This window comes from Rhodamnia argentea, chromosome 3, assembly GCF_020921035.1.
Source record: "Rhodamnia argentea isolate NSW1041297 chromosome 3, ASM2092103v1, whole genome shotgun sequence".
Classification (NCBI taxonomy): Eukaryota; Viridiplantae; Streptophyta; class Magnoliopsida; order Myrtales; family Myrtaceae; genus Rhodamnia; species Rhodamnia argentea.
The window spans coordinates 22,988,897-23,060,985 of NC_063152.1; the positions used below are offsets into that span (position 1 = coordinate 22,988,897).

The 72,089-nt window shown below is 38.4% G+C and overlaps 1 protein-coding gene across 3 annotated transcripts; it reads left to right on the plus strand.

The window, feature by feature from the left end:
* The first annotated feature begins 13,353 nt into the window (after positions 1-13,353).
* On the plus strand, positions 13,354-20,720 carry LOC115757617 (prefoldin subunit 6-like). 3 transcript variants are annotated; one of them, XM_048276924.1, is made up of 7 exons: positions 13,354-13,495; positions 13,838-13,970; positions 14,065-14,135; positions 14,365-14,489; positions 15,974-16,034; positions 19,194-19,277; positions 20,573-20,720. In XM_048276924.1, the coding sequence occupies exons 2-6, from the start codon at positions 13,892-13,894 to the stop codon at positions 19,248-19,250; spliced, it is 393 nt and encodes a 130-aa protein (XP_048132881.1). In that variant the 5' UTR covers positions 13,354-13,495; positions 13,838-13,891; the 3' UTR covers positions 19,251-19,277; positions 20,573-20,720. The 3 variants fall into 3 exon arrangements, with proteins under 3 accessions (XP_048132881.1, XP_048132882.1, XP_030553776.1); XM_048276925.1 differs by lacking the exon at positions 20,573-20,720 and adding an exon at positions 19,565-19,905; XM_030697916.2 differs by lacking the exon at positions 20,573-20,720 and having other exon boundaries at positions 19,194-19,485.
* Positions 20,721-72,089: the final 51,369 nt, after the last annotated feature.

Genomic DNA, 72,089 nt, shown 5'->3' on the forward strand with positions numbered 1-72,089 from the left:
CGTACACTCAATTTTTCAACCTCGGATCAACAAATCTCCGACTACGGACGGGTGAGCTACAGGTAAGTGTCTCTCTCTCTCCTCATTTCTCTTTCATATAAATGAGCATGAACTGAAACAATTCCCCACGGAGTTAGAACTTTAACAACAAAGGTAAAGCAATCGAATGTCAAGACTTATTTTCGTTAGATTTTTCCCCAACAGAGTCGATTAAGGATCCAGGTGTCACCTTGTCTTTGAAAGCAACCTCTAATCGAGATCACTTTCAAAGAGGGGCATTTGTTGACACTTGATTTTTAATCATTTTTTTCTTTAGTTTTATTTTCCAAAATTCACTAAAAATCCACAAAAAAATAAAAAAAATTAAAAATCAACATTGGAAGCCTTAGCCAAGCCTAAGAAACCAATTTGGAACAAAAGATAATTTTTCATATTTTTCACATTTTTTTAATATTTTTGGAAAATAGGAAAATATTAGAAAATTCATAAAAAATACTTCTCAAGGTCACAAAAATACATAAGAATGACCAATATTTTTCATTTAATTCCCTTTTAATATTGACCTCAAGAAAAATCAAAAATTAAGTTCAATTTTAGGTGTTTCTTCACAATGCCTAAGGTTGAATTTCCTTAAAAAATACCAATTGAGTCTTTTTATTTGCAATTTTTGCACATTTAGAGTCTAGACATTGAATTGCAGTCCCTTTGAGCTTCAATTTGATCAATTGCATCCCTAATTGCACGAATTGCACGGATTGGGTAAAATTCTTAAAAATTTTGCAATTAAGTCCCTCAACTTTGCAATTTTTGAAATTACTTTCAATTGAGGGACTTTCTATACACAATTGGACCACCCCTAGGGTTTTGACACATTCTAAATCGATTGGCATGGGTCTCGTGGTCCAATTTGATCGAATTGGTACTCAATTGAACTTTTCCCCAAATTGGCAATTTCAAAAAATTTGGGGCTTTCATACAAATTGATAGAAAATTTTGGGCAAAAACACTTTTTTAGATAATATCCAGGCCCCTAAGTCCAATTTTGAGGTTTAATTGCAAAAATTCCCAGCCAATTTGGTTTAATTTTGAAAATTACATGAAATTCACTTTATGAGCCGGTTCGGACCGGTCCGATCGCCGGTCGGACCGTTCGAACCAGTCCAAACAGTGTCGTCTTCAACCTCCCACTCGCCCGATTCTGCAGTTTTGGCGATGGATTTTGGTGATCAAATTGAGGTGCAATTCGGTGTTAATTGAACTAATTAATTTGGGGGTTTTGTTTTGCGGGTTGAGGAGCGTCGATGGTCACCGGCGGCACGGCCAATGGCCGACGGAGATGATCGGAATTGATGGTCAAAGGCGCGGCAGTCCGGAAAGTCAATATTTCGCAAAATGCACAAATTCAAGTTCAATACACGATTGACGGAGAACCAAACGGAGTTTCTTGGGATACTCGTCGCCGTCCGGCCTCGGGTGACCAAAAATCACGTGACAAACACGTGAAATCGTCACCGACTCAAGCTTTCCCGACGCGCCAAAATTTTGAAAGTTGGTATAAAAGGCTCGGGGAAGATTCGCGAAGGAAGGAGGTTCATTCGGCTCGCAAGATCAAACAGATTAGAGAGAGAGAGAGAAAAGAAGGAGAGAGAAGCTCTCGTGCTAGAACGAGCTCAAGTTGCAGACGAAGATTCGGTGACTTCGTCGTCGTCGATTCAGATCAAATCGGACCACCTCACCACCACCGGAAGCTCGCTTGAGCTTGGAGGAGTCAATCGAGCTAGCTCATTTGGCCCGAGATCTCCAAAAACGGTGAGTTCGGCTTCCAACTTCTCTCTTGCACGATCATGGCGTCTCGCTATTCCGAGTGCGATTCCTTCAATTAATGTAGGCGTTTTCATCCTTATGCACTCCTAACCACAATCGCACTTCATTCTTGCATTGATTTCCCCTGAATCACTCGAGTCGAACCTCCATCACGACTTAGTGCGGCCGAACACCGGCCGGACCTTTCTAGCCATCGCGAGTCCGATCGGGACTCGAGGTAAGTTTCCTCAACTCCTTTTTGAGCTTACGTATGATGGAATTAGATTATTATGCTCTGTGTTGCTTGATCGAGCTTTGAGAAGTCGAGTCTGTGTGTAGTTCATAGTTCGTGATTGCATGGATGAAATTGCTTGATTCTGAGATATGTTAATCTAGAGGTTGAATGGAGTCGATCACCGTTGGTTTGAGACTTTTCCGGCGAGATCTCACCGTTGGATCTCGCCGGAGAGCTCTCGGCCGTCCATTTCACGTCGTCGCAACGAAGAAGACGAAGGTGACGCGGCGCGATCAACGGGTCAAAGTCTAGGTGTCGTGCGCCGAGTGGTCCGAGTCACCGCTGACTCGGCTTAGTCGTTGGCGCGAAGAGGCTGAGTCGGCCTTGATCCAACGGTTAGGATAAATAGTTAGGTTTGATTTAGAACAGTTGGATCTGTTTTTCGTATTTTTGAAATATTAGTATATTAGGCAGAAAATAAAAAAAATTTGAAACGGCACCGTTTTAGTTAGTGTTAGGCGACGTCGTTTAGGGTATAGAAGGAGCGGACGACCCATATTGAACCTAGGTTAGATCGCGACCGTCCAAAGTTTTAAATGATGCGGCGCCGTTTTGTCTAAAAGGCCAGAAGTGTCGTCGTTTTGAGCTTCGGGTGATTCGACGGTCTAGATTAAGTCCAGAAGCAATCGAGACCGTTCAACGTTTTAACCCGCACGGCGTCGTTTTGTAGTTTAAGGGATTCGACGGCCCGGATTTGATTTTAGTTTGAATCGTAGCCGTTCGTCGATTTAGTTAGGCGACGTCGTTTAGCCTATAGGTCTGCAGCGTCGGCGTTTTGTGTATAGAAGGATTGAACGGTTCAGATTGAGCCCCGTGATTCAATCGTGGCCGTTCGTGCGTTAGGTCAGTGCGACGTCGTTCTGTTTAGCAAATGATCGACGGTCGAGATCGAGTCCGAGATTGATCTCGGCCCGTCCGTTTTTTTTTATGTTCGAATTTTAGAAATTAGATTTAAAAAATCAAAAAAAATATATAGAAATTAACAGAAAATAGAGCACGGCGTCATTTAGGTCTCCGAGCGAGTTCGCACGCGGTCGGACCGGGTTGACCGGTTGACCCGGTCCGGTTTAATAATAAAAAAATTAATAAAAAATAGATAAAAATTCCAAAAAAATCAAAAAATTGCAAAAATACTTAGAAAATTCACAAAAATTCCCAGATTTTCACAAAAAATTTCTAAAAATTCCTAGATCGATTCGGGACTCATAAAGTTTGGATCGAAAGTTTTGAGATTTCGAGGGTTGATCTGTATCGATCCGGAAAATTTTCAATATTTTTGAAAAATAAATAAAAAATTCGAAAAAATTAGAAAAATTAGAAAAATTCAAGAAAATCACAAAAAATAGGAAATGGCCACATTCAACTGGCCCGACCCCGATTTTGTGATTTTCGGGTCCCGAACCCCAAAAAATGACCATTCTACCCTCTTGAGCCTTCCACCCCAAATCTTGGCCAAATCACCCCGAAACCCAAATTTGACTTTTCTTTGGGCCGATAGGGCCATCTTCAGATATGTCGAGCCTTGATTGATTGATTTGATTGCTTGAAATTATATTGATTGCGCATTTAATTTTCATGATTGTGATTGTTAGGAATAGTAAAATCCCATCCGCATGAATAACTTAGATCGTTAGGGCCTACCTCACCCGATATCGCATCCGCATGAACTCATAGGTTAGAAAATCACTCAACATCGGTAACCGAAAGGGCGTCAATATGAATCTTGGCGTAACCAAGTTCCCGGACCCAAAAATCTCACGGTTTCGCGGAACCGAACGGTTTCTCCTGACCGCTCGGTAGGGTTTTTCCGATCATACCCTCCAATAAATTGATCGGTAGCGACTCCAAAATTGCATGTACATATTGCACATGCCACTCGACCACACTAAGGTCGATTTCGATATTTGATAAAGTCTACCCGACATCGCGATTCGAGTAATGGGTCTTGGGAGAGACCCGCGATCCTAAAAAAATTACCCCGCCGACAACCGGGGTCATAAAAGAGAAGGATCGGCTCGTTAACCCTTACTCGCCCCGGAAGGAAACGGAAGGAAAGAGGGTCGCGACATGCTATATGCCTTGTTTGTGTATATCTATATGAATATGATGATTGATCACCCTTAATAAGATACAAATTCTGGTGGATAAGATGTATTCATGTGACCATGTGTGGACCGAGTTTTGAACCTGAAAAATGGCCTTGAGCCGAGTTTTGAGCATGATCGTGTATACATAGAACTAAATGCAAAGATATAAATTGGTTTGATTGCTTAGCGTGCTTGTGTGATCACATAATGGTTACCGTCGCCCGAGGGTACATAGGGATGAAGCCGACACCCTTGGGTACTTGAGGTCGAGCCTGGTATGTTCATACCAAGAGTACTTGAAATCACATGACTTATCATATATCGGTCGCTGCAAGATGGGGGCTGATGCTCCTATAGGAATGCCTGATTGTTAGCCATGTCGAGGGTACTTGAAACCACATAGCTTATCGGTCGCCGTCGCAGAAGGAATGAGACGAAGCCCTATCATGCCGGAAGAGTACCGATTGTTTAGTGTGTTGAGGTCGAGTGGTCGTTAATAATCGGAACACATGTGATGCATTATGCATGAAAGTTGTGATGAGTGTTGTATTTGTGTACCTTGGTTTGTGTGTGGTTGAATGCCATGTTGAATACTATAAAATGTGTAGACCAAGGCGGGGTAAGCTTGTATGTGATTGATGGTTGATTGTTGAGTTGCCCTTGAGCATATGGTAGCTAGATCATTGCAAGAGTCGCACGTTATTGATCTGTTGTCACTATGTCCTACATGTTTAAGCCACCCTAAGCAAATAAATGCCCCGCTCCGACGTAGGCGTTGACTTATAGAGATTTTATATCTCACCCGTTGTTGTTAATTGTTTTCGGACCGGTAGCCATGGAGGTTTACCCGATTCGATTCGGGGTCCCACTAGACCGGTCTTTTGATATCACATACCATCCAATTCTAAGTTCGGATATGGTCCGGGAACATCACGTGACGACCTTCTAGGTAGAGGAGGAGTTAAAGTACCTGGTATCCTATCGCTTCAAAGCTTGGTTTGTGGGTCACGGGGACGATCTCTTCGGGTCGATCTGCGGCTTCAGAAGGCTATCAACCGCGCTCTTTAAGATTCAAACCCCGGATCTAATGGACATAGACACCTCGAACGAGGAAGTGGAGGGACCCGAGTCTAACCTGATTATGACCTTGAGACATCGCCCGGCTATCGTTTGGGAGTCGACGTTGGAGTAGAGACCCTTTTGTTGGAGTTTAGGAGGGTGATGTTGGCCCCTCTTGTTGGAGAATTTTGGAGTTGTAGATATGGAGTTAACCATGCCCCGACCTGGTATCTTTTTGGTGGTCGTAGGGAGCATACCTGAAAAGTGAGCTTGTAGATATTGTAGCTTCCCAAGGGTTAATGAATATCTATAAATGAAAGTACTCTTTTATTGATGTGTGATTTGATAGAGTACTTTTCTATCCCCGTTGCTTAAATTATTGTCCGAGAAAGTAGCACGTTCCGCATGCGCTTAGTAAAAAGATAAAAAAAAAAAAAGGGTCTATGACGTGCTTGGGACGTCGTCCTTTAATGACCCGAGACATTTGGTAGAGTTGTTGCGTACCCGGAGATCGGGGCGTGACATCCCGCTATAATATCATGAAAGTTTTTATGAGATCACGGCCAACTGTTCTAAAAGCTTAAGTTGATAGAAGAAGACGTGGTTTAATATTTATATATTCCAACAAAGTATTACGGAAGATTTATTTTCTAAAAATTACATTCTTTTTTTTTCTAATATTTAGCGTATCTCTACGATTTAATTTTTATTTTTTTTAGCATATTATTTAGTATATCTTTTGTAATTTGCTAGAGATATTTGGTAGATCTTCTCTTTCCCTTTTTCGTTAAGTGATATGTTGTATAAGTATTTGTATTCTATGTTGAACAATATAGGCAAAATTACGATTCTTACATGGTATCAGAGCTAGAGAGCTTAAACATCAGACCCATATTGTTTACGATATAGCTTGGAAAGCGTTTCACCATATTATCTCAACACCTCCGACAATCTTGGGAGCATACTTGTTTCATGTGTGCTGACCCAAGATAACTATGCAACATGGTTAAAGGCGACGAGACACGCATTGCTGGCAAAAAATAAACTCAAATTTATTGATGGATCGCTAAAGAAGCCGAATTCATTGGCACCCGAATTTAATACTTGGGACATTTGTAATTCCATGATAATTTCATGGATTTTCAATTCCCTTGACAAGAGTATACAAGGAAGCTGGCATATACGGAAGAAGCAAAGGTAATGTGGGACGAGATGAAGGAGAGATTCGCTCGGGGTAACGGACGTCGCATATACGAGATCAAAACCGAGATTGGTCTCCTATAGCAACGAAGACTCTCGGTGGCGGGATATTACACCACACTGAAGGTCTTATGGGATGAACTCAATGACTATGATGATATCCCAGAATGTACATATGCTGCAACCATAATGTACGCAAAGAACAAGGAGGTGGAGAAGATCCACCAGTTTCTTATGGGTCTTAATGCTGAGACCTATGGGAATGTTCGCTCTCAAATTCTCAATATCGAGCCATTCCCATCCCTCTGTTAGGTTTATTCTATGATCACGCAGGAGGAGCATCAATGATCAATTGTTCGAGGAAGGGAAGAGAAGATCGAGGGTATTGCTTTCTCGGTTGGAAGAGTAGGCCCAAAGAAAGTATCGTTCGGAAAACTGGGAAGACTGGCATGAGAAGAGTCATTGTTGGGAGTTGATTGGATATCCTCCGAATTAGGGAGCCAAGGCAAGGTGGAAAGGGACGCAAAGGAAATCCTTCCACGGTGATTGTACATTCCGCACAGGCTAGTATTGACACTATTGTAGGTACTTGTCGAGAAGTTTCGAAGGAAACTCAGACAACAACAACAATTTGTAACGATCAATATCATCATTTGGTTAGTACGCTCGTGGCGACGAAGCTGCCTACTTCGAATGATCAACTTACCGGTAAGGTCTATGGACCCAATGATGTTTCCACAAATTGGATTATTGATAGTGGCGCCTGCGAACATATGACAGGGCAGCTTTTCCTTCTAAATTGATCGAGAAATATCACAGATGGATATCGTATACGAACTCTTGATGGAAAAGTTACTCACGCTATCAAGAGAGGTGATGTTTATTTAAGCCCTAGTTTTATTTTGCACGATGTTCTATATGTCCCAATCTTTAAGTGCAATATTATTTCTATCAGAAAATTGAGTTTAGATATGAATTGTTCGGTAACGTTATTCTCTTCTCAATGTGACATACAGGACCTACCCTCGAAGAGATTGATTGGGTTTATTATCTTGGATGTATGGGCTCTCATTCGGCTTTTCCAGCGGTCAAGGGACAAAATATTGATATCTGGCATCGAAGATTGGGGCACCCATCATGGCATGCTTTGGATTTGATCACCGGTATTGAAATAAATAAAGAAGGGGCTGATTTATGTGATGTATGTTGTCGTGCAAAACATACTCGTTCCTCATTTCCTTTAAGTGATAATAAAGCCGGTGGATGTTTTGATTTGTTGCATTGTGATATTTGGGGGCCATATCGGACAAGATCTCTCTCTGGTGCACATTATTTTTTAACCATTGTTGATGATTCTAGGCGGGTAGTATGGGTGTATTTGATGAAGGAAAAATCAGAGACATATAGAGTCTCTATTACTTTTTATCATGTAGTAAAAATCCAATTTGGTCGAGTAGTTAAAATGGTGCAGAGTGACAATGGCCGTGAATTTCTTTCTAATTCCATGAAAGAATTTTTTTTTTCAAAAGTGGAGTTATGCATCGGACATCATGTCCCTACATGCCACAATAGAATGGGAGAGTTAAAAAGAAAAAATCAATACATCCTCAATGCAGCACGGGCACTACGTTTTCAAGCGAATTTACCAATTCGTTTTTGGGGTGAATGTATATTAACAACTGCTTATTTAATCAATTATATTCCAACTACGTTATTATCTAGAAAAACTCCTTTTGAACTTTTGTTTGGGAAACCCCCGGATTATAGTCATTCGAGTTTTCGGTGCTTTGTGCTATGCTCACAAGCTATCAAAGGGTAGAGAAAAATTTGAAGAAAGGGCAAGAAAATGTGTATTTTTGGGATATCCATACAACATGAAGGGTTGGAAGGTTTTTGATTTGGAAATAGAAGAATTATTAGTATCTCGTGATGTTGTTTTCTATGAAGTAAATTTCCCATTTGCTCATAAACCTGCAAATGAGGATCAAGACTATTCCTCTTTTGACACCAGCTCATGCAGTGGGTCTTATTGATGAGGGGTGGAATCAACCTCAGGGGAGGAAGAAAGGGTTCCAAGCCAAGTTTGTGAAGAAAACGGGCTGACAGTGATACAAGATTGTGATAATACGGTCAAGTTGAAGAGCAACCCAAGCGAGTTGCTAGATGACCAAATCCCGATCCCAATTCATCATGCACGACATAAAAGATAGCCAGTTCATATGTGAGATTATGTGTGCCATACGGTCCAAACGAAGACCCCAACTCCTCGGCCCACTCCATCGATATCTTCGGGTATAATCTATCCCATCGAGAAGTTTATTTCTTATGAATAATTTACTAAGCCTCACATCGCCTTTTTAGCTGCTGTTGATTCTGATATTGAGCCTAGGAATTATACTAAAGATATTAAAAATCCTTTGTGGAGAGAAATGATGGCTGCAGAAATTAAAGCGTTCGAAGATAATAAGACTTGGACTTTAGCAACTTTATCGGAAGGTAAGAAACCCATAGGGTGCAAGTGGGTTTATAAAATCAAGCGTCGAGTTGATGACGGTATTGAGCGATATAAAGCTCATCTTGTCGTAAATGGATTCACCTAGATATAGGGCATGAACTTCCATGAAACCCGCGCGCCGGTGGCTAAATTAGTCACTGTACATTATCTTCTTGCAGTTGCATTGTCTCACAATTGGGAGTTACATTAGATGGACGTCAACAATGCATTTCTCCATAGCGACTTGGACGAGGAAGTTTATATGAAGCTTCCACTAGGTTTCACGACAAGGGGCCTAGATCGCTTATGTTGATTACAAAAGTCCTTGTATGGTCTTCGACGGGCATCTCGAAACCGGTTTTCAAAATTCTCTAATGCATTGAAGGAGTGTGGTTTTACTCAATCATTAGCGGATTACTCGTTGTTCACATATTCTCATGGAAACACTTTTCTCTTGGCGACACTTTTCTCACTGTGCTAGTAAATGTTGATGATCTAATCTTGGCATGAAATAATTCAATATAGTGCACATCGTTCAAACGGTACCTTGATGAGTGTTTTCATATCAAGGACCTAGGTCAATTAAAGTATTTTCTAGGAATTGAAGTAACACGGATGACTTCGGGGTTATTTTTGTGCCAGAGAAGTATGTAGTTGACATCTTATCAGAATGCGGCATGCTAGTAGCTAAACCGGTGACTACCCCAATGGAGCAACAACACCAGTTAGCTATAGCTATTGGACTTGCCTTGATAGATCTAAGTCACTATCGACGATTAGTGGGATGTCTACTTTATCTTACTATCACTCGGCCTGAATTATGTTATTTTGTCCACGTACTTTCCCAATTCATGCAGGAACCAAAGGAGTAGCATTGGGAAGTAGCTACACGAGTTCTTCAATATCTTAAGTAGAACCCAAGATAAGGGATTCTATTATCAGTCCCAAATTCACTTCACTTGACCACCTTTTGTGACTCCGATTGGGCAAGTTGCACGATCACTCGACGATCAATTAGTGGTTACTTTGTCATGCTCGGTGCTAATCCCTTATCCTGGATATCTAAGAAGCAAACCACGGTTTCTCGGTCCTCTCATCAAGCTGAATATTGCTCTATGGCAATTGCGACTAGTGAACTGATTTGGTTACACACTTTACTTGTCTCCCTTGGAGTATTGCACGACAAATCAATGAATCTTTTTGCAACAACCAAGCAGCTTTACACATCGCGGCAAACCCAGTGTTTCATGAAAGAACAAAGTACATTGAGATTGGTCGTCACTTTGTTCGCGAACATGTACAATCGGGTGGTATTAGAATCGAGTATATACCCTTTGGACTTCAATTGCGAGACATTTTCATAAAGGCATTGAGTTGAAATTGATTTGAATTTCTTGTCGGCAATAAGGGCATTCGTAACCTCCATGCACCAACTTAAGGGGGAGTATTATGGAAGATTTATTTGCTAAATATTACATTCTTTTTTTCTAATATTTAGTGTATCTCTAGGTTTTATTTTTTATTTTTGTTAGCATATTATCTAGTATATCTTTTGTAATTAGATAGAGATATTTGGAAGATCTTCTCTTTTCCTTTTTCTGTCAAGCGATATGTTGTATAAGTATTTGTATTCTCCATTGAACAATATAAGCAAAATTACGCTTTTTACACTTCTTACAGTGGAGGAGTACAAATTGACGTTCAAAATTACTCGTAGAAGCAAAAGAAAAAATGAGTATGATGCATCCAAAGCAGTGCACACTAATGACGAACTAGAAATTCGCGGGACAACGGAACTTGGGAAAGAAGAGACGACGGCGAACACGGACTGAAGCTTGTGCAACAACAACAAGCGAGGAGCGATCGGGATCGGCTGAGGAGTGATGAGGAATGAGGGAGGAGCTGGTATCGATTTGCTTGAAGAGTAGCAAGGAAGAGGAAGGAGAAACCGTAGAAATTTGATGGAATAACCTAATCTAATTTCAATTTGGGATTTTCTTAAATTTTTACTCAATTATATTTTTTGAACTTTGTTGTCACTAATTTAGGCCTCGTTCGGTTCAGCATTGGAAATGAGCATTGGAGCTCTAAAGTCCCTTGGCCAAGTACAAATGGTGTTTGGTTCATTTTTTGACTCACTTTGGGGAGATACAATTGCATCTCAAATGCCCTCCAAAGTCCTTTAGCTCAAAGTACCTCTAGAGGTACTTTGGGCCAAAGGGCCTTTGTGAAATGCAACTAATTTTTTTTTTTTATTTTGTCACCTTCGCTTGTTGACCTCCCGCCGTCGCCGATAGCCCGCCACCGCCGCCAGCTGTCAATTGTCGCCGCCGCCGCTTTTTTTTTTTTTTCGAAAAGTAAAAATACTTAATAAAGTTCATTTTTCACCAAATAATATTTATGTCAAAGTTGCTTTCCAAATGTGTTTTTAAAATACATTTTACCAAACATTATTTGCATTTTAAAAAAGGCTTTTAATCCAAAGGTATTTACATTTTCTCAAAGTCCCTTGACTAAATCTTGAACCAAACAGGGCCTTAGTCGTCGGAAAGTATCCGATGTCCAACATTTAGCCGGCCGGCAAGTCTAGGCCCTTATTTTAGACTAACCAGCCATTTCAAGCTTTTATTTGAAACAAAGTGTACCCTAGATCATTTTTTTGAAGAAAATTAGTGCAATTCAAGTCCTTATTTAGATTTTTTTTTTCAAATATTTATAGATTACTAAATATTATGGGTGATCGGTTCAGGGCGGTGGTTTTTACCCTAGAATCAAGAACCATCCAGTAAGGACCAGTTTCATAAAATAAGAACCGTAAATTGCCCGCTCGTTCTATGGGCCCATTCGATAATAGTACCATCAGTCCGGTCCGATTCGGTTTTCGGATGGATCCATGGAACCGATCCTACCGAGCACCAAGATCAATTCCATGTTGTTTGTAGAAACAAAGAAAATGCCTCTTGGTAAGAAAGTAATTAAACTAAAAAAGACGGTAACCAATAAAAAAAAAAGAATGTAGGTATAGAGTTTAAAGAAAGAAATGACTTCATAAAAAGGTAATAACCTTGTTCTTTTCCATGAACCATGAAGTAAAAGGTAGAAATGAAAGTTGGAAGAGATATGTGAGTAGGTATGTCAACGGGCCGGGTCGGGCCGGTCTCGACTAGGCCCAAGCCGGCCCGAAACTAAACAGTACCTAGGTCGGCATGGCCCGAGCCCGAATTACATATGTCCCAACTTTTCAGGTCTGGTCGGGTCGGATTCTTTTTTTTTTCCCTTTTTTTTAGAATCAAAAGTATTTGACAAGCTCGTCGAATGAAAAAATATAAAAAAAGAAAAACGAAAAGAAAATAAATTAAAAAGAAAACATGGGTGTCAAAAAAGCCGGAGTCGGTTGGTTGGTCCTCGGGCCGGACATTGGGCGAAGCCGGGTGGGGCCGATGGATCCTGGACCATAAAAAAAAAAAGCCCGAGTCGGCTTGGCTCGAGCTTTACGCGGATAGTACCAAAGCCCGGCCCAAAAAGGCCCGAAAATTTGGTGAATTTTCTAGCCGGGCCGGGTCGGGCCAGCTCAAGCTTTTTTGACACCCTACATGTGAGGGAGAAGCGGAGATTGAACCGTATATAGAGAGAGAGAGAGAGTAGTGTCTACTGCGAGAGAGAGAGAGAGAGCGCTGGCTTGCTCTAAATTTGGTAGATAACCACGCCTAGGCAACCCACTATTTATATATTATATAAATAGATTCGATCTAAATGGTTCGAATGGGTGGTTTTTGTCTGAAATTGAAAATCGAAACGGTACTTACCGATTCTCGCCTAAGTAGCACCGATATTAACACGTAACACGACATGCGGACACGTTATTTATAAAAAAATAGAGAATCCCAACATGTTGGGACACGTTATAGTTATAATGTATTTATAAAAATGTCAACGATGAGTTTCCTCTTATTCTTCTTCCGTAAGAGATTCACGATTATGTTTTTTTAGTCTAGCCGGGTCTATTAACATTGGGTGGCTGAGTATATGACATAAAGATGTATATTTTTGATAAATTTACGCTTTAACCCATAATTTAATGAGTAGGTGCCGAAATGAAATATCGGGATGTTAGACTTGTGTGTCACTCACATGTCTTAAGTCTTGACCACGTGTCGATCATATATTGAAAAGTATCGAGAGTGTCGGTGTGTTGAAGAGTGTCAGAGTGTCGCACACGATACGGAGACCTCCGGAAAATGCTGGTGCTTCTTAGGTTCCCACAAATTAAAATCGAGAATCGGATCCGTACCTAGTGAAAGTCACCCAAATCCAGCCGGTTCGGTTCAAATGGATCCCAGTTCTTTTGCCCTCCCCTGTTTAAATATACATAAAATGAAAAAGCAAATAGTTTTATTTTGACCCCTAATTCCCCATGTCCTCTCCCTTTCGACTCAAAGGCTTAAACGAACGCCTCTGCTCGGTCGCTCACTGCCTTCGCTTGCGCGTTCGTCGACTAGCAACACGCAGCGACGCCACACTCGCGCAACCCTCGGCGTCGTCGGAGTCGGACCGCAGGTACCCCCGACAATCCGATCGTCTCTCTCCTTCTCGTGCCCTAGCTCGGCGATCCTCTCTCTATGTCTCGTCGTGTGTTTCTCTCTCGTTGCCGCCCCTGGCGAGCTTGTTTCCCAGCAAATTTGATTCCTGCTACACTGCAATGGTGTTCTCCTTTTTCTCTCAATTCTTTTTTGTGGTTCTGATGCACAACTACCAAAGTACATAGACATGAATTCGACTTTTACCAAACTGTCCAATCCTTCCTGGAGATCTATGATGGTAAACCTTTGCTGATGTATTGGCAATTACTCGTGGCTGAGTTTCGCATTGCCTCTATGTTGATTGGATTGATTTCGCAGAAAAAATTGGTAGAAATCGGCTTCAATAGGGTGGTGACAGAAGTCCAAGACGAAGATGGGTACTTCAACGGCACTTCGAGATCTACAGCGGGATCTTGAGAACAAGGCTAATGACTTGAGCAAACTCCAGAAAGGCAAATGCTCCAATAATTTATGGATATGTGCATATATGTATTGGTAATTTCTCAATGGCATATGATGCCTTAACTGTGAATGAAATTTCGCCAGACATTGCCAAGAATCACCAAGTGAGGAAGAAGTACACTATCCAGCTTGGGGAGAATGAGCTCGTCCTTAAGGTCCTTCTATTTTCTTTTCAAGTACTTTAATTTTTCGAAGAGATGAGGATGAGAGAATGGGAAGTTATGAATATTGATGAGACTAGTATGGTGTATATATTTGGTTCTAGTAGCGAGCTACAACTTGAAATAGATGCATGTTTTAACTGTTTCACTGGGTTTTTTTTTTTTTTTCTTTTTCGGTTGTTAATTCATGGTAATCTCTAATTGGGTTTGCTGGTCCTGGTAGGAGTTGGATTTGCTTAGTGAAGACGCGAATGTGTACAAGATGATTGGTCCTGTACTTGTGAAGCAGGATCTGGCAGAGGCAAATGCAAACGTGCGCAAGAGAATTGATTATATCTCTGCTGAACTGTATGTTAATTGACGTCACCTGGTTTCTTATTGCTATTGTGATCTTGTCATGGCATCATTGTTTTACCAGCTCACATGATCTAGACTAGAGACGCGTCCATGTGTGCCGCTGATTTTAAGGTTTTGAATATTTCATTGTCTAATTCTAATTTAAAATTCACCCAGTTGCTTTATATTGTTTAGAGCGTATTATTTTGAAAAAGCTATAAATCATAGCGAGATAGAGAGTGTGGCATATATGTAGATAGAGACTGAATAGTAAAGTTTGAGGAGAGCTAGAGCATTTAACTTACTTTGGTATGCTTCTTAACTTAAAATAACTATTTACAGCTTTTCTAAGGTTTAAGATAGATAATATAGTCGAGGAGCAGGAGGAGGGAGAATAGTTCACTAACAGTGTTTCTCTTCCTCTACTGGTTGTTCCTTTGAATAGCAGTGAAAGAATTTTTCAAATCATGACCTTAATTACAAGAAAGAAGCAGTGATTGAAAATTAGAGAATCGCTTCAAGGGGTTAATTGTTGGTTGAGCAAAGAAGTAAGTGGTTATCTTATTTGCTAGTTGAATATGGTTTAATCTATCCCTCTATGGAAAATTGGTACAAAATATTGTCACTGCATTTGCTTGCTTCATTTAGCAGGATGACTTCCCACGGTCACAATTGCGGGCGTTCTTATACTTTATTACAACAAAATGATATTGTGTGCTTGAGGAGCAAGATATGCCAAAATGAAAATTGTACTATTCATTCTCATGGATTAGTGTTGCATGTGTAAGCATAATTTTATTAGAGAATAATAAGATTTTTACTGGCTTTGGATTTTGAATATTTAGGTAATTATCGTAGACATTTGACAAATCTTGTTTCTTCTATCTTTGAAATTTTATCATTAGGATATTTTTAGGATTTTAGTCTACTTATATTTGTATTACTCTCTTTTGTAGGCAGCTTATCCTTGTTTTAACAGCATAATTATGATATAATTTTCTCTGACGTTACACCTGTGACTGTGTTGCGCTTTTGTGAATGTCATGGATTGATTTATCCGTGTTTATGAATTGTTTCTGGTGCATCAATTTTTTATGTACTTGAATTTCTTATAATAAAAATTCTTTTCTAGCTATAAAAAAAGTGGAATGGTAGCATCTAACTGTTTAAACATTTTTGATAGGCAATCTGGTAGAAGATGCACTTTGATATAACTAAAGAATAAGAATTGAAGACAACCATCGTCTTATTGAAAGAGCAACCTTTTGCAATTTCCATGGATGGAATATTGGTTATGTTATGTAGCAGTTGGCACTGACTCTTACTGATCTTCATGACTCCTTGCTTGTCTATTTGGTTTTATCACATCTAATTTGGTGGAATATCAAAAAGTTCAGTATTTGGTACAAAGATGACTGCCGTGTTTCAGATAAATATTTTACCTGGATGTCTCGTAGACAGATCACATAGGTTATTCTAGATGTTCCTGCATGCAGGAAGCGTCTTGATGCGACTCTGCAGGATCTGGAAGAGAAGCAGAACAGCAAGAGAGATATGGTCTGTGATTTATTTCTTCTGAACTCTGACATGAATGTGTGCTTCATATTATATTTTGGTGAAAACTATGTCTGTATTGATATGCTTGTGCCTCTAGTACAAGAGCATTTTGCACTTACATGGAGTTTAGAGGATTTTCCTTCATTATCGCCTATTAGCTCTTTAAGTGGCCTCTTATTATACACATTTAGAGAAATTCTGTTGAAGTGGATGGTCTCTAGATACATTGTGTTTTAGCAGCTTCTCTTCTCCTTTGGCCTTTCTCGTGAGTTGTCTTCCTTTCTGGTGCTTTAGATGTGTTGCTTAATGGTATCATCGTGCAGTACAGCTAAACATTCTTTATGTTCCTGCTATTATTGAATAGGGCCTGTGATTGATAATATTAAGGCGCATGATAATCTCTGCAAAATTTGGACTTGATGAGTAATTTAGGCTGCACAACGGGTGTGTGAACTTGTTAATTTGGTCAACCATATTAATCTGAGGATTGTAGCTTGCCCTTTTTCTTTTCTTAGAATGTTTTCTTGTGTCTGATATGATCACTGCTAAGGTAGTTATTTCGTTTATGCTAGCATAAAAGAGCACTGATCTCAGTGGGTTCATTGTGGTAATCCTGCCTATGAGCACACTCAACTATGCTTCTTGTTACTTAATGTTAGCTGAATCAAAGAGTGGAAAAAAGATAAAGGATGTTAAGTTTTACTTGGTCATTTCCTTTGAATCAAAGTTGGTCTCTGTAATAATTGTGATGGACCAATCGGTAACAAGAGATTTTTATTTCTTCAAGGGATCTTAAGAAGAAATAGGTTAATAATGCATGTCATATTGTTAGTTACGAGAGACTATGTGTCCCCTGAGGAGAGGAGTTTCGGTATTCTCGTTAGTTGGGTTGGTGGTCTAACCAAAAGCAAGAGAAACTTGGGACTTTTCCGGCATTGTGTTTGTCGGCTCTCTTGCTTTGAAACACTTATTGTTCAATTCATTGCAAATTGTGTCTATGTTTGCATCTTTCTTCGTTCTTTTTATGTCTTGCTTTGCAAAATGAATAATATATATGGGCATTTTGAACCTTAGAAGGAAAGGTACTCTAACATGCACAGCTAAGCCTTATAAGTACATCTGCTATATGAATCTTTTTACATAATGTTGCTCTTTTTTTAAGTCTTCTCCTCAGCCTTTTATCAAACGCAGCGATAATTTTTGTAGGCAGATGTAATTAGAAGCCAACTTGCCTATTTCAGATTTTGGTCTTTGGGCGAGATTTTTTAAGAGATGTCAAAATGGTACTCTAAAAAGTGATGTACATGATTTGTAAGATACTTTTGTTTGCACTTAATTGTTTGACTGGAAGTTACACAAGTGATGTGATGCTTCTAATTAATACTACTCCCCAACACTAAATTTTAAGAAACAAAAATAACCCAAGAAGCTGGCCAAAGAAAAAAGCAAGCCTAGAAGCCATGCCATCTTAAATAGGTTCTTCTCTATGTAGCTAATTTTTTAAGATCCTACAATCGCTTTGGGTATCACCATCTGACCATGAATATTCTTATTGATTGCCAAGAAGATCGAACAGCAGCAAAGGAACTCACTCACTAGATTCTGCATGGGAGAAGAACTGACCAAGTATAAATTTTAACTGATCATTGTGGTCATGCTTGGGAGTGGGACTGGACCATTAGTGAGAAACACAATAAATTTCACCTTGGTTCATTTACATTATTTTCTGTAGCCTTACCAGATATCTTGGATTTAGTCCCATCAGATAAAGAGCTCCAGTTATTTGTCATCATTATTGTTGGATGGATTGGGTTGTTGGTGGCCTTCCTTTTCTTTAGTTCATTTCTCTGGTCTATTCTCATTTTGGCGCATCATCTGAATGGAACCAAATGTTTGATCTAGCGCCAGTCTTTGATGGACAAGATAATGGAGCTCAAATTCTGTTTTTTATTTTTATTTTTATTATTATTTTTTTTAAGAGCAAGTAGCTCATTCAAACAAAAAATGTAGGGGGCACAACTTCTGTTATAAGCCTCATGAATCCATTAAATCCCTCAAATTAGGTCCCAATTTCTGCAAACATCCAAATGCAGGGAAGTGATTCTAGGAACTAGTTAACACCACATAATTACAACCAACAACACTCTGTTCTAAGAGCAGTTCATCATGAGAGATAGTGAAATCATGTCCATGTACCTTTGATTTTCTAGCACACTATATCGATTGTGACATTCTGAGCATGAGCAAGTTTGTTACTATCACAAAGACTAAATTCCCCTTAAAGTGCTGACATGCCCATCGTAGTTCCTCAAGCCAGTAGCTAGGTGGCCTTTTAAGTGTTATCATGATTGAAAATGGTCCTCCAAATACCGCTAGATGTAGACCAACCAAAGAACAGAAATCTCATCTACAAAACAGCTGCCACATATGCTCTGTAGTAGTTTGGTTTCCACTTGATCACCTTCTATGGAAGCACAAAGAAACTGCACCAAATTCTTACCAGCTTGCACTTTCACCACATACTTCAGTTTGCCCCAAGTTCTTAGCAGCCATGCCCGACCATGTGTTGTGTAATTATAGAATTATTTAAAGGGATTTCCTAGTGACTTTATCTTCAATCGGCCAGTGATTCTGTCTGAGATTGCAAACTACCAAAGCTGTTGGTTGGGGTTTCTCTTTACCTGTAAAGTTGCTGGCTGATAATCTTTTCAAACTATATTGCCAATTTAACTATCACATGCTTTGGGGGATCATGGGCAGCCACTTGGGCTAAACTGATGTAACTTGCAAACTGCAGCGCTATAGGGGGACGAAATAAACTTTTAAGGTGGCAAGATGTATTTTCTCCTTTAAGCTTCTGTTGACTTTCTAAAAGTTGCAAAGAAATTAACTTGATACGCTGTGTCTACTATTGCTGTTTGGCATGTGAAGCCAAAGTTTTGTCACAATGACTACACGAAATTATGGTCAATATGTTTCCATTTATGAGAAGGACTTATGCTTCCACTCTTCCAAGTTTTTCAGCTGTATAAATTGTCTCCTTGATGAAAAGCTGCTTGGTTAGTTGTTTGAGAATTTGGTCATAGAAAATTTGTTGTTTTAGAAGGGCCTCGGGATTTTCATATCTATGTCAATGGTTCTATTCTATGCATGGTGCAGATCCTGAAGCTACAACAGAGGATTCAATCTCTTCAGGCTGGGAAAGCAAAGGCATAATCTGGACCTGGTATATGTTCACCACAGGTGTGTGGCCGTCGTTAGGTTTTGCTCCAATGTAGTTGTATTTTTTTTCTGTTCTCCTGTCAGTGCTTGCTGAATCTCTCCAGCTAGTTGTCTTTTCTGGTACATCCAGGCACACTTGTCAAAGTTAGTTCAACTTGTCAAACGACTTGTTGAGAAGTGTTCTGCTGATGTTCTGATGGGGAAACTCTGATGTTCTGGGTTCAGATTACTGTGGAAATCGGGAAACTTTTCAAACAAATGAAAAGCAATGCTAAAACCGACAGTGAGGATGCACCTTTTTATGTTAGGTTTCAGCAGTGAAAAGTCGAGATCCATAAAATGGTAAACTGTATGTATGCCCTATTGTCTTCATTCAGGGACGAGTCTCGGGAATGAGAGACTGGAGTGTGGGAACATCTATGACTAAGGTGATTGCCTGAGAACATTGGAAAAATGGAGTATTCCGAAATGAGGTGGTGCGACTTTGAAATTTTCCCTTTCGCTTTGAAAGTTTAGCTGATGCCATGGGCCAGAAAAAACTTGGGAACCGTCTCTTCCGTTTGAAATATCGTGTCAATAAATTGGAAGCATATTTTTTCTAGACAAAGTATTACTCATTCTGAATTATGAAATGGCAGAGATTTGCCATGTACTTATCACCCCATTGATCTTTTCTAGACAAGTATTACCCTCATTCTGAATTATTAAATGGCAAATCTTTGGGCTTAAGTACACTATAAGTGCCTAAAGTTGTGTATGGCGCTCATTTTAATGTCAAAATTTTCAAAACGATTGCTCAAGTGCTACTTTTTTTGATAAATAATTACTTTAGTGCCAAAACTTTCAAAATAATCATGTAAGTATTAAATTTTTGAAAAAAATGCTCACTTCAATATCAACTTTGGCAAGCTATGTCAGCTTCAATATTAATAAAAAATAGGCATGTTGGATTTTTGGCGAGTCACGTCAGCTTAAATTAGAGTTGGTGCTGAAGTGAGCGCTTTTAAAAAAATTGGGCACTTAAGTGTTCGTTTTGAAAATTTTAGTATTAAAGTGAGCGCCGTACACAAGTTTTGATATCCGTAGTGTACTTTAGCCCATAGGTTTGCCATGTACTTCTCCCCCCATTGGTACGATACTTCAAACGGAAGAGATTTGCCAGAAAAAGCCTTTGCCATTTCAGTACCCTCGTTCTGAGTTACAAATGCAACGCATTTTTTCATTATTTCAAGAGCCTTCTTAAGGCAGAGAAGTGCATGGCTTCTGTTGCAGTTATGTAGGACTCTTACTGAATCTTATTTCTAGTTCCTTATCAGCGAGCAAATCAGATGCTTGAAAGTGTCGAATGTTCCTGTAGGGATAGGGGCAATGGGAGGGAGGACGAGGTCATTCTCGGAAGGGACAATGCCATCGTATTTGTACTCTTGTCCCAAATTCATATCGTCTTTGTACTTGTGATCAAAATGATCTCTGTGCTTGTGTGTGAGAGATTTGGAAAGACAAGGGGTTTACTCGAGCCAAGTTGAGTCTATACACCGTTAAAGCCCGAGCTCGAGTTGGCATGCGTAATTGTTATTGGAAACTTGCTTTGAACTCTTAAGTATAAATTTTCCGGCTCAAGCTTGACTGAATTAGAAAATCAAAGTTCTTGAGCTTGATTCGATAACCATTAACTTTGGAATCAAACTATAAATCTTGAGCTTGAGCTCGAGCTCTATAAAGCTAGAATTTTTTGTGATTAACTCGTGAGTAGCTTGACTTGGGTTTAATACCAGGAACGACGCAACAAGAAGTGGCCATGCTCGGGGTTGCTGGAGATGGTCATTACCACCGTGTGGTGGTAGCCGTTGTCGAGCTTGTGGCTCCCTATGGTAAGGCCATGGCAGCCATGGCGTGGTGATTTCAGATCTAATTTCATGCCGTGTCTATATGATGCCACATAAGCAATTTCAGCTAATTGTAAATGATATGTGTGCGACTCTTTTCAAAATGTTCATAACAAAAAGAAGTGCAGGACGACTTTTTATTCGGCAAGAGTACAAATGTCGCACAACCCACGCTCGCGAACCCTGGGACTTGTGGGGTTGAGGTGTCGGGTTCGAGGTTAGGGGGGCTAATGGGCTGCCTTCGTCCAACTCGTAATGGATGGATTCCGGACGCGGGCCCCTCCTAAGGTCCATTACCCAAATCGCGACGGAGGAAGGAATTTAAAAATCGGAATCAATTTTAGTGTGGTCGGATGGCATGTGTATAGTGTACGTGCCATCGGAGTGGCCACCAATCATTTCTTGAAGGGTATGATTGGAAACCCTATCGAGTAATCGGGAGTCGCTACTTGATTACGCAAAAACCGGAGAAGTGGGGTCGGGGATTTGGTTATGTCGAGAATGTCATCAATGCTCTTTCGGTACCGAAGTTGAGTGTTTTTCTAACCTTAGAATTCATACAAATGCTTTGGAAGGTGAGGTAGGCTCTAACGACCTATAAATATCATGCATATGGGAATTTTCTACCCTGTCAACCACAATTAAGAATTAAAATGCGTAGATCAAGGAATCAAACATATATGGATAAAACGCATCAAATCGGTCAATCAATGTCCACATGGCATACCTAGTACAACCATATAGGCTTAGAGAATAATCAATTAAAGCTTAGGGTTGGTTCGGAAAATGTTTGTGGGCCAAATGCTCAGAAGGGAAAAATGGTCATTTTGAAAGGGGTCGAAAACCCAAAAGCACATATTGTGGTTGGGCCAGTTGAATGTGGCAATTTTCCATTTTTTGTGGTTTTTTAGAATTTTTTGAAAATTTTCCTGATTTTTTCTTCTTCTTTGTTGGAATTTTTTTACAAATTTTCCTTTTTATTATTATTATTTTTAAAAAAATTTATAATCTTTCTTTTTATAACTTGACCGGGTCAATCTAGTCAACAAGGACGGGGCTCCGGACCAGCTTGGCACCTAAAGCGACACGGCATCGGCCTTTTTATTTTTATTTTTCTACCTATTTTCCAGAATTTAAAAATCCATTTATCGATTTGATGGTTCCTATTGAACCACGTGTCAACATCCAGGCTGTCCGATCATTTTTATTTATTTAACTAATATTTTAACAAATTGAACAACCTTGTTGACGTGGCTGCCACGTGTCAAGCCACATGGCGCCACGTCGGCGCCGGCTTGGACATTGACCAATCAACAAAGGTTGATTGGTTGTCGTCGTCAACCGCGGGACAGAGAGAATGAGCGGCTGAGGTTTTTTTGCCGTTGATTGACGGCGAAACCTTGAAGTCGGCCTGAAACCGGTGTCGATCGGCTCGCATAGATCTCCTCCACAACATATCCACGAATCGGACCTAATTATCCATGGAATCAACAATAAGCAAGCTCAAACCAGAACAACCATGGCAACCTGAATCCTATAAACTAGAGCATAACAATGAAATTCCTTCAAACGGAAGCATCACAAGGAGTTCAGAATACTTACCTTGAGCTTTGAGTGAGCTCGCGATCATCGATTTGGGCTGGCCGATGATCGACGGTTCGAGCTATGGCGGAAGGTTCGACTCAAGTTTCACGGGCGAAATCAATGCAAAAATGAAGTGTGATCTAACTTAGTGATGTTCAAGGAGTAAAACGCCCACAATAATTCTAGAAATTATGGCCGGAGTAGAGCTCCGCCATTGATGCACAAAGAGAAAGATTGAAGCTCGGACTCACCGTTTAGTGGACATCAAGCTGCCGGAGTATGTTTGATCGCTTCCTGGAGACCTCATCGAACTTCCTGAAGTGATTGTGAGGCCTAACTTGGTCTGGATTGCTCCGGCGAAGACCTCGAAGTCGAAGCTCAAGCTCTCGACAATGACGATTGTCGAGAGCCTCTCTCTCTAGCTTTCTCACTCTCTCTCTAGTCTATTATGTGTGTGCGAATAGAATGCCCCCCCAACTCTTGCTTGACAATGCGTGAAACTGATATACCAATTTTCAAAAACTCGCGCGCTTGGGTGAGGCATCGCCGACTTGAAATGGCACGCGATCGTGTGTGCTATTTGGTCCAAACGGCGCTGGGGACAGTGGGTAATTCCATCAAGTCTAATCGCATCTTCGGCAAGCACAAATTGGATGCCAAATTAACCATTCTATGATAGTTGACTTTTTCATACTCCCGCAGTATTGACTAGCCTCGCTAGCGCTGCTCCGATGGTCATTTGACACGAGGCCGGTCCCGATTAGAGCGAGGTGAGGGGGCGAACAAAAGCCCTACCCAAGCTCTCCCGATTATGGCCATTTGGTTTGTCAATTTTGTGATCAAAGCTTGGCCTGCACAATTCAAATCGCGCGGGAACCAGGGGAAGAAGATGCACTGTTCGACCGGGTCTTTGGGTCGGACCAGGTTGTTCTTATTTTCAAAATTATTTTAAAACCTTGGGGAATCTGTCAAATTAAACTTCAAAATCGAATTTAGGAACATGAATATTATCTATAAATGTGATTTTCCCAAAATTTAAACACGAATTGTGTAAAACCCCCCAAATTTTCCAATCGACCGACTAGAAAAATCAAGCAATTCAAACCCTAAATGGCCAAATCAGTCCATACTCCCCCACCAATTGATTCGGGATGTTGAAAACCATAGGGTAGTGGACCTATTTTGCTATGGTAGTCCCTAGATTTTGATTAATTTCATTTTGATTAAAATCCGGGGACTAAATTGTAAGAACTTTTTATGCAATTAAGTCCTTTTCATGCAATCATGTAATTTCTCTCGACTTGAGGACTCAATTGCAATGCAGGGTATTAAAGTTGAATGTCAAGATGTCAAGACTCCAAAAATGAAAAAATTGAAAATAAAATGACTCAAATGGTAATTTTTGAATGAATTTAAGCTTATGCTCAATGAAGAGACACATAGCCCGAAATTGAATTTTTGAACTTAAAAGAGGTCAAAATTAAAAGGGAATTAAAATAAAAATATTGAATATTTTTCATATTTATGTGACCTCAAATACTATTTTTCTCCCTTTTTCATGTATTTTTCTATTGTCGGAAAAATATTAAAAAATTTGAAAAATATGAAAAGTTTTTTTTTGTTCAAAAATAGTTCCCTAGACTTGGATAAGGCTACCAAAGTTGATTTTGTAATTTTTTCGACTTTTTATGAATTTTCTATGGATTTTTGAAAAATTTCTTGAAAAACCACTAATAAAAAATCGGGTGTCAACAACAAGGATGATTGGTAACAATTAATCTTTCTTGAAAAAAATTTGCTCTTTTCGCTAACAATATAATTTCTGAAACTCTATTTGGAGAGTTTCAAGAAGCCCACTAATTTCATTGAGGATTCTCTATCTCGGTTGTTGTCCTCAATACCTGTCTCCATCAGATTCACTTATGATAACCACCAAATTTTAGGATGTTTCGCGAAAAATAAATGGTTTGTATAATGAAATTATTTTTTATTGATTAATTAATTTAAGTGATTTTAAGCGATTATTTCTAAGAAAATATTTTCAAATCATTTATTTTCTATGGACACAAACTAAGCTTCAGGATGAGTTTGTTTTTTTTTGAAAAATGAATGATTTAAAAAATATTATCCAAAAAATGATTGTTTGAATCAATTATAAAAACGAACAACCGAAAAAATATTTTCATTGTCCACGAAATTGTTTAGATATAAATTGCTATCGATAATAAATATATTATTATCGGTTAATGATTTTAAGTGATATTAATGAATATTTTTTAGAATATATTTTATAAATTATTTATTTTTTGCGAAATAAAACGAAGCCTGAATATCAAGCGGCTCTCCAAACTTTTGTCTTTTATATCCTCATCCACTGTCATTGTCGCTTCCCTTCACCGGTCACCACTATCGAAGCTATTACTAGTGTGGCCTCTAGATTGTTCCGTCCGTCACTTGGCTTGTTCAGCGATGACCTCTCTCTCGTTCAATGTTCTTCACTCAGCTCCATAGCGCAAATTAAGAGAAGGTGAATACCTGAGAAACCTTGAATCTTTTTTTTTCAACGGAGAAAGGGCTAGACAATGTGTAGAACATTTTTTGGAATCGTGCATATTCAAAAACCATTTTAAGATTTATTGAGGAAAACGCTAAGAGATGCGTAAATTCAAGCACGAAATAGCGGAAGATGAAAGTAAATTAAAAATGCATGAGACATGATATACGTGGAAAACCCAAAATGAAAAAAACTATGGGAAGAGAGAGAGGTTTTACTATTTTCAATAACGAGTATAAGCGTATAATAAAAAATCTAAAGATCCGATAACAAGAAGTGAAAAACAAAGGGTTTCGGGGCAAAAGCAACATATCCCTTTCATAACCCTCTCTAAAAAACCCTAAAACAAAAGTGCATGGTCCAAACTACCCTTATCTTTTATTTGAAAGTCAAAATAAATTAAATCTCCACCTTGACTTCAAATTTCCAGAATTGCGTTTTACCAAATGCCACAAGACCTCTCTCCCTCATCATAAAGAATGACCACCCAAGGCCACTAGCCAAATGGCAGAATTGAAAACGCACACCCCTAAACTTACGTGAGCATACTCGATGTAGGAGACAAAGGATGAAATGCCACTAACTTCGCATAAGTAACTCAAATGGCGAAAACGCCAACCAAGTCCAAACAATGCTTGAACTTGGTCAAAGGAATAGGTTTGGTTTACATATCTGCCGGATTACCGGAATAGGTACTTTCTTCATTGTAACAATACCCTTACCAACCTCATTACGCACAAAGTGATACCGAATGTCGATGTGTTTTGTTCTATCATGATACATACACATTCTTGGTCAATTGGATTGCAATTTGGCTATTGCAAAAGATAATAGAGGCTCCCTCCCGCATCACCCCAAGTTACGTAACGAAACGCTTCAACCAAAGAGCTTCCTTTGTTGCTTCCATTGCTGCCATGTACTCTGCTTCGGTAGTAAATAAAATAACCATGTCTTGCAAAGTTGCTCTCCAACTAACCGCGGAACTACCAAGCATAAAAACATAACCTGTCAAAGATCTTTTTTGGTCGAGATCACTTGCATAGTCGGAATCAACGAAGCCAACAATCGAATGCCCTATATCACCACCTCCATCAAAGGCCGAACCCACATATGAGATACCCCGAATATATTGAAGAATCCACTTCACCGCTTACTAGTGAGCTTTTCCCGAATATGCCATATACCTGCTCACAACACTAATCGCTTGGGAAATGTACGGACGAGTGCAAACTATAGCGTACATAAGACTATCCACGGCGCTAAAATATGGAACTCGAGACATCTCCTCTTCCTTTTCTTTGGATAATGTTTTGTAAAATGAAAGAATGAGATAGATTTTGTAAAATGCATGGAAGAAAAGGAAATTTTTTTTCAAGAGATGTTCCAACTTGTTGGAATTCTACGTTCAAGTTCCTTAATCAATCTTTTGCATATAAAAATTTATTATGTGTATTTATTTTGGATATTGTTTCTAAAATTAATTTATACCCACAAGAGTGGGATATTTGCAAATTTTTTTTAGATTTTTAAAAGTTTTTAATGATGCAACTTATATTTTATCCGGTGTTTATTATCCTATTATGCATTTATTTTTAATAGAGTGTATTAATATTGCTGGTGTTTTTGAAAAAAATGAAAAAGATGATCAATTAGGTTAGACTATTATATCAATGCGAATAAAATGGCTACATTATTATACCAAAATTCCTCTTATTTATTTGGTTGTTTTTGTTTTTGATCCACGAATTAAATGAGATGGTTTAGGTGATTATTTGACTATGTATTATGAATGTTTACATTTGATTGAAATGGTAAATATTATAGCTATACAAACAGTGGTTAAAAATGCAATAGTAGAATTATATAATGAATTTTGTAGTAAATATAATCTAGGTGATAACGGATCTTCCCAACCCAATGACATACAAAACGAGGACCTAGGTAAAATTAGTAGAGGGCACAAACTTTTGATGAATAGGCAAAAAATTAAAATAAAAGGGAGCAATAAGAAATATTTATGAAATAGAGACCTATTTAATCGTTTCTTTTGAGTTTGGTGAATTCAAAGGCGGCATAGGTTTCACAATTCTAGATTGGTGGAAGAGGCATTCAACCCAATTTTCAATTCTCGATCTCATCGTAAGATAGGTTTTAGCAATCTCTTGTTCAACAATTGCGGTTGAACAAACATTTAGCGCTGGAGGCAACATTTTGGACGATTGATGTTCAAAATTAGCTCCAGATTCGGTGGAGGTTCAAGCTTGTGTCGATGATTGGACAAAGACTCAATATCGATAATAAGAGATGGATTGTAGCAATGAAGCCGAATTATTCAATGATGGAGATACCACCGCTACGGGTACCGGTATCGGAACGGGTATCGATGATTGACGAAGAGGCAAATATGGGATTATCAAAGGTAAACGAACTACATGGGCTTTGATTCTTCTATCCCCAAGAAGATATGTATGCGCTTAATGATAATTCATTAAGTTCAAGCCCCTTCCCTCTTTATTCCCCCCCCTCCCCCCCGCGCCCCAAATTTGGTTGCAATTTACAATTTGATTACAATTTGCATTTGATAATATATTATTTCATAATTTCAAAATTTTTTATTTTTTTATTTTATAATTTATTATTTAAAAATTAAATTTAAAAATCGTAATCGGAACTCGAATCGGCCGTTTCATTTTCTGTTTTGAACCGAAATGGGACCTTGAACACCTTCGGAACCGCCGGTACAAAATTGGAACCGGAATCGCCCCTTAAGTTTCCGGTTCCCCCATGGCCACAAACCGGAACTGCAGGTTCATGAACAGGAACCGGTCGGTTCCTGCTCGTGGCCATGACTAATTAGGAGTACCCGATCTTTTGAATATTGCAGAGATGTAATTACCTCATCTTTTTCGATATTTACGGATCTTTTGCCTTTTGGACTTGTCACTCGGGAGGATTAGAAATTCCTAATTATCCTTTGATAAATTCGAATGCTTACTTGTCCAAAGGCTTTGTGAATATGTCAGCCAGCTGATGCTTTGAATCGATAAAGTGTATGTACACATCACCGCTGTTCACATGATCTCTAATAAAATGATGCCTCACCTCAATGTGCTTTGCTCTTGAATGCAATATTAAATTCCTGGTCAAGTTTATAGCACTTGTATTGTCACAGCAAATAGGAATAGTAATAAACTGTTCCTCAAAGTTGCTAAGTTGTTGTTTCATCCAAAGAAGTTGAGCACAACAGCTCCTCGGTGCAATGTACTAAGCTTCGATGGTTGAAAGAGCAATTGAGTTTTGCTTCTTTGAAAATCACGATATCAACATGTTTCCCATCATCTGACATGTACACGAGGTACTCTTACGATCAACCTTATATCCTGCATAATCAACATTTGAGTATCCCAATAGATCAAAGCTTGAAGCTTTTGGATACCACAACCCTATCTTAGGCGATGAACCAACGTGCCTTATGATTCTTTTCAGAACCGTAATATGTGATTCCTTTGGATTTGATTGGAATCATGTACACAAACATACAATGAACAATATATTCAGTCGAGAAGCAGTCAAGTATAACAATGATCCTATTATACTTCTATAGAGTTTGGAATCAACGGACATACATTTTTCATCCTTGTCCAGCTTGATAGAAGCGACCATAGGTGTTTCAGTGAATTTGCATCCTTCCAAACCAAATCTTTTCCCCGGATCTTTAGCATACTTTGCCTGGTGAATGAACATACCAACTCTTGTTTGCTTTATTTGAAGTCCAAGGAAGAAATTCATCTCCTCCATCATGCTCATTTCGAACTCGTTTGTCATAGCTTTGGTAAATTCCTTACAAAAACTTTCATTAGTAGAGCCAAAGATTACATCATCAACATAAATCTGAACTATCAAGATGTTTTTACCTTTCTTCTTTATAAGCAAGGCAATATCAACTTTACATTTTTCGAAGTTATGTTTAAGAAGGAAAGAACTCAATCTTTCGTACCAAGCTCTAGGGGCTTGTTTGAGACCATAGATGGCCTTCTTCAATTGATGTCTGATCGTGAAGGATCTTCAAAACCTGGTGGTTGCTCAACAAACACCCTTTCTTTGATATGGCCATTTAGAAATGCAATTTTAACATCCATTTGGTACAAGATAAAATCATAATGACAAGCATAAGCAAGTAAGAGTCGAATGGCCTCTAATCTAGCAACAGGAGCATACGTTTCATCCTAATTATACCGTCTTCTTGTGAATAACCTTAAGCTACTAACTTGGCTTTATTTCTTACCACATTACCTCTGTCGTCCATTTTGTTGCGGAACACTCATTTGGTGCCGATGATCTGCTGATCGTTAAGTCGAGGGACTAAATCCCGGACATCGTTGATTGCAAATTATCGCAACTCATCTTGCATGGCTTTGATCCATTACTTGTCAATGATAACTTCATCAATTGTTTTCGGCTCAATCCGAGAGGTGAGGGCTAGGGAGTTCATCATGTCTTTGATTGATGACCTTGTTTTGATTCCTTCGTTAATCTCCCAAATGACCTGATCTTTTGGGTGATCAATCTTGAACTTCCAATTCTTAGGCATTTGGTTTGAACTTGAAGGATTGGCAGCCGGTTGTTGTTGTAGTTGTTGAACACTTGTTGAAGTGAATGTTTGGAAATCCATCTCCTGTTCATATTTTTGAATGCCTTTTGGTTCATCTTTGAATTTGACATTGATTGTTTCTTCAACAACATGAGAATCTTTATTGAACACACGATAGGCCTTGCTACTTGTAGAATACCCTAGAAAGATACCTTCACTTGATTTAGCATTGAACGTTCCATTGTCGTCATTCACGTTCTTGAGGATATAGTACTTGCATCTGAAGGCTTGGAAATACGATAGGATAGGCTTCCCTCCTTTAAAGATTTCGTAGGGCGTCTTTTCTACCATTGGTCTAAGAAGAGCTCTATTCATGATGTATGATGCGGTCGCAACATCTTCAGCCAAAAAGTAGGCGGGAACTCCACTTTCAATCATCATGATTCTGGCCATATCTTGTAGAGATTGATTGCTTCTTTCAGCAACTCCATTACATTGCGGAGTGTAGGAAGTAGAGAAGTTGCGCTCAATTCCATTTTCATCACAAAGATCAGTAAAGCTTTGGTTTTGGAATTCTCCTCTGTGATGCGTTCTGATTCTTGTAATCCATATCCTTTTTCATTTTGCACTTTTCTAGCAAGTTTCTTAAAGAAATGAAAAGCTTCGTGCTTGTGAGTTAGAAATATAACTCAAGAGAAACGTGAATAATCATCAACAATCACCAGGCAATATTTACTTGCTTCTAGACTTACGGTATGTGTAGGATCAAATAAGTTCATATGCAACAGTTGTAGAGGTCTACTAGTAGCAATATTATTGATAGATTTGAAAGATAATATGACCTGTTTTCTTAAGGAACATGCGTTGCAAGAGTCATATTTATTATAGTTGATCTTTGGTAGACCATGCACTAGATCTTTTGATGCTATCTTGAAAATGTGCTTCACGTTGATGTGGCCTAGTTTCTTGTGCAATAAATCACATTCTTCCTTGATAGACATTAGGCACTGCATTTTATCAAGTTCAACATTTACCAAATATATGTTACCATGCCTTTTACCCGTAAAAGTGTGACCTCCCGAAATTTTAACGTTTGTAAGACAACTGGATTTAATGAAAGTTCAAATCATGAATTCCAGCCTGGAAAATAAATTTGAATTTTTTGAGGATTTAAGAGACGATAATTGGATATTCTTGAGACATCGGTCAGAGTAGTTTAAGCTTCGGTAATTTAGTCGTCACGTAGTAGTATTAAAATCCTTCGCGCCCGAACCTAGCCTTGATCGAGCCCTAGCCTTAAAAGTACCAAATACCCTCGGTCTTTTGTGCCAAATGACCAACCAGTCCTAAAATACCAAATGACTAAAATGCCCTTGAATTTATGCACTAGATGACAAAATATTCAAACCTTTGACTTGACCTTATGGGCCCCCATCATTACATCATCCACCCACTAGTCACCTCACCTTTTCACTTATTTCAGCTCACCTTCTCTCTCTCTCTACCCTCTCCCCCCTTCGGCAACCCAACTTCCTCTTCTCTTCCCCCTCTTGATTTTCGACCGGCCACCCCACACCACTACCACCGCCCTCCGTCCGCCGTTCACCTCCTTTGCCGCGGCATCCCCCCTCCTCCTGTCCTAGCCTTTACCTCGTCACTCTGTTCTTGATGACCCCCTACCCTTGAGAGGCCGAGAACCCCGTGACCCCCACCCCTCCCCTTCTTGATTTCATGTTCCTCCACTTCACACCGTTGACTTGTCGCCCTCACCAAGCCGTAGCCATCTTGTCCGGACGTCACCGGCTTCATGTCGCTAGCCCTCGACGCAGCCACCCCCCTTCGTTTGGCTCACCCTCCACGTCCAAGACCCGAGACCAGCTCGAACCTCTCACCACCACCCTCCTCCTTCGTCATTCTTAGCTACCGACGCCAACCCCTACTCTCTATCCTCTGTCACTATCGCGCGTTGCCCTCACCCCTTCACCGCTGCCGCCGCGAGCTCTATCAGCCCGCTTTGACCCGTCGAGCTCGCCAACAGCTATCACCGTCCACCCTCGGCCTTGAAAACACCCAAACCTCTACCTCTTCTCTCTCGGTTCCACTGTTGCCGCCGTACTCTAGCATTTGTTGTCGTCGTTAATCGAGCCGAGCCGAGTCCCGTATCGTCTTAGACCACCGGATAGCCCGAGAGTGCCAAGAGTTCTCACCGCCGCCGCTGCCGCCATCGTCATCTCGGACCATTAGTTGTGAGTTAACCCTTAACCCTCGGTTAGGTCGTTAATCATGTTTAGAGATAGTTAAATAGTATTAATCCTGATTTATATAGTTAAGCGTGGTCGGATTAAGTTAGTGACTCTGGTTTGGTTAAATGACCATGCAGCTAAAATTTGAGGTTGTTCAACTTCTTCTATTTCGTCTTTAATTGAATTTGAGTCTTGTTGCTTATTGTCACTTAACTAAATAGGAACATCTTCAGATGTTCTTCGTGGATGCTCTACACTAAAGTCCAACTCCTTCGCTACATTCTCTTCTTGAAAATTTATAGACTCAACAAGTTTTCTCCGATCAAGCATAGAATTTTCATCAAAAGTAACATCCCTACTAATTATAAACTTTGGTGACTAAGGATAAGAACACTACAATCTATATCCATCAACACCATCTGTATAACCAACGAAAATACCTTTCTTGGCTCTAGGTTTAAGCTTATCATCTTTTATATGATAATAAGCGGGACATCCAAATACTTTCAAAATAAAATAATTAGAAGGTTTGTCAGACCATACCTCATTTGGAGTCTTACATTTAATTGCGGTCAAAGAGGTCAAAGAGAACGATTTACCAAACGACATGCTTTGTTCACGGCTTCAGCCCGGAATTTTTTTTTTCAAGTCCAGCATTAGAAAGCATATATCTAGCTCTCTCTAAAAGTGTTCGGTTCATCCGCTCCGCCACCCATTCTATTGAGGTATATACCTGATTGTTAGATGTCGAATAATCCTTGAATCTTCACTGCACTTGTTAAAATCACCTCTACAAAACTCAAGACCATTGTCTATTCCGAGACATTTTATCTTCTTGCTAGTTTGATTTTCAATCCACATCTTTCACTTCTTGAACGTATCAAAAACGTCACTTCTACCCTTCAAGAAATGAACCCAGACTTTCCTAGAAAAGTCATCAATAAAGTCAGAGGATGAACTACACCACATTTAGATGTAATCTATGCAGGTCCCCACATATTAGAGTGAATATAGTCAATCGTGCCTTTGTCGAGTGTACCCTAGTATTGGAACTAACTCTGCACTCTTTCTCGTAAACACATGCTCGCAAAAATCAAGTGAAATAGAATGCTTTCCACATAGTAAACCATGTAACTCAAGATAGTTATTCCTCTTTCGCTCATGTTGCCCAATAGCATATGCCACAACCTTGATTTATGAGAATCTAAAGAGGATGATGGGAAAAGTACACTAGAAGTGCCATAACTTGTGTACGGCGTTCACTTGAGTGCTATAACTTTCAAAACGTTCACTTAAGTGCCATAACTTTCAAAAATCGTTCACTTGAGTGCAACAGTAACTTTTCCGGCATGCCACGTCGGCTTTCCGGCATGCCACGTCATCTTTTCGGCGTCTACAGTAACTTTTCCGGCATGCTACAGTAATTTTTCCGGCGTCTACAGTAACTTTTCCAACTGTCACGTCAGCTTTTCCGGCTGCCACGTCGGCATGGCACTCAAGTGAACGATTTTTAAAAGTTATGGCACTTAAGTGAACGTTTTGAAAGTTATGGCACTCAAGTGAACGCCGTACAAAAGTTATGGCACTTCTAGTGTACTTTTCCTAGAGGATGATATATTTAAAGAACCCACAATGGTGCTTCCCTACAAAACGTAGAGGCTATTCTTCTTGTTACCTCTCATCATAGTCAACTAGCCATTTGAAATTTTCAAAACTCCGTATCCACCGGTATACATGCATCCATTGGAATCCAAATCGCTCAACAAAATAAGGTTCTACTTCAAATCTGGGATTTGACTAACATCTGTCAAAGTTCTTACCACTTTGTCATGACATTTGCTTCGCACCGTACCAATAACCACAATCCTGTAAACCGCATTGTTGCCCATCAAAATTGAACCCCCACCGACTTTCTCATATGTGTGGAACCAATCTCTATTTAGGCACATATGGTATGAACATGCCGAATCCAAAATCCATTCATCGTCTACATGACAATCCGAAGACAAAACAATAAAAACATTGTTTGTATTAGCGGACTCATTATCCTTAACTAGACTAGCAGAATCAGAACTCTTTATCAACCTTTTCCCCTTAGCCTTGAGCAAAGGACACTCATTTTTACAATGTCCAAACTTGTGACAATAGTAACACTAAACTTTTCTCTTATACTAGCTTGACCTAGACTTCGAACGCCCTTTACTATTACTATGTCTATCCCGATGATTCAACCTTCCCCTAACAACTAAGCCATCGGCTTTGTCCGCACTATTACTTGCATTCAACTTTGTACGCATCTTCTCGGAATTCAGTGAGGCCTTCACATCTTCAAGAGTTATGGATTCTCTTCCATACATTATTGAATTCACAAAATTCTCATACGAGCCTAGTAACGAGCGTAACACAATTAGGGCTTGATCTTTATCATCTAACTTCAAATCTCCATTTTTCATATCCATTACGATTTTATTAAATTCATCTAGATGTTATTATATAGGAGTACCTTCTTCCATCTTTAGCATATAAAGACGTTACTTCAAAAATAATCTCGTCGTAAGATATTTCTTCATGTAGAGACTCTCTAGCTTTTGCTACAATCCTGTAGCCGTTTCTTCATTAGCGACCTCACAAAACACCTTGTTAGACAATGATAATTAGATGGTTATGTGCGCCCTCTTTTCCATCACCTCGATCTCTGCCATAGTTATGTAATTCCAAGGTCCTAACCAAACCTTCCCGACGCAATAAAGCCTTCATCTTGATTCCATATAGCTTGAAATTATTTTGGCCATCGAAGGGTGCAACTCTGAACTTGATAGATGCCATCTTGAACAAAAGACCACAATTCCTTCACTCTGGTGCCAATTTGTTACGGAAAAAGCTCAGAGATAGGCGAATTTAAAAGTGAAATAACGAAGGATGAAAGTAAAATAAAAAGCGCATGAGACACGATATACGTGGAAACCCCAAAACGGGGAAAAATCAAGGGGAGAGAGAGGGAATTCACTATCTTCAATAACGAGTACAAGCGTACAATCAAAGATATAAAGATATAACAAGAACAAGTGAAAAATAAAGGGTTTTGAGGCAAAAGCAAAAGCTCGGGGCTGAAGCGAAAGCAAGCACTACAATGTAATATGCAACGTCTTCTTTTATAACCCCCTCTAAAAAACTGTAAAACAAAAGTGTATGGTCTAAACTACCCTTAAATTTTATTTGAAAGTCAAAATATAACAGTTCGAACAAATGCAAAGCATAACCTTAGTGATTCGGCCTATCCGTTCAACCTAACCCACACTCCCAACTCTGACGGCCCAAATCCCGACCGGAATTCTCTATGTAATCCTTGAGATGTTACATCGTCCGAAGAAGCTTCCTTCTACTTGCAGCTTTGCCTCAACATAAGACGAGCAACCGCCGCAAATACTCTCTTCTCCGATCGCGGACATTCAGATTTGACAGGGAGATGCAGTTAGATTTACACGACTTCTGCACACAATAACATTAGGAAGATGAACACGCGGAGCATAAACTAATTTTTGCTCGTTTACCCCTAACTCCACTACTTCTCTTGAGTTGAATTTGAAGCTGCGAGATTTCAAATGACCATCTGAAATTCAAATCTCGCGAAGCCATTAGTTCCACGATTTGCGGTCGCAAAACATCACACGAAGCCATTAGTTCCACCACGAGACTTCAGATGACCGTCTGAAATCCGAATCTCACAAAGCCATTAGTTCCCAAAGCTATCATTTCTGATTCTATCTACAACAAGCTGTCCTCTTTGTTGCCTGCCCAAATATGGTAAACCGTTATGATGATTTTCACTAGTCCACCTTCTGCCGATTGAGACCATCCATAAAATGCTAATTTAAAGTCAAATCAAATTGGTGAAGAGTATCGGTCTTCCTTCCAGGACCTTAGAGGCACGTAGGAGAATTATTACGTCGTTTGTAGCAAGAACCCCTTCTGCAGTCACGTCCACCCAAGCTTGTTCTCCTTCGTGAACTATCTAAACGTCATGAACTTATTATACGGATGCCAATTCAATTCTGAACATTTCAATTTGACCAATTTAATCTTAATATTTTGACAATTTGTCAATTTAGTCCTTTTGGCCAATTTTGACCAATAATAGTTGTCACAGATGCCGACTGTCTCACGTGGCACGATTTGTGCTTACATTAACAACTTTCGCAAATTTTTTTAAATTACTGATTTTTTTTATAATTTTTCATTTGGCTTTATTAATTTTCTCTTTTTTTTCTCATTGTGGCTAGTGAGGGTGAGGCTTGCAAGTCTTCACCATCGCTAGCGAGGGTCGCAGCTCTTGTGGTATCTAGTGGGGGCTCGATCCTTGTGGTGTGGGCGAGGTTTTCCCTCAATGGATCCGAGGAAAATTTCTTATAAAAGTTGAAAAAAATGTCCATATCAGCGCTGATCGTACCAGCTAGGGCGACTGACATTCATGTCAACGATTTTTCAGCTAGAATTGATTGAAATGATTATATTGGCAAATTATCAAAAGGTTTAGAATTAAATTGATCAAATTGAAAGGTTTAGAGCTGCATTGGTATCCGTACAATAGATTTAAAACTTTTTTTGTTATTTTCCTAGCATGTTATCGTTCTTGTGTCCTATAGGCCGTTCATCTTTTACTTGGTCCATCCAAAGTATTTTATGATGATGGGGTTATTGTGAAAACCAATGCTATATATGAGACAAATGTGCTATCTCCCAACACGGCCCTTCTTTCGGCCCTTTAAAAGGGACTGTCTTTTCATATTTTGGATGCCATTAATCTATTCGATATGGCTCTTAGGCCTCGGAAATTTTTTGATACGCGGAATTCATAGAGTGGACAGTTGAAGAGCATCCTTGTGGAGCTGACTCATCTTATCGGACTGACAAAATCCTTATCTTATCGACGTCTTCATGTCGTCTTGTCCGTTCACCTTTTCATTGGTTCATCCAAACCCTTCTGGGGATCACGCGTCCTCCGGTTTGTTCGCCATTCACAAGGTCCTTCCAGACATTTGCCTAATCCTCGTCCAATGACTTGTTCACCATTTGCGATGTCCATCCGATCGTCAACACATCTAAACGTCGAATAGCTTCTTCACCTTCTATTGAGCAAAGATCGTTCAACACTCTCGAACGTCCGGTTGCTGATGCTATCTGTTTATGAATCTGCGTAGCTAGAGGCAATGTCTTGCGCATAATCGGTCACACATTTCAGTACGCTCAAGATACTTTACCATCCTAAAAATTACCTTGGGGATTTTACCTAAACACATTCCATTGGGCGTGACTACAAGGCGCATTGCTTGGTTGGTCCGTGCAACGCAATCATTGAAACTAGACTTTGAGGGAGAAAGACGATCATGCCCATTCGAGTGAGGTGATTCTTCAAAAGCACGTGATCGTTTGGACTACTTCTGGTTCCGAATCCGGGGTGGTGGACAATAAATCTTTCCATATCGAGTGGCTTATCAGAGTACTTGCGTTCGCGTGATTGTCCTCTCCACTGCGGATTGTTGGGAGGATTCTGGAAAAATGGCTGGTGGTCGTGCCCCTAACGGGCTGAATTCCGAGTCACCAACGAGCATTACTTTTCACTTGGGATTAACAGTTAATCCCGTTTCATAATGTCTTAAACCTGGTGGGATTACAACAGCGAATTCCGATGCTTCAAACAAGGCGATGCGATAGATCAGTTAAGTGCTTGTTTAGCCGATATAGATACCGGTAACAATGTCACCGATCTTTGTAGTTGGTCGATACTCAAGTTCCCGTCACCACGGTGCTTAACTTACGTGCAATTAAATCTTGAAGATTTTCAGGTTCGGCCCAGATTTTCTCCACTTGCTCCTGGTGTTTATATCCTTTTGAAACTCAATAATTTGAGTGAATACTTTGCATGCTGGGAAGTTCATTGTGTTCTTTGCTTTGGTGACAATCTTTTCCCCCATGTCTAATTTGACCAGCTCTATATAGGTCAGATTTTGCCCCCTCCACCTCAATAATGTGTACTTATTTTCCTAACCGGAGTAGGTATTTGGGGAATACTCACCGGAGACCAAATTTACATCGTCCTAACATAGTATGTGAATATTAAACCGCATTTTTATCTAACAGCTCAAATTTTTAGAATAATTGATAGTGGTATTATAAAATCTTACGTGGTATCAGACAAGAGTCCTAAATCCCGAGTACTAGGCAAAAGGACTAGACTAAGCATGAGAGGAAGTAATAAAATAATTGAATTATTAAACCATGAATTCATTTATCCGCTTAAGTTTTTAGAATAGTTGGCAGTGGTTCCATAAAATCTCACATGATATCGGGGCAGCCGGTCCCGATTTCAAATCTCTTCTAGGCCCATATTTGCCTCTCCAATTGCTTAATCCCACGCCTTAGGCTAAGACCAAAGAATTGTTGATTTACGACCGAAAATTTCCCATTAGAAATAACATGAATTTCTAGATTACTCGAGGGTCCAAACTCGAGCTAGGATGAAATAAAAGAAAATCGAATCTTGAATGAACCTGAACCGACGAGGACAATCTAAAGGATACGTAACTGATAATCGTCGAAGTCCAACTTGATAATCAAACTGCTCTACAGTATACACAAATATTGGATGTGTCTTGAATTCTCTATCGAATGTTGGGTATGTCTTGAATTCTCTATGAACTTGGATCAACATTAGGGCTTAAGAGCAGTATAATTATTATTTTTCTCAAATCATTAGATTAAGAAGAAGAGATAGAAAGAGCTTTTAGTTTTTCAAGCCACTTTTTGTAATCATTGAATTTTCGTAGTGGATTTTGCTTCTTCTCTTTAAGTGGTTTTTTCCATCTCGTAAATCCGCGTGTTCGTTTATTTTTCTCAGTTTTAATGGTTTCTGCATTGGTCATAAGAGAAGTAGTTTAAAAGTAATGGCCCGTTGGTTCAAATTCATGTACATTGGACAATCAATCAAATGCACGGTATCTCGAATCGATTGTCGCATTGCGAAATTCGCTCTCTTCATCCGAAAATGAAAAGCAAATGATTTACGTCGAGATCAAAAGATTTCGAAACGCCTTCATCCGACTACAGCAGGATAGAAAGATCACCTGGGAATCGAGTGTCGGACAAAGCAAAGGGGATGGGACGAGGATAAGAGAAGAGTTGTTTGTGAATGCTCCATCACACCATTACCCGTGGCAATGGAAACGTTGGAACAACGTCCAATCGGCCACTCCACTATCTCTTTCGTTAGCCACAATGAACTCGTTAAAGAGTTGCCATTCACTCGATGCGTTCGTTTCTCTTTATCGTGAGAGTTACAAGAAGCTGGAGATATCTCTTAGTCAACCCCACAATCATTCTTGGACAAGACCAGGCTTTTTGTGGCATCACATCGGCAGTAAAATCCACTCCGATGGCGGTCGTGCATGGGCTTAATCTGCACGTGAAGGATGGTATGATAATTAAGTATTAAATTACGTATTTATCTAACAGTTTAAGCTTTTAAAATAATTCGATGTGGTTCCACCAAAATCTGATATAATATTATCAAAGTAGGAGGTCCTGAGTTCAAATCTTTTTATGCTCCATTTGTTTTCCTAATTAAATATATTCACGTTTATTTGTATATATTTTTAAAACACTTGACAATGATCGCGCCAAAATCTCACGATAGAGATCATGGGGTGGGACGTTTTTATGGAAATGTGTGAATGCTCCACCATGTCTACCTTCCATTACTCAATCGTGTCTCAAAGCCCCGCCACGGAGAAGATTTCGAGGAAAAAGTGTTTTGCTCGAATATCGAACCCCTTGAATCGTGGACTCGACAATCGTGTCTCCTTTCGATGAGCGGATTCATTTCGTCAGTTTAGAACTCAACCATCAAGTTCTTATTCCTCTCTTGAAGCAAAATACAAGGATAGAATGAGCAAATGGAGTTCTCTTAAGCCCTAACGGTATGTATTGCATATTAGTGGTTTTCATGGAGCTTGAGTCAATGGGAGGTTGATGTTGATTCTACTGTGCAGAATTTAAAAGGCAACCTCCCCAGAAAGTCCTGCTAAAGCTTTGCTTGGAATGGAATTAGATGTACTACCTGTGGGGAAGGCTAAGAATGGCAAAGTCCATAATGGTATTGCGCCTAATGTTGACTAAGAAGTTGAAGGTGGGTGCTGCTGAAAAGGATGCTTGTGCTCTTTTGGAATTTACGCTGTTAATGCATTTTCAGTTGCCGTTAGTATCCTTCTTGGTTCATGACGAATTGCATTGGGTGATAGCATTAGTATAACATATTGAGATACCATGTTCCCTCATCCGTCCAATTATCAAATTATTTGAACTCTTGCGTTAGAATCTAATTGGTCTCAATTATCAAATTATTCACTCTTTTCTTCGATTCCACATGTGATTTCCAATTGCATATGAGAGGAAATGTTCAAGTGCCCGAGATTGTTGGTTTTTTTTTAAGGGAATAAGTTGAGGCTTTCAAACTTTCGATTTGAGTAGCTTTGATGAATAGGAAAACCAATCAGTCATAAACCTATATGGATGTCAATTCGGCCTCGAACTTTTAAATTTTTCCCATTTAGTCCCAACCCTTTGCACGAAATTCAAATGTAGTCTTTCCGGCCAATTTTTGCTATAATCGTTGACGTGAGAGTCTAGTCATCGCTAACCATCCTATGTGATATACAGCCACATCTGTGATTTATGACGAAATTTGACCGAGAGGGCTAATACAAATTTTGGGCAAAGGTTTGGGATTGAATTGGCAAAATTGAAAAATTTAAGACTAAATTGGCTTCCGTACTATAGATTTACAACTGATTGGACAATTTCGCTTTCCACTAACTCATGTAGCCCATCTAGTCTACGTGTATCGGATGAGGCTTTGATTACGAGCTGATGAACGTACTCCCCAAAGTTACTCTTAACGAGTGTGATCAAGCGATGGCGATTTTCGTAGATGATTACCCGACTATGCAACGTCTTGATGGAGTCTATTGAATAAAAAAAGTGTCTATCGCATTACATAAGCTCATACATCACATGCATCTATAGTAACTAATCAAATACTCCTTGCCATAAAGGAAAAAACTAAGAAGACAAGCGCAATCACAAGATTGTTCTTGGGATGAAATAGTTCCAAATTAACTAAGCTGCAAGAGGAAACATGACATGTCAAGGTCTGGTGCCTCTAGTAATGCTTTAGCATCTTGTTGGATAGCAAGGTGATTTGACATGCTGTGTGCATGGTAAGCTATTTGATTTATTGGGCACTTAAAGAGCTGGCCATGGGCTATTTGCTGAGGAAGTAGGATAAGTGCCAGAAGCACTCTTCCTTGTTTCACGGAATGAGAAGATTTCCAAGTACACCCTATCACAAATCGATGGTTCATTCTACTAGCACTTTCTAATATCCACAAATGGAAAAAATAACAAGCATTGAGATACACTGAAGTCAAGGGATTTGTATTATCAGCTTTGGGAGGGTGTAATACGACCCTTTCATACATGCAATGGCCCAAAATTTATTTAAGCCACTCTGAATAAACAACACCTGAACATGTAAATAACGCAAAAACTTAATTACCAAAACCTAAATCTCTTTCTAACCCTAAATTCACCTACATTGGCAACCATGCGATCGCCTCTAGCCATTGGGTTTGCGGTTGCTTCACCTCTAGTCACCACGACATTGGAGCTCTCTCTCTCTCTCTCTCTCTCTCTCTCTCTCCTGTCACATTGTGTGATGTTGATGTTGGTTGTCCTTGAACCTTCAATCATATAGAAAGGTGCTGAATTTATTGCTCAAAGTCCTTGCTAAACTCGAGAACGAGTCGAAGACCAGGTTTGCGAGGCATGCCTGAAGCAGGAAAATAGGACTGGGCGTCAGGGTACGAAAGCATGAGGCGCAAAATGAGCTATGCATTTGGCACCGGGTGGGGGCCCGCCCTATTTGGGCTGTGTTGAGAACATGTCTCTAGTCTTAATAGGTTTCCTAATTTGAGTGGATTTTCCAAAAGTGGTTCCATATTTTAGATATAATATGCTTATATATATTTATAATATACTTATAGTATAAAATTTTACTCTCCTATCGGATACAACGTATCAAACGAGAAGAGCATCATATTTTCTCTCTAGTTTCCTAAGTGAGTTCTCTGTGAGAGATTGTGAAATAGCACTTGTGGGTTTGCTTTAAAGTGTAATTGGGGGCTGGAAAATACTTGAGCAATAGAGCGATTATAAGCTTTGTATTCTCCGGACTCATAATGGATTTCTTAGTAGCTGACTCTCATCGTGAAGTAGGTACCAACGGTCAAACCAAACCAAGTAATTTCTTGTGTTCTTTATCATTTCTCGTTGATTTATCTAGTAATTTCAATCTTTTGCGTTTTGCTTGAATTGCAATATCTATTAGCTTCTGTGTTATTTTCACAGTAATTGGCATTAGAGCTAATGTTAGAGTTTCTAGAGTTGATTTGGGGCTTTTGCTTGTTTGATTGAAAATTCTGTTGCTGTAATTATGTTTGGAGTGAAGATAGAGATTGAGAAGTTCAATGGGAAGAACTACTTTAGGTTATGGAGCATTAAGATGTGTGCCCTTTTAAAAACGTTAGGTTTGGAGAAGGTGTTGGATGACAAGGATAATTGCTAGAAAGACGATAAAAATATAATTGATGGAGAAAGGAAAAAGTGTAATCATATTGCATCTATCAAATGAGGTATTGATTAAAGTGGTAGAAAAGAAGGGTGTTGCAACATTGTGGACAAAACTTTGGGTAGTTTATCTTATGAATGGTTGAACAATCACTTATTTATGCTAAAAATAATGTTTTAATTTTGGGTGGTTGAAGGCATATCTATATGAGCCCATTTACATGAGCTTAACAAATTCTTGATGGAATTAAGGAACGTCAATGAGACATTCCTGATGAAAAACATGGCGTGATGTTGTAGGCCTTACTATTAGATTCTTTTGAGCACTTATTGATTTGCTGTTACAAGGTCGCTTTGCAATTACCTTGGAAGAGACAAATTTTGCCTTGTTCTCAAAGTAGTGGCAAAACAAGTTACGAAAAGCCAAATTACTGCATTTTGGCACATGGTTTGAGTATGTGGGATAGAGAAGATTGCAAAGAGTATGGAAATAGCATATGGAAGAGCTATTCTACATTGATGTCCAATGTTTGGAACTGTCAATGCTATCCTTGCGATGAACCCTAGTACTACAAGAGAGAATATCTGAGGTACAAGGGTAAATGAGTTAAGGTGGAGTCTGTAAAGGATGATAATATCTTTACCACAGCTGAATGTCTATGATGTGTTAGCAATCACCATGAGTTCATCAAATGATGACTCGGTGCTTGACTTTGGATGTTCGTATTATGTGGCTTCTCATAGACACTAGTTTACTACCTTTCAATACATGGATGGTGGAAAGGTGCTTATGGGAAATGTGCTACTTGTAAAGTAGTAGGGATCGCAATAATTCAAAATAAGATGCACGATGGAGTGGTATGAACTTTGATTGACGTCAAGCACGTATCGTAGTTGAGAAATAGCCTTATCTTGTCGAGTGCTCCTGATGGGCTGGGATACTGGATCTTGACTGAATGTAGAGTTTGGAAGGTCTCTTGAGGTGTGCTTACTGTGATGAGGGGGAAGATAGATTATGGATTGTATCTCCTCAAAGGAACGATAGTGATTACATCATATGCTAGATACTCTAAGACTTCAAGTTAGGGTACGCCACGGTCGTGGCACATGATACTCGAGCTCATGAGTTAAAGGGAGGTGATCATTCTGAGTTAGGGGTCTATTGGGAAGAGCGAAGAGTGAAGTTCAGTATAATAGTTCAATTGACCTCAGAGATTGTAGGCTGCGTACGCTTTACACTTGTGGATACCCTCTCAAGTACCATCCAAGGGTGGTGCCAAGTATGTGTTGTCCTTTGTTGATGGCATTTCAAAAAAAGTATGGATTTGTCTTCTTAAGCACAAGAGCAAGGTGCTTGGTTTGTTCAAGTTATGGAAGGAGATAATTAAAAAGTAGATATGAAGGAAGATCAAAATGGTTGAGTGCTAATAACTAGTTTTGTGCAGAGGATGGTATAGTGAAACACTGCATTGTAGCCGATACACCATAATTGAATGAAGTCATAGGATTGATGGACGAAATTATGTTGGAAAGAGCTCCCTCTTTACTCTCCAATGCTATATTAAGCGAAGATTTTTGGGCCAAAGTAGTGAACACCGCTTGTGGGTTAGTGAACAGATCATTACCATAATCACTAAGCAATTGATTGGAAAACTACTGAGCAAATGTGGTCGGGTTAGCTTGCTGATTACATCGGACTGAAAGTGTTTGGTTGCCTACTTCAGCTTGTATGAATGATGGTAAGGAAATGCACATTCCTAAGCTATGCAAATGGGGAGAAGGGATACAGATTGTGGTGCACTTAAGAAGATTTATCCGATTTTTTTTTTCGGCAAAGAGATTACTTTTGACAAATCTTCTCTAAAGAGGAGTGAGGGATCAATTGCAAAGAAAGATCTGGATGCTGTCCGAAAACATGTGGAGCTTCAAGGAGAGCCTAGAGTTGTTCAAAGTGCGGTAGATGTGATAGTTTTTGCAAAGTGAGCAGATTCTACAGCATCCGACAATTGTTCCGGGATCACAGTTGAAAATTCTTTAGGGTGGTCAGCGGAGGTGGATAAAATAGAGGGACAATTGTATGTAGACATTGAAGTAGTTAATTTGGGCGTAGTAGAGACAACTTTGGCAATTGCAGAGAGGGTGAAAACTGTTGGAATCTTGTGAGTGACTCAAAGGAGTTACGATGGGAAAGTGTCAAGGCGCTTCAACATCCAGTTAAGAAATTTTGTAAATAACCCACTTCTGTCATATGATAAAGTGCCTACATTGTCACTATATACTTGGATGGAGGTGGAGCACTTCTCCCATGCTTCATATGCTATTGTTGCTTGTCTAAGTTATGCCGTGGATAGCACTAGGCTTGATGTATCACATGTAATTAGAAGAAAGTATATAATCAATTCAGGTATACATTGTGATGTTGTGAAGTGGATCATCCTGATTTGTTAGAGATGATAGGTATATGTTTCGGAGGATGCAATTCAAGTAGCGTGGTAGTAACCTAAGTCACCCAAGGAGCCTAAAGTATGGTCAATTTCTGAGCAATTGTGCCTTTACCTCTGCCACTTTTTCCATGAGTTGGAAGGTGTTGTTAAGACAAGAAATGGTTTAGTCAATGACTGACGCTGGAAACATGGTAAAAACGGAACGAGTAGTACTACTGACGTAGTACATTGGGTTGATATGGTGTTCAGTCAAAGTCAAAGATACCGTTGGAGAGTGGAGTTCATTTGTGATCAAAATTACTTTGTCAGATTTAGCATGCCAAGAGAGGATGCGACCTTGAAGTTTACTGCAGTGGAGAATTCGGAGGACATGTGGAGTGAGTTCATTCCTCTAGATAAATCTAAGCATAGTTTGGGTTTGGTAAATATTTGTGATGGTTAAGCACCTGTCGAGACTTTGGGAGAGCCGATATAGATAATGACCACTATCTTGACTCCAATGTCGAGCCAAGGTGGATATCATTGAGAATTTGTCTCGAGTTTGAGTACATCTCTTAGTTTGAGTAAGTTTCCTAAAAAGATGTTTGCTACTTCGAATAGAATACGTACATAAGATAGAATTCTACTTTGATATTAGATACAATAGAGCAAACAAGAGGGGTATCAAGTTTTCTGTATGTGAGTTTTATAAGTGAGTTCCCAGTGAGAGATAGTGACATAATACTTTGTTGGCTTGCTTGGGTGTAATTCGCGAAACATTTGAATGATTGAGAAATTGTAAACTCTATAATATTTGGATTTATAGTGGATTTCTTGGTGGTTAGCTCTCCCTTGAAAGTAAGTACCAATGTTCAAATTGAACCACGTAAGTGTTCTTTATTGTTCCTTGTTGATTCTTTTGGTAATTTTGTTCTCTCACATTTAACTTGAATTACAAGATCCGTTTACTTCCTTTGCTATTTTCACAACAGGTTGCGCCTCGCTACAAATCCAAAATGATCTCTCGATTTTGCCCATGTGGCCGGTGCCTGACAGATTTTGGTTGGGTGTCCAGGAAACAAACCAACTTGCGCTAACTCAAAATGTAGACTTATTTCTAATCTATTTTCACAAGTTACGTTTCACAGCAACCAAGAGTAATGTTAGGGGTTTCTCTCCAGTTTTGTAAGTGAGTTTTTTTTTTTGTTGGTGAAATGACACCCGAAGTGTCAATATTTGTGTACAACACTCACTTTGGTACTAATTTTTTTTTTTTGGATTACTCGAGCGCTAATATATATATATATTTTTTAAAAACGGTTATTTCCATGTCAATTCCAATGAGTTTTTCGGGAAATCACACATGGCATGTACGTGTTTTGCTGGAGGATCCTAGTCAGTAAAACAAAAAAAGGGCTAAAAATCAATAAAAAAAATTCCGTGTCATATTAAAAGATTAAAAATCAACCCAAAAACTAAAAAAATAAGTTAAAAAAAAAAATTGACCGAGGCGAGCGTGATTTATCCTTTCACGCCAATTTTTGTACCGTTGTCGAAGGAGTCGACGAAGATCATGATGGCACAGCCGGCCGTGAGTCCGCCGGACACTCACTCCACACCGGCAGGTGATAATTCAGGATCTTCAAAGAAGTGGGTTATCGTCGATGTGGACGTCGGAGGTGGTGTGCTCGTGATGGCTCTCGCGCTCTGGTTCTTCTGCTATTACTCTAAGAAGCGCAAGCAATCGAAATCGTCTGGTTCGACGCCCAAGAAGTTTTTAGAAACCTCCACAACGGATTACACTTCTGTCCCAGTGAAGGCCAATTCCTTCTCTGGCTTTTCTTCTGGTGTTCGAGACGCCATTAAAACTCGGACCATGTACACGTGACAAGATCCACAAGCGGCCAATGTGTTCTTCAGCGAGGAGAACAAGGTAACAAAAAATTCCAGATCCGGGTGAGACCATTGCTGGGCGAGGCTCGACCTTGCCCACATCTAGGTGAGGTTGGCCTCATCGTGGGTCTGCGAGGCCTTGGCCAAGCCTCGCCAACCCCGGCAAGGCCTCGGTAGGGGTGGCCGGGGCTCGGTGAACCCCCTCGACCATTCCCCACTCTCGTTGGCCATTGTCGGCGATGGTGGGGCAGCGGCAATGAGGGCTGTGCAAGCCCTTCCCACAGCCCTCGTCACTACAACTTCTTTTATTTTTTAGCTTACTTTTCTGTTTAATTTTAATTTTTTAAAAAAAACTTATTTTTAAGTTTAAAAGTCCGCGTGGACGCCATGTGGCTTGATTTTTTTAAAAAAATTACCTTTTAATTATTTGGCCGGAATTTCTTATCGTTGGCACTTAAGTAATCGTTTTTTCTTCGATTTGGCACTTAAGTGATTCAAAAAAATATTGGCACTAAAGTAAGTGCAGTGCATAAATATTGGCGCTGCAAGTGTCATTTTGCCCTTTTTTTTGTAACAAATTGCAAGATGACATTTATTAATTTCCTTGGGGTGCAATCTAAGGTTGTAAAACACTTCAACAAATGTAAACTTTGTAAGTCTTTGCATTCATAGTGAATTTATTTGCAGCTAGCTCTTCTCATGGAGTAGGTACCGCACTCAGACTAAACCGTTTAAATCTACAGTATTTTTATTATTTTTTGTTATTTCCTCCGGTAATTTTTCCTTCTTGCGTTTGATATTGAATTGCAAGCTTTGTTAGCTTTGCAGTAATCACACAACAATTGCTGTTATAGCTGGGATAGGGTTTCTATAGTTGATTTATGGGGCTTTTAGTCGCTCAGGGTCTCTCCAACCTTCCCTAATCCCAAGTTTTGAAAAATCTAGAAAAGTTGATTTTTTGAGTTCTAAAAATGATGAAGTCACCACCAGTTGGTCTTCTAATCTAGACCTATTGGAATCTAGAAGCCAAAATAGGTTTAGAGGATGTGCATGCTTCCTTTCGGCCAACTTTCCATGTTATAGGCTTTGGAAAGTCTAAATAACTATTATGACAGATTTTTATGATTTTTTAGAGTAATTTAAGTGAAAAAATGACCATTCGTGGGACCTCAGGTCTTATTGGGTGGCGATTCAGCTACGAGTTGCTTCGGGTCGAGTTCAGTTAGACTTCCTCAACGAGGGCGAAATGTATTAAACCACATGTTGAACATGAAGAGAGCTTCTTGGTGATATGATCTAATATAGATCTTTGGTTGAGTGGATAATTTCTTTTTCCTTGCATAAGATTTTGTGGGACTACTACAAATTATTCTGAAAACTTAAGTTAAATGAAGACATGATTTAATTATTTTATTAGCAAATAGGATCTGAAAAGATTTGAACTCAAAACCTTCTACTCTTATATCATATAAGATTTTATGGGATCAATGTCAATTATTCTAATAACTTAAATTGTTAGATGAATGCGTAATTTAATGTTTAATTATTCAAAATTGATAGGATATTTAAGATATTTAGTATTATAGGCTTGATTAGGTATTTCGTGCTCTCTTTGTGGAGAGGCAAACGTAAGTGGAGAGAGAGAGAGAGAGAGAGAGAGAGAGAGACAAGTACGTTTGATGATAAGAAAATTGTCCGAGCGTGTTAACATCATACTCGGACACAACGATCCTACGTAGGAAACAATTTTATGAGGAGATGAACACGCTCTACTCCAAATAATTCATTGAAGGATTGGTTGTTCTTGGCTTCAATCATGGAGGCCATGAAATCTTTTCTTCCCCGTGGACATCACAATGAAAAGTTACGCATGAGGATTAGGAAAACCAAGCCGTCGCCAAAAGAAACTTTTGTTCGGTGCACAGCGTCTGTGGAAAAACAAGATGAAAGAAAAGTAGCATATGAAGAGTAATTTTTCGCCAAGACGCGTGCGAAATTACTCTCCTAAAGCGATATTGTGACGCCCTGAATTTAACTCACTGAACCGTTATAAATTTAGATCGTTGCTTGATGGCATGAGCTCTCAAGCATATACATCACAAGTTCTCTAATTAAAACGAAGGTTTATACAAGCGTTAGATTGGCGATATGTGTCAAATGACATAATACAGTAAACGAATATGACAAATCTAACACAAACTGTATAAGCTTATTCTTTTGGCATATATGCACCAACCAAAAGTCCCAACCCTTCCGTAGAATAACGTAGTACTACCACTCGTTTAAAGGGTGTGCAATGGTCGTGTTAACAGCTAGTTAGTCATATGATTTATACGTAAGGAAAATGTTTAATAGCCCTTGGAGCACCACGTGGTGTCCGATCAATTGATCTTGGAATAGCACTATATCAAAAACACATTTTTAATAATATTTATTAATCAATTTTTTGTATATTTTTCAAAAATGAGTGATTTCACAAATATTTTTCTAGAAATAATCACTTATATTACTTGAAATAATTAGCCAATTAAAAGTGATTTCGTTATCAATAATTATTTATATCTATATATTTTCGTAGACAATAAAATATTTTTCGTTCATTTATTTTCGTAAACGATAGATGCAATTATCATTTTTTAGAAAAATATTTTACAAATCCTTCGTATTTTTTTCGAAACAAATGCGCCCTAATAGTCCCCTGTGCTTTGCGATGCATTGGATTGTAAGATGATGACCTAAAAGATCTTTCGATATCACTTTGTACTTATTGCTATGTTTCTTGATGCTTCATCTAAAGTGAATATTAATTTTGTCTTGTCCCATCAAAATTAGAAAATAATTTAAATATTAAATTTTTTTTGTCGTGAGAGTTTTAGATGTTGCGTATCAAGGAAAAGATCAAAATATGCCGGTAGTAAGTTTTGAATCAAGAAAGAAAATGAAAAATGAAAAAGGCATCGTGACATACAGTTTCCTTATTCGTTTTAAGCTTCCCGACGTTGATAAGACGCTCAGACGTTACATCAACGAGTTGGATAATCGAACTCCTTTCTACCATGCTTGCTCTTGAAAAATTCTTTCCAATCTCTTGATAAGAGGTCACCACTTACACAGCTTGTACACGTTCTCCAGGTAATAGACAAGCATCCTACGACCGTATGGCTCCTGCATATTCCCCCAAAGCCCCCGCGTAATAAGCAATCGAACTTACATGATAACACTTTTAAAGTAAAATTTCTACTCTAAAAGTGCTTGTAAAGCAGAAATCCTTTTAATAACGCTTCTAAAGCAGAAATTAATTTGATTATGCAACTCCATTTTTATACTTCTGAAATAATTTTTTGCTTCAGAAGTTATTTTTGAGCAACTTTCGGAAGTAAAAATAGGTTACTTCTCTCCAGAAGTTAAAATCAAAAAGAGACAATCTGCCGCTGCTGACTGTTGTTCGTTGTCGCTGGTGACCGTCGTCTGCCGTCGCCTGTCTCCTTCAGCTGTTAAATAAAAAAAGAATTTTAAAAAATAAAAAATATATATTTTTATGAAAAATTATAAAAAAATTTCACTAAATTTGTATTGTATGAAAGTGTTTTAGCAATGTTCTTTTTTTAATGAATTATAAGAAATAAATGTTCCATGATTTGATTCAATAGCATCCCACAAAGACACAATCATGGCAAAGTGGACCGAGCAATTGACCCAAGTTGGTTAAATGGCATCCTACAAATATTTTAAATTGGACTGAGCAATCCCACAAAGACACAATTATACTATTGTTATTACTATCTTTGAACATCTCAAGTCAGCTATCTTGTTTCTCGGATTCTTGAAAGCAAGGAAATTTGATGTTGCGAAGGCAAAATGCATGTATATTTCTATTTGTGAATATTCCTCACACCCTTCAAAGCATTATGTAGGATTTATGAATGCCATTTTCAAAAGTCTCACTTGAAATTTCTCCTTAGGTTCTCAAGAAGTATACGCCAAATTGTTAGAAATAATTGATGCTAAGTAATTGAAACTCTCCTGTTTCTTTCAATTTTCTTCATTTTTTTTATTGGATAGGTGCGTCCATTCAATTTTTTTTTACAGAAAGCCAACTATTATTACTTGTGTAACATTATTCATCCAAACCTTAGAGTTCTATTAACTTTGCAAATTTCTTTAGTGAACTACCAGAATTTCTCGGTGGTAGCAGCACTTGTACTGAGTGGGGAGTTGCTTAAGGATGGACAAGGGGCCCCAGAAAGATCATAGCATGTCCAAGGTCATAAAGTAATATTTTCTGCAATTGTCTTGGAACTTAAAGATTCCTTTCTTTTGTCAATTTGTCGGATTGATGGATTTAACAGGGAAATTATATGCAATATATGTGAAGATGATTCTTAAGGGTGAAGCACAGTGTTCTAGACAAAATTGTGACCATTTCAAGTTATAACGGCAGAATTGTTGCTTGTCATAAACCCGTAGGGGCTAGCCTTATCTAGGGGTGAGCATGGTTCCGTGGTAAAACCGAGAACCTAGAATCGGAACGTGTAGAATTCGGTTTGGTTTCGGGTTCCAAGGAATGTAGGATTGGTTTCAGGTTTCAAAAATTGAGGAACCTGTTCCAATAGGTAGGTTCCAGGTTCCACTACCTAAAACCTAGAATTTGGAACTTGGAACCGGGATCCTAGATCCTGAAATAAATTTTTATATCTTTCTTGGTATATGTTTTTGCATGATCTTACAATATTCTATGGCATGATGATGAGTGTATAATCCGGAGCCAAACAAATTTTTAGGTTTCGGGTTCCAAAAAATGATAAACGTATTCTAATGGATTGGTTTCAAGTTCTAAATGTAACATGTACGGAACCTAAAACCACTCAGCTCTACTTTCTCTTAGATGTTGTAGCGTTTACTTTCATTTTGCTTAACTAAAAATGAAAAATGAAAAAAAAATAAAAGAAATTGATAGGTTCCTTGGTACCCTGGAACCGATCCTAGAACCTGTGGCGGGGTAGGTTCTAGGTTCCAAGGTATGATGGGGTAGATTTCAAGTTCCGGAAAATGAGGAACCTGCCTTGACGGGTAGGTTTTAGGTTCTAGGTGAAACCCGTAAGGAACCTGGAACCACTCACTCCTAGCCTTATCACCTAGAGAGGGTGAATAGGTGATTTCAATGAACTTTAAAAATTAATGGAGAATTTAAACAGATACGCTCGGAACTTAAGCATATATGATGATTGCCAACAAGATCCGAGGTGTCATCGGATGTAGGCGGCGTCCACAATTCAACTATCACAATGCAATAACAAAGAGTTTAAGGGATAGAGAATTTACATAGAGAATTTATAATGGTTCAGTTTTCTTCAAGCTTACGTTCACTTCTTCACGCTAATAGCCAATTGGCTAGATTCTACTAGTGAATAGCTCAGAGGTTACAACATGGTAATGATTCCCGAGTCAATAGACATCCCCTCTAGCACTCTCTCACTTGGATGAGAACATTTTATTATTAAAGTGTTTGGATCAAGAATATATGAAGGATGTGAAACTCTCTTGATCTTGGAATTTAAGATCCTACTCTTTTGTCTTCATTCTTAAGCCTTGAGGTCTCCTTTTATATTCTTTCACCTTCAACTTCCCGTTGCAAGGTCCCTAAAGGATCACTTTCCAAACTTTCCATTTGAACGAGATTGTATACAAAGGATCTCGTAGCCATTGAGGCTAACTAAAGAAAGAATCTCCCATTAGATGAAATTGCCCATACAATTATGATCTTGGGTTTTCATATATAAAATTCTTCATTTGGTGAGTCATCCTCGTCTCCCTTAATTCACATCCTTGATTGATCTTCAAGATTGAGAATATACAAGAATGATATGGCTTGATTTGCTAGCTATTGGGATGATATATAATCTCAATTAAATCATCTTGAATATATCTCATAATATTCTTGTCATTGCATATGAAATACTTCTTCAGAGCTTGAGCTACGTAACAACATCTGAGTTCCCTGCTCAACGTATGAGCTCCTCGCATAACGTATGAGCTCCCCGCTCAACGTCTGAGCTCTTTCAGCAGCATCTAAGATTTTCAGATGCAATATTCAGAATTTCAATTGAGCTTCCATCTTCTGGTCCCTCCACGAGCATTGGTAATTACAGCTCTACCTCACAGTTCACTTATTCAAGGTCCTTTCAAGCTTTACCAAACTTTCCATTCTAGGCTTGTTCACCTTCTATTCAAGTGCCTCCAGCTTGTAGACACTTCTATGCCTAATGTCTTGTTCATCGTTGATAGAGAGCTCATAATCTTCAGACATTCTGTTAAGATAACATCTGCATGATGGCTTGTGCATTTTCACCTGGTACTCAACCAATTAAACGCATTAGTAGCCTTTGATTTATTTTGTTTATTCGAAACATCATAAGGGATTTTCCCTAACAATCTTCCCCTTTTTAACGATAATAAAATAATCTCTGAATATGCATATATGTAAACACATTTCAAAGATATTGTGTATGAAAAGTAATACGCTTATCTTGTCAAATATAAAAATCCAGATCAAGGCATAATAAACATGTAATGCGATCTCCACTTTAAGTTAATCAAAGAATATAATCTGGAGATAGCATATAAATTGAGCATAATAGTATTTAAGAGTATAATCAACTGTAGCTCAACACATGCATATTTATATTCTCTTCCCCTTTTTGTCATAATCAAAAAGTGCTGACAATGGGTAGAATTTCTCGTAGAGAATATAATAATGCATTTCATGTTATTTTGCAAATTATAAAGCATAAATCACAATCTTGAGTTGCTTCGTTGAACATAAAAGATTTGCAATATAGCTCATGTTATGAATCAATCAAGAAGGCTAGCAAGTATAATTCAAAACATGTACTCTTTGTTCTCATCAATAGGTTCAATTTTGAACCTCAGAACCTGTACTTACAAATATCTGTAACATTCAAAACTTATACTTGCAAATGTTTTCACTATACTTGATACTGCAAGAAGCACATGATTAGCAATCAAGTATAATAATATGATCCAATATCTCTCTGAACTTCCTTTTCATGCACGTCATTATCTCTATCCCTTGGTATAAAGAAATATAAGGAGTATATAAATAAGCATATGACAACCTCTCCTCCTTTTTGTAATTAGCAGAAGCATAATGATCAAGCTAATATCTTTGTTGAATCAAAGTCATACCAACATAGATAGAATAGTTCTTGTGTAATCAAATATCATGTACATCAGTGAACATATATCAATGAGCATAGATGAATTTCACTTCCTTGTTGTCATAATAAAATGATAATATAGATTTTAGATTTGTTAATAATAAGAAGTAAGGGAAATGGAAGATGTACTAACTGGATTATGTAGAACTTAAAAAGTTCTAACACACGTGTACCTTTTCTTCCATTGTCAAAATAGAGATCAAAGCAGAAATTTACTGAAGTTTAGCAGGATTTTCCGATACTTGATCTATGCTCCCCCTTAATTTGTTACTTCTTTGAATGATTCTTCCCCTTTCTTTTCAATCTTTTTATTCATCAGAACTTTCCTTTCTACCCATGTCTTCAAGATAGCTTTAGCGAATGCTTTTGTTGTGTCTTGTGCAAGATGAGTAGAATATTTTTTTCCTTTGCAGCAACATTTTATTCTTTGAGCAGCTCGAAAGTGGTGGAGATGCTCAAGAATGTCATTTTTGTGCACTTTTTCTAACTCCCCGATGAGTTTGAGAAGGGAATTTTGTGTTTCTTATGAAACTTCCACTGAGTATTTGTTCGCTTATGAAATTCGAGAGAGAAGATCTTCTTCAATCAAGCTCGTGTCGAATGCAATCTGCATAAGCTCAACAACTTTTTGCACAAATTTTCTGTTAAAGAAGTAATATCTTATGCAATGTATAGTGCCTTTGCTTTCGAATAAGTTGAACAGCATAAAAATATCAAATATTTCAGTCAGAAGCAACTCAACCTTTCTTCCAATCCATTAAGGATTTGCTCAAAACATTTCGAGATACCATCAAGAAATTTGCGAGAATTTTATGCAAAGAGAAGAATTTTCGATCCTTCAAGAGTAGTGCAGAATCTTTACGATTTTTGGATCAAACTTTCCGAATTTCATACGGAGAAGCTCTTTACAACCTGCAACTTCTTATAGAAGAGAGAATAATCTTTGTAAATAATAAGAAGAATATTGCTTACATCCCTTCCTTCGAATTAGGGATCAAACTTGCCACATATCAAATGTGCATTTAAGAATATAGGAAGTGCATCCAGATATATAAAAGTATGCAATCATTTTTCTCAAAATATTTTCTTAAATCATAAATCTCAGATGCATGTGATAGTAACATTGTTTGCGAAAGAGACGGAGATGTTTCAAACATTAAATCTATGTAAGATCTTATACTTATGGTAGCAAAGCAACCATAATGTCAGCAATCCACGGATATCAAATATTTTGGTCATCATAATAAATCCATTTAAATACGTGTAAGCCAAAATAGACGATAGAGATGACATACTTTATTCTCTTACTCAAGGTATATGTTTCAAATATACGATTGATTAAGATATGATCCTCCTCAATTTTTGCTTGATAGATTCCTTTGATTGCACCATGATTTCCATAGATTTGCAATCAATCTTTCTTTGTAGAACTTTCCTGCAATAAGGTCATTTCCTTTTTGGTATCCAAATACATGGATCCTTTCCTTTACATGAGAGCAAAATAAAAGATCTTTATAGATATCAAAAGATTCTTCCGTAATCTAATGGCATACAAAGAAGGATTTTCATTTTTAACAATATGCAAAATCAAATAATATATCTTGAGATTTTCACATTGCAGCTTAAACAACGATAAAATAAAATTTAAAAAAAAAAAAAAAAAAACGCCACAACAATCTAGATCACGATAGGTAGAGTCTAAATCAAATTCACCAGACTAAAAATTCTTTTCAAATAAATCATTTTGGGAAAGAATATCATGCATCATCATATATTGATAGAAATATTCACTTTCAATGCATGATAAGATCAAAGAGCATAAAATCAGTGTGATCTCTAAAATGTATCATGTGACGTCCCGTAATCCGACTCGTTTTGAAGCTTTGAATAAATGAAAAGTCTCATCGATGTATTTCAGTCGAATCTCACTCGGAATTGATCCCTCTCGAGCAGACTAACCAAATGGGAATGACTAACTAGGAAAAATCAAGTACGTGGACCTAAGAACTTGATCCTGGACTGACTCTTTGGCCATGAAAATTGTCGAGGGAATATTTTGGACCAATAGAGGCCGATCCTAGAATAATTAAGGAACGATTTGGGTAATACCCTACGTTTGGATAACGGGTGATTCCGTTCGACCTCGTATGGGTTCCGAACGTCCCTGAATTATTTTCTAACGATCGTGTCCATCGAGACTAGTGATTGACCCTCGTAATTGAATGACAACCAAGGTCGCCAGGGCTTGAGTAATTATTAAACGTGATTTTAATCACGGGTCGATACGCGTAACTCCTAAAAGCCGCCCGTTAGTTTGAGATACGTTGAAAATTCTATTGATCGAGATTAATCGCGAATCGAGCTTCATAATTTGACGTCGGACCTTCAGGGGTTTCAATAAATAAAAATTTTGGACGTTTCCTCATCCTATGTGAAATTCCTTCGCGGTTCGCCCCAAAGAGGTTCAGGAAAAGTAGATTTGGACTGGGTATGGGAAAGGACCCATTTGCCCTCGAAAAATACGTCATTTTTCACTTGTAACGAAGGGTATTTTGGTCATTTCCCCTTTTGGCCGAGATTGACTAGTCAATGTGGAGAGAAAATTATTTTTCCCTCTTGACTTTGTGGGCATAATTAATTATTATTAACCTATATTACTTATTATATTGGCCTTCTTCTTCTTCATTATCCAAGAACCCACTCTCTCTCTAGCTCACTTTCTCTCTACCTCATACTCCCTTGGCCGAACTCTCTCTCTCTCACCCTCCATTGCCGAAAATTCTTCAAGCTTTCACCGGAGTCGCTTTGGGTCGCTTGGAGTTCCTAGATCATCGACGAGTCGCCGGCCGTGCAAGGATCGCCGGAACCGCCGCTTGGTTCGATCTTTTCCTCAACCGTTCAACGGAAGTTTTTGCAAGTTTTGAGGTAGGATTGTTTCTAAACTTAAATTAGGTGGTTAGGTTGCTAAGAGACCATGAATTGTGAATTTTTGATGAAGAAAATTGTTGGATTTGAGCTTGAGGAGGGGCTAGCCGAAAATTCCATGGAGGAGGAGAGAGAAAGCTTGTTCTTACATGAATAGTAAAGTCAAGAGGATAATAGTGGTCAAAGTTTAACTATGGTTACTTTATGCCCTAAATAGAGTTACTTTATGTTATTGTTTAATCATGGTTAGGTTAGTATTTGACTCTAGTTAATTTTTGAACCATGGTTAGTTAATATATTAACTAGGGTTACTTTTATGTGACATAAAGTTGTTATGCCATGGTACCAATTAAATGTGGCATGATTACTATAGTTTGGTACTATAGTCGTAAATTAATCATATGTTAGAAAATTATTATTGTTCGGCCGTGATAAATTTCCACGTTAATATAATTTTAATGGCACGTGATTTATAAATTGCTACGTTAGCATAATATGGTCCCATGGCGTGGATTGGATACTATGGTACTATAAATTGATTGGGTAGTCTGGATTAATTCTTGGATTAGTGTGAATTGATCGGGTGATCCCGAATTATTAATTCTCTAACGTGAGTGAATCACGTGGTCCCGAACTATTCTGAGAAATGTGATGGTCGTATTCAATCAAGTCGTCCGAGGCCAAAGTGAGCCGTATTCGTCTGATTGTGCGAGACCGAGAAAATGTGAGAGTCGTATTCAATCAAGTCGTCTGAGGCCAAAGTGAGCCGTATTCGTCCGATTGTCTGAGACCGAGAAAGTATGAAAGTTGTGTTCAATTAAGTCGTCCGAGACCAAAGTGAGTCGTGTTTGACTAATTGTCCGAGACTTAATCCGGTCGTGTTCCTATGTATCCGAGACTGAGATTTGTGGGTCGTATTTCTATGTGTCTGAGACCCTAGTATATGTATATGTAGAGCCATGTTCCATAAAGGTCCGAGGCTCAATGTTATGAACTTATTTTATGGCAGTGGAGTAACGTGGAATATTCTAGAGTAACGTGGAATATTCTGGAGTAATGTAGAATATTTTGGAGTAACGTGGAATATTTTGGAGTAACGTGGAATATTTCTGGAGTAACGTGGAATATTCTGGAGTAACGTAGAATATTTTTGGAGTAACGTGGAATATTTCTAGAGTAACGTGGAATATTCTGGAGTAACGTGGAATATTTTGGAGTAACATGGAATATTCTGGAGTAGCGTGGAATATTTTCGGAGTAACGTAGATATTTTCGGAGTAATGTGGATATTTATATTATGGCCTGATGCGTTAAACTCGGGCCCCAGAGTACGTAGAATATTTTATTGTCGAGCCGAGGCATGGAACGCCGAAACGGGAGTAACGTAGAATATTGGAGAAGGTGTGAGAATTTTTGGAGAAAGAATGGAATTTTTCTGGATTTTAATTGTGAATTTTTGGGTAAGAAAGAGGGATTGTCGGAAATTTTTTCGATGAAAATGTGTCTGGAGGCACTAGCGACCTGATCTAGGGTTAGAGATTTGCCTACTGAGATTTTACCTCACCCCGTCGTGGGTTCGTTGTTTTTCGGACTCTCCGCCGCAATGATCCAACCCGTAGATTGAGACGCCGGGAGAAGTTGTGGAGCCTTCGGATACTGAGTAGCCGCATGAGATAGCGAGGTCGAGGCTTAGGATAGTTGGCCTCTCGACTTTTGTAGAATACTTTATTTTGGTTGTGTAGCGGGCTTCGACCACGTATCTTTTTGTTTTAGATGGTCACGGGCTTGTACAATGGCCCCCGAAACCCTAGGTTTGACAGTTTGAAACAACTATGTATATATGTACATATGTGTGTTTTTACCATCCCAAGTTATCGTAGTGCTATTGGTTTTTATTGAACGGAGATTTTTGTTGCTTCCGCGAGATTTTATTTTGTTGGCCTGAGGATCCGGAGAACCTGTACGCAAGCGAGGCCAGGTGGGATGTCGACGGTTCGAAGGGTTCGGGTCGTGACATATGATATCAATCAATCACATATTTTATTGAATCCATCTCACGTGCCACCAAAAATTGCATCACACGATTATAAAAGGTATTTCTTGCTCAGCTAATTTGAAATTATGGAACATGTCAAGAAAGGTCAAATACAAAGAGAATTTATGAAATGTAAAGTATGTTCGCAAAGCAAACTAGAAATATAGTAACATACAAAATCAATTTCTATTTGCCCCCACCTCCCCCCCCAAACCCCTTCCTTTTTTGTTCCCTGCAGGAAAAATAATCTCAACTTTTCTTTGGTACCCAAATGAATTTGGGTCCATTCACGTTGAAACATTTCGTGAATCTCAAAATATCTCGAGTGGGTCTCCAGATTTTCAGACAATAACTTCTGGAGTGATTTGTATCATCACAGTTTGAGCATTTAGAAAAATTCTGCCTCTCAGATCATATAAACTACTTATGAAAATAATTTCTATATACACGTTTTGAGGGTCTTTTTCTAATCTTTTCTTTGACCTTTGGAAAATCGTTTTTCAATTCACTTCCATTTCGAAGACCAAGTCCATGCTTATTATAATATGGAACCTGTATGGAAAGAATATGCTCTAAGGTTTTTGAACAAGAGGAAAACTTTTTATACACAACTGAAATTTCCTTTTTCCAAGATGTGTTTTCCTTTTTCAAAGATTCATTTTCAATTTGTAAAAGCTGAATTTTCTTTGAAATCAAATCAGATTTGTCTTTGATTTTAGAAAATTTATTTTGTCCCTTTGAGAATCATCATTTTGCTTTAAACATATGACTTCCTTTTTCAATTCAGAAAGCTTTTTAAGAGTATTTTTATAATCTGAGCACAATTGATCTTTATATTCAGATACCTCGGAAGGAATACCAGAATGAGTTGCCTCAGATTCTTCCTCAAAGTCTGAGTTAGCCATTAAGCGTACATTTGCTTGCTCATTGATTTTATCATCTCTAAATTCACACTCTATGTCGCTCCACGTCTCAGCCTTTGAAGCTTTGTTTTTCCTTTCGAATTTCAATTTCCTTTTCTTCGGGAGTGGATAATTTGGTTTGATGTGTCCCTTTTTCCTGCATTCAAAACAAACCACATCTGTACCTTTTCCTCTGTTCCTAAGGAATCTTCTTTCTTCTTGTTCCTCGTTTTGTTTTCTTCCCTTGGGATTTCTTCCTTTCTTAGCAATTTTTCTAAACTTCTTTACCATGCGAGCAAGCTCTTGAGGATTTTCTTCATCGATTCGTTCATCTTCGTAAGATTGAAGAGTGCCAATAAGCTCATCAACGGTCAGTGGCATGATCCTCTAAATCTCTTGAATGGACATTTTGATGCTATCCCATTCTTTTGAGAGTCATCTTAGAAGCTTATTGACTTTCATTGGACTGGACACTACTTGTATGATAGGTAAGACCATTTACTATTTCAGTGAATTTGTCAAACATGTCCTTCACTAACTCATTTGGCTTTATCTTGAAGGATTAATATTGACCAACAAGAATCTTGATCTTGGTTTCTTTGACTCTGTCTATTCCTTCATATGTTATGTGAAACTTATCCCATATTGCTTTTGATGAATGATAATATGCAACATGTTTGTATCAATAGGGGATAATGCACAATGAATCGAATAAATAGCTTTAGCATTTAGAGTGTCTCTTTTGGCAAATTCTAACGCAGAAAGAATAGCAATAGGAGCATTTTTATTGTTGTTGTTGTTTCCTACATTTATATTTCCACCACCGAACGTATTAGTGTTAGGGTCAGCTCCTCTTTATATAACGTCCCATATTTGACTGTTATGGCATCCGATAAAGCCTTGAATTTATTTTGCCAACCATTGTACTCCATTCCATCAAAATAAGAAGGCCTGTTAGTGCTTCCTCCTTCAACCTAACCTAATGCAATATAGCTAGCCATACTAGATTTAACTTAGAAGTAAAACACTTCAAATAATGAGCACCTTGCTCTGATACTAATTGTAAGGGCTAGCCTTATTACCTAGAGGGGAGTGAATAGGTGATTTCAATGAACTTTAAAAATTAATACAGAATATGCTCGGAACTTAAGTTCGGATGACCACTAACAAGATTTGAGGTGTTCTCGGATCCAACGGCATGCACAATTCAACTATCATAATGCAATAACAAAGAGTTTAAGGGATAGAGAATTTGCACGAGGAGTTTATAATGGCTTGGCTTTATTCAAGCCTACTTCCACTTGCTCACGTTGACAGCCAATTGACTGGATTCTATTAGTGAATAGCTCGGAAGTTACAATACGGTGACAATTCCCGAGACAATAGACTTCCCGTCTAACACTCTCTCACTTGAATGAGAACCTTTAAGTATTACAGTGTTTGGATCAAGAATATATGAACGATATGAAGCTCTCTTGATCTTAGAATTTAAGATCCTACTCTCTTGTCTTCATTCTTTAGCCTTGATGTTTCCTTTTATACTCATTCACCTTCAACTTCCAGTTGCAAGGTCTCCAAAGGATCACTCTCCAAAACTTCCCGCTTGGACGAGATTATATACAAAGGATCTCGTAGCCGTTGAGGTTAATCAAAGAAAGAATATCCCATTAGATCAAATCGCCCATACAATTAAGATCTTGGGTTTCCATAGATAGAATTCTTCATTAGGTGAGTCATCATCATCTCCCTTAATCCATGTCCTTCATTGATCTTCTAGATTGATAATCTTCAAGAACGATCCAGCTTGATTTGCTAGCTATTGGGGTGATAAATAATCTCAATTAAATCATCTCGAATATATCTCATGATATTCTTGTCGTTGCATATGAAATTCTTCCTCAGAGCTTAAGCTACATAACAACGTCTGAGCTCCTCGTACAACGTTTGAGCTCCCCGCTCAACGTCCGAGCTCTTTCAATAGTATTTGAGACTTTCATATGCAATATCCAGAACTTCAATTGAGCTTCCATCTTCTGGTCCCTCCAAATGTGTTGGCAATCATGGTTCTACCTCACTATTCACCTATTCAAGGCCCTTCCAAGCTTTACCAAATTTCTCGTTCTAAGCTTGTTCACCTTCTACTCAGGTATTTCCAGCTTGTAGACACCTCTAGGCCCAATGCTTTGTTCACTATTGATAGCAAACTCATAATCTTTCGATGTTCTATTAAGACAATAACTGCATAATGGCTTGTGCATTTTCATTTGGTTCTACTCAACCAATTAAACACATTAGTAACCTTTGATTTGTTTTGTTATCTTCAAAATAGTATACGGGATTTTCTCTAACAAAACCAACTCGTCTAATGGTATGGTTTACTGAATATATCATGATGCACCTATGAAATCGAGATGGTTTAAGCACGAAGAAGGTTTATATACTATGTCCATTGCAACACAAACCATACTAGATGCACAAGTGAGGAAGTATTGGAACTACTCATGCTTTTAGCATGGATATATTAATTTGAACATCGTATTCCTAAAAAAATTGGTCCCTATTTGCGTAAAATAATGAAATGACAAATTATATGTAAATTCGTCGGTATTTGCATTTCACTTTTCACGAATAACATGCATTTTAGGTTATGATCAATAATTTTTGTAAAAGATTTTATGTTAATAATGTTCTAGAAGTAGAAATTTTCAGCCGTTACCAAACGAATGTCTATTACATAGGCATAAATTTTGTCCTGTTATCGAATATCTTTCTCTGATTAGAAATTAACGTCTCCAGCAGAAATAGTAGAATCAACTTCTGCTCAGGAGCGGAAGTAGAAAAATCAACTTCGAGCTAGAATTTAATTTCTAAAGCGTAAGTGTCGCCATGTGCGCCCTTAAGTTCCGTCTATTTCATGAAAAATGAATGATTATTGTACATTCATTCTTTTTTTTAGTGATACAAGCGATCGTTTTTAAGAAAACATATTTTGAATCATTCATTTTTCGCGAATCAAAAGGAGCCTTAAAGTTTGAAATTGATAATTGGAGTGAGATATAGGTTTTTTTTTTTTTTTTAATTTGTAACAACCAAACACGTTCTCGATAGATGGAAATTTCCATTTCCAACGGTTTGGGTGGACACCTATTTACACGGGTAGTGTTTTTCATGTCATGCATATTGTATTGGTAATTTCACTAGTTTTAACAGTTATTGTTGTTCTTGACTATGTGGACTTATCAGTATCTATTTAATTGATTGAGGAATTTAATCTCATTCTTAGAATTAAACAAGTGTTCTCTTCTTGATCGGGCAGTAAGAGGTCTTAAGCTAGAAAGCACGGACTTTCTCCAAGAGCCACCATGTCGGTGTTGGACGAGTATCATGTGTCCAATGCGCGATCAACGAGCCAAACATGCTTGCAACACACTAGTCTGGGGGAGATCTAGTGGAGGTCAGAGGAGGAGATGTACTAGAGGAGCACATGGTAGCAAAGGACGTCGGCGACGTAAGCAGCGTGCGAGGTCGGAGGAGACGAGGTAGGTGTTGGAGATGGCGAGGACGGTCGCGGCGGAGTGCTAGGCCGGATCCAAGAAGATGGTGGTGGAGAGGAGGCCTGTGAAGGCAAAGAGCTTTGGAAAGGTGGAGAGGAGGTGGTGATGTTGAGGGAGGCCATGGAGGTTGAGGGGAGGGCCAGGAGGAGCACATAGAGGAGGGTTGTTGAAATGGAGAAGATGGTTTACAAAGCAAGAAAAGCCAGTGTAACCCTAGCATTTGTGATGGACCGTGTAGATTTGATTCCCATCACATTTGGTTTTTCTCTTATTTTGTTTTTTATTTTTTTGGGTTAAGCTTAGTTCCTCATAATTATTAATAATTAATTAAATAATGGCCCCTCCTACCCAAGTAATTTTCATGTGAAGTATACTATATATTATAATTGATAATAATGCAAAACAACTCATATATAGATTTGAATCAGATTAATTTGATTGAAATAATCATAAGAATAATAATTTATCATGTATATAAAAAATATATAATATATAACGTATCGGAATTCTCTATTATTTTAGAAATGTCGTATCGTGTCGTATCGTGTCGCATGTTACACGTCGATGTCAATGTCGATGTTACTTAGGTCTTAGGTAAGGCAACCAAAAGGCTTGACGAAGAAAGTCCCATCTCATGCTAGTTCTCTCATAGACTGGGTTTTAGAATAAGCCAGTTCCTTCGGTGTCCTCATATTTTTGCCTTTTTAGTTCATTTTTACCCTTCTTTCCATTTTTAGATTTCTCGAAGTTTCTATTATTCATGAAAAGAAATGTACATATCTAACTGGCAATTAAACTCAGAAGTTCATCTCCGACATAAACAACTCATACCCAAAAATCCCACTATCAAAATGTCATGTTGATAACAATATCGTCCTAGTTGGAGAACCCAAAAAGTAAGTAAGACGAATGAAATGAGTAAAGACAGCCTAGTGAGTAGTATATCTCTTCTAAGCAATTCAAATGCTCACTATGCATATTTTCAAGTCAATATCACAACTCATTAATCCCAAGTCCAGTGTATGATATACGTAAAATATCAAAAGTGGGTTATATCTTTTCAACAATACTATACATCAATCTATCAACAATAAAAATTCAACCATCAATGGCCCATTCCATTGATCAATCTCTATTAATTCAAATATCAATAGTCCATTCCATCGACCAATCTAATGCTCAATATCTTACTATGGTCACGCATAACGCCGTGACAAAGGCGGCCGAGTTTTCCCCTTTGGTTAAGTCTCCTATATCACCTATTGGTTCGGTCCAAAGGATATTATGATAACAATATTCAACTTAACCCCTCAATGGGTTCTAATCAGAACGATACAAGCATAATCCACTAAAAACATTTTTCAATAACTCACAAGTCAATTCCACAATTTATCTCAATACTCAGGTTTACTAATCAAGTCATATAACTTTTCAGCCGATTCAATTCATCAAACCATAGTACATTTCATAAACCTTGATCATAAATCAGGGATTTTTCATAATTCTTTCATAAAAGGTATGAAAACCATTCATAGGCAATTAGCTCAAACTATAATAAAAAAAATATCTTGCCAAATATACAAAATGGTAGTAAATGCTCAATCCAGTTTTATGCATCCAATATGCCCTAAGCACAACTTGTTCTTTTCAAAGCAATATCAAATCCTGTGATGCCTCTTTAACTCATAATGTATTTAGTTCATATTGTTTTCAAGACATGAGTTTTACAAAATCAAAGAAGTGATCAACACCACTCACCTTGGAATGCTGAAAACCAGCCTACGGAGGTCACTCAATATGACAAACTCGTTTTCCTATTAATTAGTTGAACAAACGATATCAAAATCAAGTAGCAAACTACCTTAGCTCCTACTCAACTAAACCAAACATAAGTGCTGACCAAACGACTCTTATGCGCCACCAACATGCTTTCCTAAAGCTGATATTCAAAGCTATCTGGTATGCGGAGCTTGAAAGCAAAACTTCATACATTCATTCTGACCAAACCGTAATTCAGAATTGATTTTCATTAAATCCTACGGTTCCACAATGTCCTAAACTATCATTTCCACAAAATTCCATTGCTGAACACTCCTAAACCGAAGAAAAGGGTTCTCTTTGTTTTAGCCATTTGATTTTCGTGGATCGCTCGAAGCCTACCTTGTCCTCACCTCTGATTCCAAGCCCTCCTCTGCTGGTCCGCCGAGCTCCACAAGCGGTTTCTTCGACGCAGTCACCAGCAACTCCCTCTCTCTCTCTCTTTGAAAACCATCAGCCTAAGCAGGACCCTCAAGAATCAATTGAACGACCTGCAACCATCAAGATGAACTGAAGCGAAGTGAGCACACTGTCAGGACCATGCTCGAGAAAACAAAGAACAACGTTATTTTTGCTACTGTCTCGGGCAGAAAACTTTTAAAGGATGCTTCGCCGGCTGCGCTCCAAGCCTTTTTAGGCCGTGGAAATAGCATTTCCCTTCGCTATTCTGTTACATCTTTCATTAATTGTCAAATTCCTACTCATAGTGTCATGCGTAGATCCTTTATGCCTTGTAATGCAAATCAGAAGAAATTTAATACAAATGCTACTACCCTGTATAACAAGGCACTCACGTTGTACAAAGCGTTTGTACGTCATTTGATTGAAAAAAAAAACTTTCGTAAGAGCTGAAAATGTTTCTTGCATAACAATGGCACGGGTGTGACCAATACATAAATTGGTTTTTTAAAAGGTTATGTACCCGGTTTGCTGCTAAAAAATGTCCTCGTTGCACCGATTACGCCATGTAGGATGGACATCGTATAGGTCAGAGATTCCTAATCAAAATTGGCTGAATGAACTCAAATGACACAAATGCAAAAGATTTAGGGCCAAATTGACACAACTGAAAAGTTTATGACTGAATTTGCACTAATATAATAAGTTTGGAACTTTTTTGGTTCTTTTCCCGTAATCGGTTTATAGCGGACGATATGCTGAAAGAATCAATAGGCTAAAGAAGGGTGACAAAAACATGAAGTTTGATACCAACTATAGGGGACCAAATTTCGTGCAACGCGGGTAACGAATTCACGTTTGAGCTTCGGGAGAAGCCTCAACTTTGAAGGACCACTTGCTTGATGGAGAAGCATAATTTTAGAGGGAAGTTGGGGAGGTAGTTCCCCAATGTCGTGATCCATTCATTGACAGGACCACCATAGAGCTCCCCTTCCATGGCCTCACGGTGATTGGCGAATCTTCGTCCCCCTTGTCCTTGTTTTCCAGATTTCATCAGACAAGAAAGGATAAGAAAGGAAGAGGCTAAAATGGAATGGGTTAGGTCCAGATTCGATCCTCCAACTCGTCTTGCTTCTCGGTTTTCGTCCTTCGACGTGATCTTTCAATGGAGTCGTCTAGCTTTTGCTTAGCTGGTCCAACGTGGTCCTTGCGTCATCTTCTCTCGTTTGCTCCATCGAATGATCGATGTGGCGGAAACATAGCCCTAATGTGGGACTGGCGCTGACATTTCACCATCACAGTGACCCATAGGAAAAGAGGAAAGCATGGAGAACAGCCTCAAAGATTGAGCGAGCTAGAGGATACAATCTGCGGTCGAACATGTCCAACGATAACTGGTCAACAATGGTAGTCATGTAGTTGATCGAATTTAAATATTAAATTATGTGTTCATTTAATAGCTTAAGCTTTTAGAACAGTTTGGCAATGGTCTCATAAAATCTCACATGGTATCAGAGCAGAAAGTCATGAGTTCATCTTTCCAGACCTACCCTAGATGTCTCCATGCTTAGTACTAGGAAGACTGTCCAACAGGTAGATTGAAAGTAGATGAGTATAATAAAAGACCAGAGGAAAAAAGGATCGAGAATCCAAAGTCTAAAGAGCATTTCTTCTCTACACTTGTCTTTATTGAGTATCAATTTGTAATCATTGAATGGTTCTTGTTAGAGTGATTGTGTGAGATCGTGTGACTTCTCAACAGGAGTATATCACTCATCGTAACCTCTAATTAATTCATCAATGGAATTCAACCAGTAGGCTATCGGTGTGAAAAGTGGACATAGGCTTAACCTATAAAGCCGAATTACTATAAACATCGGTGCAAGTTTCTATATCCCTGAATTTTATATATTGTAATAATATATCAAGATCTTTGAAATGATCTATTCATCCCTTCCAGGTTATTCTGCTAGCAACATCACCTTGCTCGTCAATCACTAATGAAGTCCAGTTAACCATTGTTGCTATTGCTGCTGTCGTCGTCGTCGCCATCATTGCCAATGATGATCAATAGTCTTCCAATGAGTTTGGTGAGGATTGCCAATGGGGTAAGCCATAGCGAGGGTATCGCCCTCACTAATGGCTTTGGCATCCACCACCACGCCCAACCCGGCTCTCTCTCCCCCACCCACCAGCCAACCACCCCCACCGCCCCCCTCCCAAAAAAAAAAAAAAAAAAAACAAAGCTAGGAGGCAAGTTTGGAGGGGTGCCAATTCTCTAGTGAGTACTGCAATGCCAAAATGTGTTGAATTAGCAATTTCACATCTATATGTGACATGAAATGTTAGATTTGAAGGAGTATTCTAAACGTGGCACATCATCATAAAAGTGTGGAAGATCATGGTGACGGCAAGGATGGTGACTAGAAGCTGTGGGGCGGCCGTCGGAAATGTTGGGTGAGAAAGAGCTTGAAGTAGGTTTGTGGGTGATCTGATAATTAGGGTTTTTAGAAAAAGCAAAGTAGGATTTTTAAAATTTTATGCAAGATGGAAAGTGATGAAAAGGGTGTTTCCCTTTCTTTTAATTAGAAGACTCTTTGAGATATTTTAATTAGCACATTGCCGATATAAATATTTTCAAAATTTTGCATTTTCCAATCTAATATTTAGTCAGGATGAATTGATTTTGCATGGACTTATAACACAAGTGGTCACATCATAGAGGCTTAATTCCCTAAAAGACTCCCAACTTTAGGTTTAGTTCCAAATCTATCCCAAATTTTTTTGTCTTAGAAAAAATCCCAAACTTTAAGTCCAGTCCTAAATCTGCGTAGACCTTTTTTTTCCCCCAAAAAACCTAAAAATTTAACTCTAGTTTCAAATCTACCCCAAACTTTTTTTTCATTTCCGAAAAAAATCCTCAAACTTTACGTATAGTCTCAAGCCTACCCCGAATTTTTTTTGCTTAAGAAAACCAATTTTTACTCTAATATCAAATTACCCCTATTAGCTATCTACCCAAAAAACGGCGTTATTGGTTCCAATTTTCATTTCCTATTATGATTTCATTTTGGAGAATTTCAACATATTTTATTGAGGTGGATTTGTTATCTTCATGGAAATGCCACGTCGGTCCAAATCTAATCGCCCCATTACTTTGATGGTTTTTTATCGACTTGAAAATATCATGTCAAGTTGGAACCGAAACATGAGTCAGATTCGAGAATAGAATGAGAGCTTATGATTTTTTAGACAAAACAAACTTTAGGGTAGATTTAGGGCTGGACCTAAAGTTAAAGGGTTTTTTTAGACAAAAAAAAAATTGTTTGGGGCAGATTTGGAAATAGACCTAAAGTGTGTGTTATTTCTAAGACAAAAAAAAAACGTTTGGGTACATTTGAAACTTGATCTAAAGTTGGAGTAATTTCTGAGATTAAAACAAGTTCGAGGTAGATTTCGGACTAAACCTAAAATAGAGGGTTTTTTTAAGGATTGAGGTCCATCATATCCACACTATATATAGAAACAAGTGGTGTGCTTATTTTATATACAGGGTGGATAACATATGGGGGACCAGAGAGAACTTTTGCAATTATTGAAATTATAATTATGTGGGTCAATTATATTCATACAATTTAATCATCTATATGCTCTTTGTTTTATTAACTTCAATAGTACAAAGTTTATTGAACTTTCAATTACTAAAATATTATTTATCAAGATCTATTGCACAAAACTCGATTTTTAGTATAAGAATCTCTTCTCTTTTCTTTTCTCTTCTTTTCTTTTATTTTCTTTCCTTTTTTGTTTTCGTTCCAATATATCCCAAATGTGTATACATCTTCTCTTATCTTGAGTATGTGGTTGACATTTGGCAAGCTAAAAGCACCAAACTCTTGGGGAGCCATTGCGGCAACCCCGTCACGATGATGCCAGGGGGAAACTCAAAACCAGCGATATACTGAAGTCCATGTTGCTTTTCACAGACTAGTTAAAGTTTTCTGAAACTGGTGACAGACTGAGGAATCGCCGTGGTATTCGTGTCTTCCACTGAGTTTGCAGCAAGCACATAAATGAATTAATAAAAAATATTTTTTATTATCCACGAAAATATTTAGACATAAATTGATGTTCATAACGAAAATATTTTTCATCAACTTATAATTCCAAGCGATATAAGTCATTATTTTTTCGGAAAAAGTTTAACAAGTCATTTATCTTTTACGAAACAAACAAATGACTATATTCTCCTTAAACTGTTCATCTAAAATATTTGATAACAAGGACGACCACATTAGGTTGATCGGGAATAAAATCAAGAGAAGATTAGTTCCGGCACAATTCGTATCCTTTTGGAATTGATCCTGCTTGTGAAGCTTTTTTACTAGTGCTCATTAAATCAATGGTTTGATAACGACGAAAGTAATTGCAAGTGTCCCTGTCCACGTCATTAAATTAGCCGCCCATGATTTAGTCACGAGGTTCATGAGCAATTATTACCCACCAATTTGACTTGGTTCATGAGAGAGACAGAGAGAGACCTTAGATACTTAGCCTAGGAACGTGAACACATCGTTGCAAGACCGAAAGAATTACTAAAAAAAAGTCATAAATTTATTATAATTGCATCAATTTAGTTCTAATTTATTTTTACAATTTAGTCTTAAAAAATTTGTATTTTTGCTAACTCAGTCCTTCCAATCAATTTTGATCGGAAATCGTTGACGTGATAATTTTTAAAAATCGTTTAATTTTTTTTCAAAATTTTTATTTTTTATTTTTGAATTTTTTTTCCTTATCTTCTTTTCCTCCAAAGAAAATATTAACAAAAAAAATGACAAATACTAAAATATTATTAAAAGTTGCCATGTTAGCGCAAATCGCTCCACCTCAGCCATTTTTAGCCAAAACTAACCAAATAGACTAAATTGGAACAATATAAAAAATTTAGAACTAAATTAACATAATTACAATATGTTTAAGACTTTTTTGGTAATTTCCCCTTGCAAGACCTGTTATTAGCACCTCTCTTAGGATATTACTAGGGGACAATAATGCGTTACGGGATATAGACGAGCATAACGGTAGATGAATACCTCTTAAATTTAGAGGAGCCATACCTATTTTTTATCATAACAATAGTAGTAGGCGAAATTGACGCTCTTTTTACATAAATATAAGATATGATATGACACGATACGACACGATACGACACAACATAATATTGTGTCTATATATTATTTTCGTCTACTTCTACATTTCAATTAATTACTTTCCTATTTGATTGACCTCATGAAATTGGCATAGTGCGTAACAAGAATAGTTTCGCGTATGTTGATAACACGGATGGTACGTGCTTGAGAGTTCACTTTATTCCAAGTAAAAACAACTTCATGTTTAGACCACAAGTAAAATCTCACTATAGGGACATATTTCATCTATATAAGGGGAAGTTCCATGCACACACAAAAAACGAAAACCCATTATTAATTTTTGTTTCTCTTATTCATATGATAATCACGTATCGTCTTATATAATTAGTATGACTAATCACCTTTTAATCTCATGATTTTTTTTTTTGGCCGACATCTCATTATTCGAACAAGTGGATAAAGACAGATAACTTTGTTGGCTTGGGACATCCTTAGCTAACCCCATCCACACATAAAATAGATTATAACTATTGTTCCACATTTTTCTCAAGAGAATCTCTTTCATTTTTTGAGGAATTTCTTGTTTTTATTTTTTTATTTTTTGGGTGCTTATCTCCTCGACCAAAATCGAATATGATATTCACGAAAAGACAATCCCCAACCTTTTGGGACTTGTCCAAAGCAACGCAGTGTGATCTTGAGACTTCTCGAGGGCCATCGAATGATTAGAGTCGAAACCAGCTAACGACGCCAGAGCCATCCACACAAACACCCAAAAACACTTTTTGATTCGGACGTGTTTGACGAGAGTGCGCGTGCGAGAACGTTCTCAATTTGGATTGAGCAGCCCAAGTACGAATCACGGGAGGCCGGCTCAGCGTACGACAAAAGGGGAGGCGTCGTGGACATGTATGGAGGGGAATCGAACGTCATACTTGTGGCTTTGCTTGCATTT

What these genes read in the sequence shown, in the direction of transcription:
- LOC115757617 (XM_048276924.1), top strand. Translation starts at nt 13,892, where the DNA reads ATGGGTACTTCAACGGCACTTCGAGATCTACAGCGGGATCTTGAGAAC. An exon ending in AGAATGAGCTCGTCCTTAAG is followed by an intron (nt 14,136 to 14,364) that starts GTCCTTCTATTT and finishes TGGTCCTGGTAG; the next exon opens with GAGTTGGATTTGCTTAGTGA. An exon ending in AGAACAGCAAGAGAGATATG is followed by an intron (nt 16,035 to 19,193) that starts GTCTGTGATTTA and finishes TGCATGGTGCAG; the next exon opens with ATCCTGAAGCTACAACAGAG.